Below are 72,089 nucleotides of genomic sequence, written 5' to 3'. Positions count from 1 at the left end.
TACATTTGAGATCTACAGATGCCTTAGTCAAACTATGACTGTATATACCTCCTAATACACCCTGGGAGTGTGTAATAGCAGGACAGGGATTTCCTGCCACACCTAAAGACTGGGAAAACATCAGGCTGTCATCTTCAGCTGCCACTTCAGGTTGCCATGACTTAACTATTGGGCTGTCATTCCCAGTTGTCATCAGGCCCTAATGTCCTGGTTATTGTTCCCAGCTTCTGGTGCAGATTGCCCCTCCTCAATACTGCCTCCACCTCCTTCCCCCAGCAGCTGGCTATGGAGTGATAAGTTGACAGCAGTTCCCATGCAGAAGAACTGGCAGGCAGTGAGGGGCTTCCTGGCCCACCATTTTTCTTTTCTTTTTCTTTCTGCCTCCATTCTGCAAGGCCAGAACATTCCTTGGTGTGCACTAGTCAAAATTGATCTTGGTGTCACTACCAAAGATGAATGTGCCTTTTTTCCTGGTCATCAAGGACTCGTCATTTCTACTTAGGAATTTTTTTTTACCTGGAAGTGGCCCTCTCACTATACAGGCTCTTCACAGGCAACCAAGTCTAGGCAAGCATCACCTCAACCCGCACTTTCAGGCATGAAAACTATTGATGGCATCATGCCAACTACCTAGGGCATCAGACAAGACAAAAGAATTTTGTCATCGCACACCCTGAGTGCACTTGATGCTCTTACAATCAATGCCAACATTGGTGGGCAGTATTGCAAATATGGTCTCTCTCAAACTATTTAAAAAAAAAAAAATCATATGCCTAAGAGCTTCTGTTGGTGGAGGAGTCAGGGCATGCAGATAGCCGTCCTGGATCTCCTGTGAATGGGAGCAATTGAACCTATCCCTCCTCTTCACAGGAGAAAAGGCCTTACTCCATATTATTCCTAGTTAAACAATCTAAAACAAGCCCAGAAAACTACAGTGCACTTCCCGAAAGTATCAAACAGATCCATTTAACAAAAATCAAGATGGACACCTTCAAATCCACACTAGCTGACCTCAATGGAGGGGGCTGCATGACTTCTAAAGATGTGAAGGATGCTTGTCTTCGTATCCCAGTTCGACAGTCTTACAGTTGCTTCCTAAGCTTTGCTCTCGGAGTACATTACCAGTTGCCCTAGGGTTTAGCAACAGGGCTGGTAGTGTTACTAGTAGCTGTCAAAAGGAAGCGGTCTGTGTCTCACCTTTCCTGGGTGACCACCTTATCCAAGCCTCATCCAGAGTCAGTTGTACGCTCTACCGCTGAGCAATAAGGATGCTGCAGAGCCACGGTTTTGTGAGAGTTAGAGTTCTGTGTATTCCCAACCTGAGTGGGATTGGTTATTGTAATCTACTAAATTGCTTATTACAGGAAAGACAGGAGAAGGGGGGGAATCTTATCAAAACAATCAGCCTTTCAAGGGGAGTTCCAATTCATATGCTTCTGTCTCTTCTAGGACCAGTGGTCTCCATGTGGATATTCTTAGGGAGTCTGTGCTCACATGAGGCTACGACAGAGCTTCCTCTTATCCCTGCCTAAACAATCTCTTATCCACCTCTCACAAAGGTATCTCCCTTGAGGATTCTCCAGTCATTCCTTGACAGTCCTTGACCTCCCGTAAATAAGAGAGCAAGCACAGCATAAACTGGGGAGAGCTCAGGGCAATCCAATGTGGTCTCAATGTTCTGCTCCCATATCTGGACTTACCTCAAGTGCTGGTCATGACAGACAATACTTCAGCCATGTCATTCATCAACAGACAAAGGGAACGTGATCTACTGTTGTTCAAAGAGAAGCTCACTTCCTGATGTCTTGGGAAAGGACAATCTGCAGTCAATTTGTTCCCTTCCCATCCAAAGCAAATTGAATGTTGTTGCCGACTGGCTCAACAGGCCAAAGTTAGATCATCCAGAATTTGAACTACACCTAGAGGTATTTCTCTGTTGGTAAAGAAATTTAGTCTTAGATCTGTTGCTAAATTTGTCTCCCCACAAATCACAAGATTTCAGTTTTATTCTCTTATCAGTGGGTTCACCAAGCCAAAGTTCTGCCTTGTTGCAAAGATGGCCAAAAGGGACTATTACGTGCCTTCCCTCCCTTTTTCTCTCCTCACCAGAATGCTACAGAAGATCAGGAGAGAAGCAGTACTAGTAATTCTGGCCAAGAAGAACTTGATTCTCTGATCTTCTTTACAGGGTACAAAGGCCTCCCATCTGCTTTCATCCAGAAGGGATATAATTAGGGCTGTCGATTAATCGCAATTAACTCACACGAATAATTCAGAAAAATTAATCGTGATAAACATTTTTATCACACTTTGTATTCTGTGTTATAATTGAAATTAATATATTTGAAAATGCAGAAAATATCCAAAACTATTTAAATAAATGGTATTCTATTACTGTTTAACAGTGTGATTAATTGTGCAATTAATTTGTTTGAATGCATGACAGCCCTAGATATAATATTACAAGGCCCAGTCATGCACTAAAATCTAGACAATTTTTAGTTCTGTGATCAGTTCCTTAAACTAACGGTAGCATATGTACAAGTTATCATGACTTAATCACTTTTATAATGTGCAAACAGAATAAAATCCAGACCTCAGAGAGAGAGAGATTTGTTGCATTAAAATGGTCAGTTTCACAAAGCTGAAAACAATCATGAGCTAAATCAGCTGGGAGGAAGAATTTAATTAAAAAAAGTGAGTAAGGGGGAATTGTTCAAGAACGTTTTGCTAGATGCCCTAAAAGCCACAATTGAGGAAGAAGGCCATATTGGTGGAAGAACTGCTGTGGTTTGGAGTGGAGGTGAAGGCAGCTATAACAAATGGAGTTGATAGGAATGAATATAAATCAAAAGCTAGGAATTGTAGAAAATTGATAAAGGAAACAAAGGGACACAAGGAGAAAGCTATGGCCAGCAGAGTTAAAGACCATAAGGAGTTTAAGTATATTAGGAACAAAAAGAATCCTAACAATGGTGTTGGTCCACTATTGGATGGAAATGGTAGAATTATCAATAATAATGCAGAAAAGAAAGTGTTCCGTTAATATTTCTGTTCTGTATTGGGGGGGGGAAACAGATGATATAGTCGTATCAGATGGTCAGAACGCACTTTCAGTTCCACTTGTATCTGAGGAAGATGTTAAATAGAAGCTACTAAAGTTACATTTTTAAATCAGCGGGTCCAGATAATTTGCATCCAAGACAATTTTCAGTAATCTTGAAACACTGGGGAAGTCCCAGAAGATGGGAAGAAAACTAATGTTAATGTCAATATTTTAAAAAAGTAAATGGGATGACCCGGGTTGTAGGCCTGTCAGTCTGACATTGATTCCGGTCAGAATAATTGATTGGCTGATGCAGGACTTGATTAACAATTATATTACCCTTCTTCAATTAATCCCAAACAACATAGGACCCCTCGCAGGGTTCCAGAGCTTGGGCCCAAGCCCAGATGTCTACTCAGCCGTTTTTCAGCCTGTGAGCCCGAGTGAACTGATCCAGGCCAACTGAAGGGTTTTTAGTCCAATGTAAACATTCCCTTACTGGTCTGCCTTGAAGCTTTAATGTTCTCTCAAGCAGGGAGTGCTGTTACGCATAAGTTCTTAGCTGAAAGAAAAAACAAAAATAGTGAACATCTTACATGTCTTATTTATCCAGCCATTAGCAGATGTCTTAACTCATTATCCAATATTAATTACAGGGTGGAGATCTACATTTAAAACATTCCAGTCTAGAACTCCACTGTAAATGTCAATTCTTCATTAAAATAGCTTGATGATGTGAAAATGCAGCAGGCCTGAGAGTCTCTTTACCAGTGTGGGGGTAGGGAAGGGAACTAGCTGACACTGGTCTGTACTATGACAGAAAGAACAGCTGGCGAAATAGGAGTGTTTGAAACTTGTTCCCAGTGTCAGTTCTCATGACAATCTCAGTCCAACCTATTTCTCTTTAATCTCTTCAACCCATGCAAGAGAGTTTTTTAAACCAAACTTTTCATTATCATTTCTCTGTATAAATTCACAGGTGAGTCTTTCCAGTGTCAATTTTATTCAAAGGCAAACGTACTCTGACCTTTGCAAAGCATGCAGTTTATTGCCCTGTTCATAGTATAAACTGATCGCTGATACTGAAAGATCAGGTCTGCCACAATCTCTGCCTCTCTTGTGTTCCATCCCTTTCCCCTCTCACATACAATATTGCAGGGGTTCTCAAACTTCATTGCACCATGACCCCTTTCTGACAACAAAAATTACTACATGACCCCAGAAGTGGAGATCAAAGCCTGAGCCTGCCTGAACCCTACCGCCCTGGGTGGGGGAGGGCCAAACCCCATTGCCCCAGATTGGGGGACCAAAGCCAAAGGGCTTCAGCCCCAGGCAGGGGGCCTGCAACCTGAGCACCGCTGCACAGGGCTGAAGTCCTCAGGCTTCGGCTTCAGCCCTAGGAGGTGGGGCTTTGGCTTCTGCCTTGGGCCCCAGCAAATCTGAGCCAGTCCTGGCGACCCCATTAAAACGGGGTCACAACTCACTTTGGGGTCCTGACCAACAGTTTGAGAACTGCTGCAATCTTGGCAATATGTGAGCTGACTTCTGGTAAGAACAAATCCAACCAATTGTCTACTGGAAAGAGAAGGTGACCTCAACGGTTTTCATTTTGCAGGTATTGTTGTAGAGTTCCATTATTTTGGATGCTGTCGAATTTTTTTGAACGTTTAAATAAGTGTAATGCGTATAGCCTGTGGGTGAAAACACAAGGACCACTGGTGAAAATGACAATCTAGAGGCTTTAAATAAGTGATTAAGAGAAAGGTACAGGTAAGCGTATATGATACGCTACATCTAGTGTAGGAAGGGAAGAAATGCCACCTAGTCCTTGCTTAAATGGAAAATGTAGCTATTTACTCGTGGTATAAAGTACTAACAAATGTACTAATGTCAACCTACAGTGCACTTGGATATTTATGCTTACCTAGTTTTCATATCAAGTCTAATGAGAAAGTTGAGTACAATCAGTTGAGAAACCCATTGCATTGGTGTTGCCCATCTTCCTTAAAGAAAGGGTTCTGTGTGCTGACTGAAACTTATGCCAGAATGAGCTGGCAGCGAAGCCGACAAGCTACTACCAAGCCCCCGAAGCATGCAAGTCTGGGCCAGCACATAGGAGGAAGTAAGAGGATGTAAACAAATACCATTCATTTCTCATAGATACTAGCAACAAGTTGTAAAAAGGGAGGAGTCTGACGAGAGTTTAGTTTGAAATTGATATTAGAAAAGGCTTTAAAAAAAAAAAAAAAAAGACTGAAACACTGACTGTGCTTTATATGTGACCCAGACCCTGTGTGTTCTGGAACCTGCTGCAAAATTTACCCCTTGTGGCAGAATTTGCTATAGCAGCTGATGTCTTGAGTGTCTTGTTGTCTGGAGTCTGCAGATGGCGTTGCCAATAGCAGTAAGGGGTGTAAGCTAGTCCTGAAACCTCAAATGTCAACACTGCTAACTATTTCACCACTGACCGCTATAGTAGACACATCCTGTTCTGGATAGGTTCTTATTCTGTTCTGTAATATGGATTAATGTGCTTCTCCCACAGTTCTTCCCAAAGGCCAAAAGCCCCATATGTCCCCATCTCTGCTCCTAAACATCTAACTATCGCGCCCACCTGCTACTCCAATTTCTACAATGTACTTGTGGTGTGTTAACATTGATCTGTGGGGGGAAACTGAAGAGATCATGGTACAGTAAACAAAATTTAATTTAATATCAAAATAACTGGGTACTATAATGACTGCCTATTGTGGTGGTTTCTTCTTTCACTCAATAAAATGTCCATTTTAAAAAATGTACCTGAAAATGCTACAGAATCTCAGTCTGCTGAATTGGAGAGCTACAGCAAACAGGGTCTTGCTTCAGAATTTAGATCTTTCTTGCTGCTGAATATCATCAGGCATTGTTTATAATGCTTCTCTCTTTTTAAGATCATGAGACTCACGAGATCATGAATCAGGCTTAATTTTACCTAGAAATCGCCTCTCTTGCGATTAATTCGTATGAGTTGGCATGTCTGGAAGTTTCCCAGTAGATAAGCAGCACTGCTCAGCGTGAAAAACCGTGTGCTGTTCTACCCCAACAACAAATGGAAATGGGTTTGGGGAGCCACAATCTCTGAAGTTTGTAACACATTTCCTTAAACGATAGTTTTATTTAGAGAGGGGCAGTTTTCCTTCTGGAATGATTTAAAGGAAAAACAATGCTTCTAGAACCTAGCAACCTGTTACAGATCCCGTTACATATCCCTTGTGTGCAAGGAAGAGCTATCGAAACTGTCAGACAGCTTTTCTATCCATGGACACCGTTACCAGGCTTTCCTCACTCTAGTGTCCAAAACCCACACTTTTAGCTGGGACTCTTGGGATCCCCTTTGCTGTATCATGGAGGCAGCTGGCAGTGTGAAAGAGCTTTTCTTGCAGATTTGACTTGCATCCTTGTGAATGAGGATTCATGTGCTTGCTCCATCTTGGAAATCTACCTTGGTGATTTTGAATGATTCTAACAGTAGTGAGAGAGAGCAAATGCCTGGTACATGATGTGTCTCCTGGAACGTAGGCTAATACCAGAAGAGTCTTGCCGGAAGGGAGTGGGACATGGAGAGAAGTGACCCACCCACATGGTGCACCCCACAGTCTGATCAGCCTTGTACTTTGTCACAGCCTTGGCCAAGCTCCCCCTGCTTGACGCTCACCAGGCTGGTGTGTTTGGGTCCCACCACACTAGACCCGTGTGTTTTTAAGTTTCCTGAGACTGGGCTCAGAGTCCTGAGTCTGCACTATCTCTTCCATTGGTGTGTCAGGGAAGTTCCTGGGCACGGGCTGTCTGTTAGTCCTTCATGAAAACGAGACCTCATGGTCCAGCTGCTCTAGATCCCCAGGACCAGTGCTGACTCCCCATAGACATCTGTTACTTAACCACAGCCTTTCCCAGAGCTCTGGCCTTGGGGGTCCTCTGCCTTGCAGTTGACCTCTCTAGGGCTATGTGAGAGTGGAAACAGACACAGGCTTTGCAGAGGGCTCCTCAATCAATCCCTCTTTACTTTAGACAGCACAAGAAATGCACAGATCCTGACAAAACAGTAAAACACCTGCACACGTTTACCTGCTTCAGTTTCCTCACCACTCCTGAGTACTCTTTTGGGCTTAGGTCAGAGTCTCTTAGACTAGAGTGTATCCAGAATCCTTCCTCTCCTGCACATGGCTTCCTTTCCGAATCATGGAGTCCGTCTCTGAACCCTGCAGTCAGTGACCTTCTGGGCGTTCTCTAAAATGATCAGTAAGAGACCCTTCTTTTTAAACTTCCCGTCCCCTTTGTTAGATCACCCCCCCACATTAGTCTTTCACCAGGGGATTTGCTGCCTGATTACCATCCTCTTGGAGTTCGGACTTGAAAAACTGGCTTGCTCTGGGTGGTAGCGGTCTTTGTCCATGAGTGCTCCATATGAATAGGCCATCAAAATTTAATGACCCTCCACTGTTATCTTTGTGCCAGGTGCAAGAATTTCTCTTGTCACCTCCTGTGGGTTTCAGCTCAACATGGAGGCAAAATTCAGCAGAAAAGGCATACAAACCCCACGCTCAAAATGGAGTTTGCAGTCTGACACACATCCATAGAGAGGCCTCAATATCAAACAGTTAGTAAGCTGTACATTCCCCAGATAATCACAGCCTTAAGGAATGGTGAGCCTTGCAGGGTAGCACAAAGGTTTTTGCCTTTTTCTTCTTGTGTATAAACAGTTTAAGATTTGTGTGTGTCAGGGTAGGGTCTGGCATAACCGCTGCATTTGAGGCGTTTCTGACAATATGTTGGCTTACTTCTTACACTGGTACTCTCTCTTGGTGGTGGGTTTCCCTTCTGCTTGGTCTCTGTTGCCTTACTTGGCTCCTACCTGGTGGTTTTGTTGTGAAGCATCTGCCCCCCGATTCTGCATGCAGGGGAAGAGACTTTGAGGGGAGAAGGGATATTTTCTGCTACTGTCATTGTCGTCTTTGAAGGCATTCAGTGGTGGGAGGTCATCTCAATATCCTAACTAAAACAAGTGAGCAGGGAGATGCTCTGCTGCTAACTGCCTCTGCTGAGTTAGGAAAGTAGACTGGGGTGTGACTAAACTAATAGACTCCAAAGCGTCTTGTTTGAGGACATTCTGCTACCTGTCAGTCTACTACTGAAAGAGCAACAGCACCCAGGAGATGCAAACTGAAGCCCTCTAGGTGTGGATGCATTGTACGTATGATGGCAAACTTGAGTTCCACAGCATAAAATTTTTTAAAAACTGTCTATTGGACCTGTTAATTGCTGCTGTGATAATCGAACCTGAAAAACTCTAAGCCAGTGGTCACCAACCCATCGATCGTGATCACCAACTGGTTGATCCTGGAGCCCTCTGCCAGTTGATCGCAATCTCCGTGGCCGGGTGGTGCAGCGGGGCTCTCCAGCAGGCTGCCTGCCTGCCGTGACCCCATGTCACTCCCGGAAGTGGCTGGCTGGCTGCTGGCATGTCTCTGTGGCCTCTGGGGAGGAGGGGGGCAGCTGGTCTCCATGCTCTGCCCACGCAAGTGCTGCTTCCACAGCTTCCATTGGCCTGCCTGAGCCCCGCTGCGCCGCTGACCAGGAGCCGCCTGTGGTAAGCACCTCCCGGCTGGAGCCTACACCTCACACCCTCTCTTATACCCCTACCCCAGCCCGGAGCCCCCTCCTGCACCAAACTCCCTCCTAGAGCACACACCCCATGTCCCCTCCTGCACCCCAATCCCCTGCCCCAGCCCGGAGCCCCCTCCTGCACCAAACTCCCTCCTAGAGCACGCACCCCATGTCCCCTCCTGCACCCCAATCCCCTGCACCAGCCTGGAGCACCCTTCTGCACTAAAATCCCTCCCAGAGCTTGCACCCCCCACTCCTGCACCCCAACCCCTGCCCATGCTCAGCCAAGGTACACCCCACAGTTGAGAATATTACATTGATTTGTGACAATTCCTGAAGGATGTTGGATCTATAAACCACAAATGACAGTAATAAAAAGTAAAACTCATGAAATGTCCAGTGGATTCTGAGATTAGGTGCAGCGTGACTACATGACCCCTGCACCCATACTCCCTCCCAGAGCTTGCACCCCTCACTCCTGCAGCCCTGCCCCAGGCTCAGCCCAGAGCCCCTCCCACACTCCAAACCCCTTGGTCCCAGCCCAGAGCCCGCACCCCAACCTCCTGCCTCAGTCCGGTGAAAGTGAGTGAGGGTGGGGGAGGAAGGGAGGGGGGAATGGAGTGAGTGGGGTGGGGCCTCGGGGAAGGGCCGGCCCTTGGGGAAGGGGTGAGGTAGATCCTGGGTTGATTTTAAATTCAAAATGTGATCTTGTGCATAAAAAGGTTGGAGACCACTGCTCTAAGCCTTCTACAAGGATAGTCTATAAATAACTAACTGTATTGCTGATCTCACCCTGTGATTGTCATTCCCTACATTCTCAGCAGCTCTGTGTCCTTTCTGCTACCTCTGGTAACTTAAGAACATCCTGTGTCTCTCTTTCCAGAACTGCAAGAGTAATCCTCATTCTTGGTACCATATGTACTGTGAATGCCTTCAAGGACCTCTACTGGCAGGCCCTCATTTACTCTCTACTTAGTTGAAATAGCAGGTGGGGAAGTTTGTTTTTTGAAGGTCCCATTAATTCTAAGGGACATTGCTAAGGTTGGTAGGGCAGACGTTACATTCCTTTTAAAATGCTACTATTTAAACTGTTGGTCATCTTTGCACTCCCCCCATCAAATTAAATGCTGTAAACGAATTCTTGAGCAGCACAAAGTGGGGAGAGGAAGGGACATGTTTCAAAGCTGCAGGGAAATGAGAGAGTACGTTGTTACCTCTAAAGCTATAATATGCAGGGTAAGTGTAAATTAGTGGCAGCTCTCAGCTGTAAATGATTAGAGGGGATTGACTGAATAGTTTTCATTTTCTCAACTACTGGCAAACAAGTGCCTTAAAAATCCAATTACCACCTGCTTAAGCTGTTATATAATGCAAAAAGCATCATCGTACTGGACTTTTTCTTACCCTTTAATTTGGTTTATATGTCAATTTCTCATCACCATGCCTGCACTAGTTTATTTTTAGATAATTTTCCATTTCTTTAAAATGATGGAGAAGACTTCAGGCGCCAGTTGGTTTTTATAGTTCTTTCAGACAGTTCCTGTTGGTGGCAACTAGCATCCCATTCAAGGTGGAATTTAATTGTGTATTCAGTTATCTAATTTTCAACTCTTGATTGAAAGACTTCAAGTTACAGAGACTCTACCATTTACTCCAGTACAAACCAGCAAGTGACCCATGCCCCACTCTGTAGAGGAAGATGGAAAACCCCCCAGTGTATCTGCCAGTCTGACCTGGGGGAAAAGTCCTTCCTGTCCCCAAAATATGGCACTGAGTTAGACCCTGAGCATGTGGGTGAGACCCACTGGCCAAAAGCCTGTGAAAGAATTCTTTGTAGTAACTAGAGCCCTCCCCGTCTAGTGTCCCATCTCCAGCCACTGGAGACGTTTGCTAATATCAGTTGTGGAAGGGCCATATGCCATTGTAGGTAACATCATACCATACCCTGCATAAACTTATCAAGCTCAGTCTTGAAACAAGTTAGGTTTTTTGCCCCCACTTTTGGATAGTTAGAAACCTTTGTCTAATTTCAAGCCTAAACTTATTGAAGGCCAGTTTATATCCATTTGTTCTTGTGCCAACATTGGCCTTTAACTTAAATAACTCTTCTCCCTCACTGGTGTTTATCCCTCTGACTTATTTAGAGAGAGTAACCATATCTCTGCTCAGCTTCTTTGTTAGGTTAAACTAGCCAAGTTTCTTAAGTCTCCTCTTGTAAGGTATGTTTTCCATTCCTCTGGTCATCCTAGTAGCCCTTCTCCAACACTTGTTCCAGTCTGAATTAATCTTTCTTAAACATGGGTGTCTGAATTGCACATAGGATTCTGGATGAGGTCTCACCAGTGCCTTGTATAATGATGATAACATTTCCCTATCTCTACTGGCAATACTTTGCCTGATGCATCCTAGGATTGCATTAGCCTTTTGCGTGGCTGCATCACATTGGCGGCTCATAGTCCATTCTGTGACTGAACAATACACCCAGGTCTTTCTCCTCCTTTGTCGCTTCCAACCAATAGGTCCCCACCTTGTAGTGAATTTTGTTGTTATTGGTACCTAAGTGCACGACTTTGCACTTTTCATCCCATTTCTATTACTCCAGTTTTCAAGGTCATCCAGATCTTCTTGTATGATATTCTAGTCCTCCTCCGTATTGGCAAAACCTCCCAACCTTGTCATTTACAAATTTTATTAGCACACTCCCACTTTGTGTGCCAAGGTCATTAATTAAAATGTTAAATAAGTTTGGTCCCAAGAAAGACTGAACCCTGAGGAACTTCACTAGTAACCTCCCTCCAGTCTCACAGTTCACCTTTCAGCATGATCGACTCTAGCATCCCCTTTAACCAGTTCCTTACCCACCCTTTGATTCTTGTATTAATCCCTATCTTCTCCACTTTAACTAATAATTCTGTATATGGAACTGTATCAAATGCCTTACTGAAGTGCAGGCAGATTAGATCTGCATTTCCTTTGTCGTGGTTTTATCTTCTTAAAAAAAAAATCAAGTTGGTCTGGCACAATATAGCTTTTTGTAAAATAATGTATTCTGTCCCAGTTACCATTTACTTCGATGTTCTTAACTACTGTACTTTCTCTTTCAAATTTTGTTCTAAGACCCTGCAAACAATTGAGGTCAAGGTAACGGGCCTGTTTTTCCCTGATCACTTTTTTTCCTTTCTTAAATATAGATGCTGAATTTGCAATTTTCTAGTCATAGGGTATGGCCTCTGAGTTTATGGATTCATTAAAAATCCTTGCTATTAGGCTGGCAATTTCATGTGCCCGTTCCTTTAATATTCTTGGATGGAGATTATCCAGGCCCCCTTGTTTGGTCCCATTAAGCAGTTTGCGTGTCACCTCAGATGTGGTCATCTCTGCCTCCATATCCTCGTTCCCATTAGCCACCCTGTCACTGTGCCCAGGCTTCTCGTTACTCTTATTCAAAACTGAGGCAGAGTGTTCATTTAGTTGTTAGGCCATGGTTGGATCATCTTTAATCTCCACCCCATTCTCAGTGTTTAGCAGTCCCAATTCTTCTTTCCTTGTTTTCTTTTTATTTATGACTAAGGTTCTTTTACAATTGGTTTTAATTTCCTTTGCAAAGTCCATCTCTGCGTGGCTTTTCCCAGTTCTCACTTTTTCTCTACACTTTCTGACCTCCAGAGGTAGCTTTCCTTGCTGATCCATCCCTCCTTCTGTTCTTGTTCAGGGTAATTTAGGAGAGTACTCAATGAACTCAGTGAGACTGGCTGCTGTGTACCTTTTTTATTTGGATTGGGGTCTGACTTGCTTTTAATGCTTCAAGGTGAACTTTGACATTGTGAGATTGAACTATTTTTACATGGGCTTGAAGAGCAGTTAAAGTGAAAACTACCAATGGTTCTGAGTGAGGCAGTGTGGTGTGTGATCTCTCACTATTAGATAAATATACATCCTTCATTTGAAAAATAAAATATATTATTTGCAATTTCCAGCAGCACTGGAAGTATGTGTTTGAGGATTAGCCATTGTCAAAAGGAAAAGATTATAGCAGTATATAAATTATTAGGTGTCTGCTCTATATAGCTTCTCCAGCTATCTTACTTCTGGTTCCACAGAACAGAGTTCCAATATTTCACTGTTACAAGGTGATGGAAGCTAATATATAAACACATTGTTCACCTTTCAAATGTTACCTTTGGCATTTTGGTGTAGACTGTTCCCTGCTGAATTTCTTTCTGGTGTCTTGTCCCGTGGAGAAGATCTGTGCTGCTTCTAGAGTTCTGAAGATGTCTTATTGCTGTGTGCTGAGGTCAGAGGGTAGGAAATGCTTCTGAGAAGGGAAATATTGTGGGGTGGGGTGAGTGGAAGAAAGGTGGAAAAGCTTCCTAAATTTGGCAATGAGATATGTTCAGTAGGATTTTGTGACTCAAAGGGGGCAGGGCCACAGGTGACAACTCTGCGGACGTTGAGGGTGGAAGGAAGGAAAGTGGACAGTGATATCCCATGGGCCCCAAGTAGCTGAGGGGTTTAGGATGCAACTGGCTACTACAAGGATATTTCAAGCCCCAAGTGGTAAAAGTGTTGCTTTTATTTGTTTTGCGGCCCCCTCCCCCCGACGATCTAGTGTTTGAAAATCTGAGTCCATGGCTGACTGAGAACTTGGTGCTCTCTTAGAAGCTAAAAGAGAAGCAGCTGATGGAGGGAGAAATGTAGCATGAACATTGAAGCAGAACAAAAACAAATAAAATCACTGCTCTGTAGAGGGCACTTAGTTTGGGACCTGCTCTATGGGAACACTTCTGGGGGAGAAGATTGGTTTAAGAGCCTATGGGTATGTCTGCACTACAGCTAGGAGTGTGACAGGCAGTGCTAGCTCTGCTTGAGTTAGTGTGCTAAAAATAGCAATACAGGTGTTGGGGCTGGAGCTTAGGCTCTGAAGCGCCCCCCACCCCCCTCAGAGCTGGTGCGGCTCCACGGCTATTTTTAGCACTGTAGTGTGAACCCTAGTCTGTGGACTCTGAGACTCACTGCTGTGGGCTGCTGCTTGCTGTATACAGATACTGTTTAAGAACTCTGAAATGCGGCACCAATTGGGGTCCGGGAGAAGTGGTCCAAAGCCCCCCTCTCACTTCTGAAAGTTAATTGTTTAGCTGAATGGGGGCAGAGCAGGGCACATCTGCCCTGAGTAGAGGCTACCACAGCAGTTACGGGAGGGGATCTATCCCACTCTGGCCAGCAAGCAGCCAAAGAGCAGAGAGCGGGGCTATTTCTGTTCAGAATGAGCTACTGTTAGCTCCCAAGTCAGCATTCTTCCCCATGTGGGACAAGGGAAATCAGGGGGATTCCTTAAAAGCTGCCAGATTCCTACAGTTGTGCAGCAAGCTTTTAAGTTCTGGGTCTAAGGTCATTACAAACATTGGTTAATTAGACCGAGAACTTTAAATATAATCTACATATTTATTAAATATCTATTACCTGGTTGTGGGCATCTTGTTCCTTGTGGTGATCTCATCAAATGATGTCTTCTCTAGCAGTCCTCTTCCTGCAAAGTACTCTAATTACCTGGATGTAATGATCTAAAATACTTTATGGGCTTTTAGAGCACTTTTCATCTCTAAGGCCTTTACAAACAGTTAATTATAGATGAAGGGTATTCTATACGCATAAAGTGTTGGAAATCGTTACACCCAGGTAGATTTATCTGGCACCGGCTTTGCTTTTAAAACATCCCCTCCTATATGTACTCAAAACGTTTACAATTTTAATATCAGATGTGTATATTTTTAACTTAATCCAAAATTTGCATCACAAGCTAATAGTTTATTTAGACTTAAAGGTCTTGCTCAAAAATTATCTGCTCCAACTATCCCCTGATACATTGACTTATAAAGGATAACTGGCAAAGTTGTGCTCTCTGAGATCACCTATTAAAACAAAAAACAATGTTGAACTCTGTGGAAGTAAACTGTTTTCTCTGTGACTAACTTTTGTTTGGCACTATTGAACTCCATGTGTTTACGTGATTCAATGGGATCAGAATGCAAAGTTTATGTGCTAGAACAGCCTAAAAACAGCTAATTTTGAATTGAAGTAGTAATTGCTATAATGTGGATGCATGCCTTAATCATGAAATGCAAAGCTGAATTGTCTGTTTTTCATAAACCAGCCTGTTCACTTCCAGCCATAAACTAAACCAGAAGGGCCTGTTTACAAATTAAATAGGATGAAAACATTATCTTGCAATTTCCCATGTCAATGTTTCTCCTTTGAGTTTAAATATATATGTTTTGCTGCCCTGGGGGGAAGTTTCTGTTTAAACTCTGCAATTACAGGTTTGAAATTGTGGGCAGAAAGGGGGAAGAGAGAGTGCCAATTATACACCTTGTTTTAATCTTTATAGATATGTCCTTGGGCTTTGTAGTAGCTAACCCATCTTCTGGTTTTTGTAATAGGTAGCTGCAAGATCATGTACTTGTTTTCGTAAAAACAGAACGGTCAAAATGCTCTTTCAAGTCTATGTACTGCTTTTGTGGTTCAGCAGTAAACTTTTTTAAACATACTGCTAGTAGCAAAAGCTCTAAGCAGCGTGAATATCAGGTAAACGAAACATTTTTGTTGTTTTTTCTGTTTTATACCTGTTGAGTGTGGATTTTAAACACACACACAAACCCCAAAAGACTGTTTGAATTCCTGGGCATATGTATTCCAGATCTTCATGTCCTCCTTATGCTGTAAACAAAGTGTGTGTTCAGGCAAGTCATTCTAGTCAAAACTTGTATTGACATCAATGACATTTCCATGCCTGGAATGAGGGAGGCGGCTACCCACTGTGTAGGTGAGTGGGATTTTTCAAAAGCATTCTCTACTTGTCTATGTGTTCCCAATAGGAGTTTTACTTACTGAGTTTGATGGGAACAGAGTTAGTCCAATATAATATTTTTTTTCCCTTTCAAAACAAGGCTTTTTTCCAAGTATAAAGCTAACCGGGATTTGGCAGCTGTTACTCCTGTAAGGACCATATTGTTATGCCAGAGCTTTAGATAACTTTTGTTTTTGTATTTAACCAAATCCAAATGTAGAAAGTCAAAGCAATTTATCTTTTCGGTCAAAGCCAGTTAAGGCCTCTGGTGTTCACTCATACTGATTTATTTAGTTCTTTTTACAGGGTAAATGTTGGATCTTTGTATAATACTGCATTGTTTAAAAATATTTGGACATCAGCGGAGACATTTTAGCTACTTGGATAAAGTACACAAGCTGCATTAAAGGATCAGACATCCTGGGGTGAGGAGCCTTGATTTTTTTTTTTTTAAATCCTAACAGCTGGTTCCTAACAATCTCCTTTATTTCTATAAGGTGTGTGTGTGTGTGTGTTGGGGGGAGGGGGGAAGGTTCTTGAAGTGGGGGGGGGGGAATGTGGGAAGTGAAGGTGGGAGACACCATTGGCACTTACTTTAAAAATTCTTTGTGGGAAGCTGTACAAAGTGCACTATGAATGTTGTTTTTCTTAAAGCTCCCTTAAGGTTAGCTTTTTGTACAATGGTGCTAGCTGGCCAGATATTTTTCCCTTCTGACTTGATTCCTTTGCAGGTCTCTTCCATTGGAATGCTTTAGTTTATAATATTACATGGGAGAAGGGACAATAAACAAAAGAAATGACTACATCTACCATCCTTTTAACCATTATCTCACCGTATTAGCACGCTGCTCCAAATAGGTGTATCAGTACAGCTAACATTAGGGCACTATACCTGCAGTGGAAATCTTATAGAGCTAGAATGAAAGTAGACATCCATTCCTCTCACCCCTGCCCCAGTCGTCCTCCGCTTTCTGGAGCTGTCACACCGATGCCTCTTACTCTGAATGGACAGCTGCCATCAAACCGCCCTTTCAATGGTCTCTCTCCTGCTGATTATGTAATTTGAACAGCCACAAGTGAATAATGTCACTGTAAAGCTGTTGAACATCAGCTCAGGTAGTGAGCATCCTATACTCTGCTATGTTTTGGAACAGAGTGAACAGCATGAGTTCTTAGCTCTCACTCTTGCTTCCAGAACTTTCTTTGGCCTTCTTTCCCTTCAGTTTATTTAGGCCTCTCTTCCCTTGAAGGGCACTGAATAGGCTAAGATCAAATTAATTAGTATGTCCCTGTGGCAGGGCTGTTCCAATAACATTTTAGAAACTAACAGGAAATGAGGGGGTTGCAATATTTCCTTCCAATGTTGACTAGCCAGTCCAATGCAGTTGCCTCCATGCCACCATGTCCCTGTTTCTCTTCTTGTGGGACACAGGGTTGCTACATGTCTGGTTTTCGACTGGAACACCCGGTCGAAAAGGGACCCTGGCAGCTCTGGTCAGCACTACTGAGCGGGCCATTAAAAGTCCAGTTGGGGGCGCAGCGGGGCTAAGGCAGGCTCCCTGCCTGCTGTGGCTCCGCACAGCTCCCGGAAGCAGTGGCATGTCCCCCACTCCGGCTCCTAGCGTGTGGAGCCCTCTGGCTGCCCCTGCGCATGCCCCCGCCCCAAGCATCGGCTTCATAACTCCCATTGGCCGGGAACCGCAGCCAATGGGAGCTGCGGGGACTGCGCCTACAGATGAGGCAGCGCAGAGATCCGCCTGGCTGCGCCTCCGCGTAGGAGCCAGAGGGGGAACATGTTGCAGCTTCTGGGAGCTGCTTCAGGTAAGCGCCGCCTGGAGCTTGCACCCCTGACTCTCTCCCATGCCCTAACGCCCTGCCCCCCCTCCCTCCAAACCCCTCAGCTCCAGCCCAGAGCACCCTAGTGCACGCCAAACCCTTCATCCCCAGCCCCACCCCAGAGCCCAGACCCCCTCCTGCATCCCAACTCATTGCCTCAGCCTGGTGAAAGTGAGCAAGGGGATGGGGTGGAGTGTGGGGGGCGGGGCAAGGATGTTCAGTTTTATGTGAGTAGAAAGTTAACAACCCTAGTGGGACATAGAATCATAGGACTGGAATGGACCTCGAGAGGTCATCTAGTCCAGTCCCCTGCACTCATGGCAGGACTAATTATCTAGCCCAGGGGTAGGCAACGTATGGCACGTGTGCCAAAGGCAGCATGTGAGCTGATTTTCAGTGGCACTCATACTGCCTGGGTCCTGGCCACTGGTCTGGGGGGCTCTGCATTTTATTTTAATTTTTAAATGAAACTTCTTAAACATTTTAAAAACCTTATTTACTTTACATACAACAATAGTCTAGTTATATATTATAGACTTAGACCTTCTAAAAACGTTAAAATGTGTGACTGGCACGCGAAACCTTAAATTAGAGTGAATAAATGAAGACTCGGCACACCACTTCTGAAAGGTTGCCGACCCCTGATCTAGACCATCCCTGACAGGTGTTTGTCCAACCTGCTCTTAAAAATCTCCAATGATGGAGATTCCACAACCTCCCTAGGCAAGTTATTCCAGTGCTTAACCACTCTGACAGGAAGCTTTTCCTAATGTCCAACCTAAACCTCCCTTGCTGCAATTTAAGCCCATTGCTTCTTGTCCCTATCCTCAGAGGTTAAGGAGAACAATTTTTCTCCCACCTCCTTGTAACAACCTTTTACATACTTGAAAACTGTTATCATGTCCCCTCAGTCTTCTCTTTTCCAGACTAAACAAACCCAGTTTTTTCCATCTTCCTTCATAGGTCATGTTTTCTAGACCTTTAATCATTTTTGTCGCTCTTTTCTGGACTCTCTCCAATTTGTCCACATCCTTCCTGAAATGTGGTGCCCAGAACTGCACACAATACTCCAGTTGAGGTCTAATCAGCGTGGAGTAGAGCCGAAGAATTACTTCTCATGTCTTGCTTACAACACTCCTGCTAATACATCCCAAAATGATATTTGCTTTTTTTGCAACAGTGTTACATTGTTGACTCTAATTTAGACTTTGATCCACTATGATCCCCACATCCCTTTTCGCAGTACTCCTTCCTAGGCAGTCATTTCCCATTTCGTATGTGTGCAACTGATCTTTCCTAAGTGGAGTACTTAGCATTTGTCCTTATTGAATTTCATCCTATTTACTTCAGACCATTTCTCCAGTTTGTCCAGATCATTTTGAATTTTAATCCCATCCTCCAAAGCACTTGCAACCCCTCCCAGCTTGGTATCGTCCGCAAACTTTATAAGTGTATTCTGTATGCCATTATCTAAATCACTGATGAAGATATTGAACAGAACCTGACTCAGAACTGATCCCTGTGGGACCCCACTCGTTATGCCCTTCCAGCCTGACTGCGAACCACTGATGACTACTCTCTGGGAATGGTTTTCCAACCAGTTTTGCACGCACCTTACAGTAGCTCCATTTAGGTTACATTTCCCTAGTTTATTTATGAGACAGTCATGTGGGACAATATCAAAAGCTTTACTAAAATCAAGATATACCACGTCTACTGCTTTCCCCCCATCCACAAGGTTTGTTACCCTGTCAAAAAAAGCTATCAGGTTGGTTTGACACAATTTGTTCTTGACAAATCCATGCGGACTGTTATTTATCACCTTATTATCTTCTAGATGTTTGCAAATTGATTGCTTAATTATTTGCTCCATTATCTCTCCGAGTACAGAAGTTAAGCTGATTGGTCTGTAACTTCCTGGATTGTCTTTATTTCCCTTTTTATAGATGGGCACTAGATTTGCCCTTTTCCAGTCTTCTGGAATCTCTCCCGTCTCCCATGACTTTTCAAAGATAATTGCTAATGGCTCAGATATCTCCCCAGTCTGCTCCTTGAGTATTCTAGGATGCATTTCACCAGGCCCTGGTGACTTGAAGACATCTAATTTGTCCAAGTAATTTTTAACTTGTTCTTTCCCTATTTTAACCTCTTCTGATCCTACCTCATTTTCACTGGTATTCACATTAGACATCCAATCGCCACCAACCTTCTTGGTGAAAACCGAAACAAGGAAGTCATTGAAGCACCTCTGCCATTTCCACATTTTCTGTTATTTTCTCTTTCTTTTCCCCCCTTCCCCCTCATTGAGTAACGGGCCTACCCTGTCCTGGGTCTTCCTCTGCTTCTAATGTATTTGTCGAATGTTTTCTTGTTACCCTTTGTCTTCAGCTAGTTTGATCTTGTTTTGTGCCTTGGGCTTTCTAATTTTGTCCCTGCATATTTGTGGTGTTTGTTTATATTCATCCTTTGTAATTTGACCTAGTTTCCACTTTTTGTAGGACTCTTTTTTTTAATTTTTTTTATTTTTATTTTTAGATCATTGAAGATCTCCTGGTTAAGCCATACCTGCCATACTTCCTATTTTTCCTACGCAGTGGGATAGTTTGCTCTTGTGCCCTTAATAATGTCTCTTTGAAAAACTGCCAACTGTCTTCTATTGTTTTTCCCCTTAGAATTGCTTCCCATGGACTCTTACCTACCAACTCCGAGTTTGCTAAAGTCCGCTGCCTTGAAATCCATTGTCTTTATTTTGCTGTTCTCCCTCCTACCATTCCTTAGAATCATGAACTCTACCATTTCATGATCACTTTTACTCAACCTACCTTCCACTTTCAAATTCTCAACCAGTTCCTCCCTATTTGTCAAAATCAAATCTAGAACAGCCTCTCCCCTGGTAGCTGTTTCCACCTTCTGAAATAAAAAATTGTCTCCAATACATTCCAAGAACTTATTGGATGATCTGTGCCCTGCTGTGTTATTTTCCCAACATATGTCTGGGTAGTTTAAGTGCCCCATCACCACCAAGTCTGGTGCTTTGGATGATTTTGTTAGTTTTAAAAAAGCCTCATCCTCTTCTTCCTGGGTAGGTGGTCTGTAGTAGACCCCTACCATGACATCACTCTTGTTTTTTACCCCTTTTATCCTAACCCAGAGACTTTCAACAAGTCTGTCTCCATCATAAGACAAGCTTCAGAACTCCTTAACCCTCTCTTGGAATCTCCTCCCCCTTGCAACCAGCAGTGCATCCAGAGGCTAAGGGGTAAAGCAATATGCAAATTAGCAACATTTTAATGAAAGAAAACTACATGAACTCACATGCTTGTGTGCACCACTAATGTTAGTGGTACTGGCTGTCTCGCAAAGTAGTTGCTTGTATTTTGTGTCTTTAGTCAGCTCTCAATAAATAAACAGCAGAGCTGATCAGTTCAAACATTTTGAGACTGCAGTGCGCCAAGAATGGAAAAGGGACATTTCCCCAGTAGCCACAGTTGTTGGCAGAGTAACAAACCCTTAGCAATACATAGATATTGTGACAGGATATTGGGTTACTTTCAGCAACACTTTAACTAATGGTCTCTTCGTTGCCAATATCTCCTCCATTGTTAATCCGTAGACCTGATCTTGATTCTTGGGTAGATATTGTAAACAACGCTTAACTATAACCTTTCACCATAGGTATATTTGCTGAAGTTTGTAGAGAGCTGAGCAATAATGTTGGAGGCAACTTCACTGTAAGTTCTCCACCAGCGTAATGGTACCTTTTTGCCAGTTGGTTGACAATACAACATGGAAAACTCTGTCCATTTTTGTTCTGCTTTTGCAAGGCATTTGTTGAATTGATCCTCATGTGAAGGCATCTCTAATAGCCACTGATGCTCCTATGAGTTCTCTGTTTTAATATATTGATCATAGTGCAGGTCTAATTTATTTAGGGCACTTTTGGGCAAGAAACTAGAAAATACATGGTACATATCTTTTCAAGGCAGTCTTCCTGATTTCAGGGAGACAGAACTTTAAAGGTATTTTATTGGCAGATGCCAGTAAATCTACTTCCAAGATATTTTCAAATCAATCCCTTCTCCTTGACTAAAGTTCTTGGCCTTTACACCCACTTAGCAAAACAGCTGCTCTGTGTTAAGCGAGCACTGGCTATATTACCCTGCAAAGAAACCCTTGGTCTGTTGGCAATTAATTTAGCAGCTTTAGATTTCTGCACTGTTTTCATATTTGATGACTAATTCTGTTCCAAAAGAGAAAAAGCAGTGCTATAAATTTAAACTTGTTCATACTGAGAGAATGTGGCAGAAGCATCGTCATCAATGGCTGTCTTTAAATTCTTTCCATATTTTAATTTTTTTATTGGCAGAATGTTTTGTCTTGAGTAAATTCCCCTTTATCACAAGCTTTTTAATAATTTTCCTTGCATCCCAGTTGATGCCATTAGTAAAAGATTTATACAGATCTTTGCTGCTGCTTATCGTTTTGCGTACACCATTTAACATATCCACTGTGTAAGAACTGTACTCTTTAAAATACTTTGGTGCAGATATTTTCTCCCTTGCAATGCAAATCTTAAAAAATAAAATAAAATGAAAAAACAGAAAATGACTTTTTTTTTTTTTTTAAATGGCACATTGTGTTGCTTTTGGACATCTTTGAAAGAGGAGGCTTTTCCCCCTATAGTCTTTCATTATTTTCCATCCTTCAAGCTGTCTAGAGTCTAGCTAACCAGGAGAACCTTTACTATCATTCCAATCGGCTGCTGGGTAGGGTTTATTCAGAGCTGCCTTGTAGCTGATACACTTTCCGGGTGGCCACATCTTTGACTATTTGGCCTTAAGTGGGCACAAAATAGGAACAGTATTTTGTGGCACGAGACCCCCAAAGGCAGGATGCCTCATGTTGGAACTTGCAGTCTAAGAAGTTTTTGGCAGCCACAGGAGAAGTGAAGTGAAGTCCAGGAGACTTGGATAAATATTGATCTGTCAGCAGATAGAAATGTGAGAAAAGCAAAACTCTTGGTTGGGTGAAATTGAAGAGAAGCAGCCTGGCTGTGAGTCAGCCACGGTCTTAGCTGAAATCATGCACCAGGGTGATAAATGGAGCCAAGAACTGTATCTAGCCAAGCATCTATATTGCCCTCATCACTGTGATACCGACTCAGAAATTAATCTTTGGCACGAGCTCTTGGTTTTCAGGCTGCTGTTGGAAGTGTTCCTTTAAGCTTTGATTCATCAAAGTAAGGGTGCAATTTTTTTTTCTTCTGGATCTTGTGCAGTATTGATGAGCCTTTTTAATTGGCCTATTGGGACTTTCTTGTCCAGCCCCCTTGTGAACTGAGCAAACATTAAGTTCCTGTTGCTACTTCCTTCTGAGAATACTGCTTATGGCCTTATGTATGTTACAATATTATCTCTCTAGTTCTGGTGGCATACGCTGCTCCCCCGTGGGCTGACTGTTGATATTGTAGAACTGGCTAGCATGCTTTTTCCTGCTCCTTTCTCTAAGGATTTTCTCTTTGTAATATGTCCATGTTCCTCTCTCTCAAAGGTGGAAATTCAAACACATTTTCTAAAGTTCTTTGGCATGCTGGTGAGTTATGCTGTTGCAAACCCACCAGTCTGACTCAATGTGACCTGTTTTGATTTCAGTTGTGCTTTTAAACATATCCTTTTCAAAATCAGAGTGCTAACTTGATCTTCATTTAGTGTTCAGGGTAGGCTTATATGTTTTCCAAAATACCTTTTATAGCTGTAGGAGGTTGACTTGTTTCATGGTGATAAGATAACTGCTGGTATGACACAGACTGTATAAAATTCACTTAACCTTTGTTTTGTTGGAATGCTCCTGTCATGTGGAAACTTTGACTGCAAATAACTCCTTGGAACACGTGCTTTCAAGGGGAAAAAAAGTGTTTTAATTGGCATAGGGTCTGCTCTGAAGGCGGCAGATAAGATGTATGACTTCTTTCAGTATTATGAAAAATGATTGCATTTTTGTGTGACGGCAGTTGTGTGTACACAACCCCAAATGTGGACAGGAGGAGGAGGCATAGTGTACTGTGAAATGTCTGTTTTCCAAAAAGGTCTCCACAGAAAATTGTACTTGCAGTCTCACTGACTGTATATGTTTAACATTGTCTTGTGGTGTCCTGCATATTTTCTTTTTTTATTACTGTGCACCACGTTTATATCTCCTGCGGACAAAACAGCCAATAGTCACGATGTTGACCTAGTCCACTAAATATGGTGTTTAGGAGATTTCCACTGTTAAATTTAAAATGTGTGAAAGAGGACCCTACATCTTCAATACTGTTAATCATTACACTGTCTATTTAATGGTTTGACAGCCTCTGTGGCTCCTCTCATTTCACGTGTTGGGGAGACAGACTGGCAGCAGCGGTAAGCTGAAACCTGGTTGTATTCAGAATGGGATTCATACTTGTAAAAGGAGAATTTTTTTTTAAAGCAAAGGCATGTGCTTTTTCTAAATTAAAATCGGACACATTTTTGTCAAAATAGAATCACCCAGTCTGTGTTCTATGTAGTCATAACTTTGTCTAAAGTCAGATGATCATAAAGCTGATTCCAGCTTTCAGTGTTGTTTGGTGGAATAGCTAAATCTGTTCCTGCCATTATTTGTAACATCCTGTTTAGCAGTGGTAACGGTGACCCTCATATAGTGTCCGTCAAAAGTTAATTTGACTAACAGGTTTGTTCCTTTAAGGTGAACATTTGCACATCTGCAAAATGTGGCACCATGGTGGTAGTTTCACACGTGCTTCTCTCATTTGCTACCCATAAGCATAAAATGTATTACTCACAGGATGAGCATGCATAAAATGTATTATTAGCTATTCCTTTCTATCACTCAGCTATCAAGTACTGGACAATCAAAAAATAGAACTGGGCTGTTGTGAGACTGTCTGCATATTGTTTACAGGATATTTCAGATCTGGGGAATATTACCGAGAGTCCGTCACTGTGGCAGTCTGTGCAGCAGCACAGAGGCTGCAGAAACAAAAGCTGTATGTAGGGTTTTCATGTGAAGTGCCAGAAAGGGACAGCCTAAGCAGTCAGTACAAAAGAAGGAACTCCTGTACCTGTCTTAGGCTGTCCCTGGGCAGTCTTTAAGGGAAAAAACTTATTTTTGTAAGAGTTATGAAGTCTGAAGAAGATCCTGAAGATGGAGAAAATATAGTTGGGGATCCAAGCTAAGCAAAGGATGGAACAAAATGAATGCAGGGCAGAAAAAATAGTATATTGCTTAGAGCAGCCTGTTTTGACCTCTGGTTGGGTGCTTGCCTTGTAAACTGCAGCGGTTTGTAACTGAATGCCAGGTAAATTATTTGCTGCTGACAACAAGGAGTCGCAAGTTCTATGATGAGTTGTTGGTTTTCCTGTGCTGCTAGTAACACAGTAGGTATCTTGTATTTCTTATTAATGGAAGAGAGATTTTTTTTTAGTAACCCTTTCTGCACCAGTTTAAATTTTGTAAATATTCAAGCTGTTCCTTACTTTTTATTTAGCATCAGTTATGTCTGTAGCCACTATAATAGTATTTGTTTCTTGTTGGCAGTTTCTACTATAAAAAGGTTAAAATAAAAAACAGTGCTGTGAACCACTTCTTAATTGACAATTACTTGGTTTAGTGGACCATAGTAAATTGACATAATTGAAAATAATCGGTGCAGAAATCACTAACCTTTATATTGTACATTGTTTTCTTAGGACTTGATACTAAACTTTTTTTTGTACTAATCATTCTAAATTTGTGATGATCTTAATTATGGGTATAACGACCTAACATAGTAATGGTTTCATTTGGAGTATTTTTCTCACTTTAAAAGGAGTTTTATTGAGGTGTTTGAATTTGTTCACACTTACAGATGTAAGAGCTTGAAGGTTAAGCCTGAAGATCTTTGACAATTTAAAGCATCTGTCTGCATGCAAAACATTTTATTCAATTCCCTTTGAACCTAACACACTGAATATATTAGAGCAGTGGTTTTCAGCCTTTTTTCATTTGTGGACTCCTAAAAAATGTCAAATGAAGGTTTGACCCCTTTGGAAATCTTAGACATAGTTTGCAGTCCCCTGGGGGTCCGCGGACCACAAGTTGAAAACCACTGTATTAGAGTATTTAGAGGCAGCAAGAGGATGCTCCATATGTAGTCTTTAAAGTATATAAACTTATACATGCAAAGATATTTAGAGTGACAAGAAAAATTGCCAGTTTTCAGAGCAAAACAACTTATCCTCTCCAGGACTAGTGCACTTGCGGGTTTAGTATGGAAGCAGTGACTGGCTTTAGCTGAATACCAAAAAGGCAAAGGTGTTGTAATACAGTAAAATGTAGCTAATTTGGTTGGACTGGGAGAGAAATTCCAAAATAGATTTTAATTGACAAGTCAATGAACAACAAAAGCAAGGGTGTGAATGCATTACAAAACACACTTCACTTTGACAGTTGTTTACTTCTACTTATTTGGTCCTTAATGTACTAATAGTACCTGTTGTTGGTAGGATGTTGAGTAAAAGAGAGATCCATTACAATACAGAATAGAGGTTCCAATCATATTTGCAGCTCCACTGTATAAGGCATTCTGCAGAATAAGTGTCACTTCTTCAAATAGCAAAATGAGACCTTGCTACAGCACACAAGTATCGCTATTGCTAAAGAGGTTACTAGAGACAGCTGTCGTCTTGTATGGATTATCTATACGCGACTTTATTAAACACACTTGGAAAGACCAATGTTCCCTAATGAGGCAAAGTTTTTAGAATTCTAACAGTGTTTTTTTTCTGCCCAAGACTTAACTTGATTTTTTTAAAAACATTTTTTACGTGAATTTGTATTCTTATTTTATGTACCTTTTTTTTCTTGTTTTCCTTCCTTCATGTACATATAAAGACTGACCAGGCTCTCCTGCTTAAAGATCCAGAAATCATAGATTGATGTTTTTGACAATTTAAGACTGGAACAAAATATATTTCTTACAGTGCATAAATTTAAATGTTGCATTAACAATATCAGTTTGCAGTGTTTTTATCGGAGAAAACATAAAAATTCAGCCTCTTTTCTTTGGAAATTTGGTTAGGTTTGCTGAATGCTGGTTTGGTAGAAGATCTGGTTCTCACTAAATCAAGAACTTTAAAACTTGTATTCAGTGACCTGCAGCAGCTGGAAATAGCTCTGTTGTTGTTTTTTAGTGAATTACATAGAGAAGCTAGTCTCTACGGAACCAAACTTGCAGCTAACATTCCATTATAATCCTGATTTTTTTGTCTCTCACCACCTCCTTCTGCCAGCAACTTCACTGATCAGTCTGAAATGTTGCATGCAGGATTTTAGCTCCAAGTGGAATTTTTCTGGAATGAAAAGGGCAATTCAGATAAAGTGATTTGGAGGCATATAGGTCAGTAATGGAAGTGGGTTTCACTTATTGGGATAGACTTCTAATATGTTTTGGCTTGTCAGATCTCTTAGACCAAGTGTGCTGAATCTCTAAATTTGTTGGATTGGGTTGGGTGTTTTGTTTTTTTTGGTTTTGATGAGTGTTGTCTGACTAGTATTGGTGGGTGAATTACTTAGTTATTAAAAATGATTTATGCCTTCTTTACAAAATCTGCATAGCCAAGTATTCTGCAGGCAATTTGAAACAACTCCGTGAACTTCCTCATTTTCAAACTGCTTGAGGAAAGCTAAAATATCTCCACTGTTAATAGGAGAGAGCTGCACAGGGAACCTGATCTTCTCTTGTTTGTTTCCAGCATCAGCTTTTCATTTTGAAATTAGAAAGTTAAGTAGCTGGTTCTTCTATAGTTCAGCCATTACTTTTTTGTGTTGTTTTAATCGGCCAAATTCAACAAGGAATGGAACTCAGATGGGAATCTTGGTGCTGAAGTAAATGTGTGTTGGAGGTGTAAGTTGCCCATAAATTGAGTTTGTGGGTATAAGGGACAAAATAGTGTAATTTGCATCAGTTGGGCATTCAGTTGTGTATATTGCAAGTATAAGTTACTTCTCCAAGGTGCAGGAGAGGAGTGTACCAGGAAAAACAACTTGGAAGTGTGTAAGATAAAAACAGCTACTTATGCCAGCACCACTTCCTTGCAATCCTGTGGTGAGTTTTAGCCATGGAATAAGCGGATATAACAGCCACTTACTTTAACGGAATTTGCACCAGGTAAAACTAAAGATGAATTTTGGTGTCAAATTGGCTACACTTTTATTTTACATAATGCTGAATGCCAAATTGGCGGCAGTTGGAGTATTTTGCCAATCACATTGCTCTCTTCTATTCACTTGATATCCTACGCATAAGGATCATAAATTAAATTTAGTTTAGATATACCCCATTGCATTTTTTCCCACACTACTCCTTTCTTGTATGTGGGGGAAAAGTCTCCCAATCAAAATCTGTAGACACCACTCTATCCTCAATGTTCCTCATTAAACCTCTTGGCTGCTATACAGAAAACTGTATTTGAAAATGTCTAGCTAGAGGTGGCAAGTTGTAATTTTACTACTGCGAATATTCGGTGCTGAAACATCTTATTTTGGTTACTCCTTCCTGCTGCCCACGTACGTTTCATCCACTTGTTATGTCTTGTCTCTTAATTTGTAAGCTCTTTTGGACAGGGGACTGGTATTTACCACACATTAGTTGAGTGGGGCCCCACCCTGGCTTAAGCTTCTAGGACTCGGCTGCAGCATAAATGTTGGATAATAATAAAGAAAGATGCACTCAGAGGTGTGTGTTCATAGTTAGCCCAGAACACAGACTCATCAACCTGTAATTAACTGCTCTGCTGTGTGGTATGGCTCTTGTGTTAAGTTTTTGTTATCATGGAAGTCGCTCCTTCATAAAGATGGCAATAGGTATGTAAACTTTCATATGGCCCCTCCACCCCATTGCAAAATCCTTGTTATGTGACTACCCCCATATATGTATTTTTCAAATGTAAAACTAGTCTCCTGATTTGGGACGTGGCATGGAATCTTAGCTAACTTTTCTGGGGCTACTAACCTATTAAGAGCTGGTCCAAATGCTACTACATTTGCATCCTCACTGTGCTGGGTCGTATTAGGTTATGATTTCATATCCTAGATGTGTATGCAAAATCAAAGATGTGGTCTCTGTATTTTGTGTGTGGAGTCAAACCCTAAAGTGAATTTAGGATGTTGATAGCTTCTGGCTGCAAACTTTGTACTTATCAGATATCCTTCAGTAAAATGTCTTCATCTTGCACTTAAGTAGAATGCAGCATGCAGGCTGGAAAGCTGGCAGAGGCAGAGTCACGATTCTTTAACCTTATGCCCTATGGTTGTTTTCATACTTTCATATTGGATTTTATGCTTTTAATGCAAACTTTTTTGTTTTGTTTCTGGACTTCATAGCACATGGGTCTTTAGAGAAGTCTACAGAATTCTAAGGGGACTTTTCCCCTTAAGTATGTGATATTATATTCTATATAGTTCTTATGTTCTCATCACTGTAGGATGTGGGCATCTTCCTGTAGTGAATTAAGCAGTGTTGTCTACACATCTGTCGCATGGTTTTTCTCTTACGCTTTCTCCAGTGGGAGAACTGTGTGCAGGAGCGTGGTGTCTTTGGTAGGGTTTTTAAGTTACATGCTGCTCTGTGTCTGTAATAGATATTGACAAATTAAACTGTAATTTAATGAAGATTTCTTGCCTGGGAATAGGAGCAAATTATGAGATTAATTTTTTTTATGATGGTAAACTTAATGAGTTCACATTATGCAGTTAACTCACTTGTGGTGGTGGTTTTTTTACTTCTGTCTTTATGCAGCTGAATACAGATTGGAACAAATATGATGATCGGTTGATGAAAGCAGCTGAAAGGGGAGATGTGGAAAAAATTTCATCTATCCTTGCCAAAAAGGGAGTCAATCCTACTAAACTGGATGTGGAAGGGAGATCCGCGTAAGTAATTCCCAAGAATGTAGTGGAGGATGATGGCACAAGTAGTGAAATCTGTTTAGACTGTAAATCTTTCTTCATTATATCACATTTTTACTGATGATGTGTATTACTCTTCCCCATCTGAAACAAACAGACAGCAGATTACAGAATTAGAGTTCCAGAATTACATATCTATTAGAGGTAGAAGATTTTAAGCAAAAGAAGAGTGTACACAAATTCCATACTTTACTAAAATAAGCTCCCCACTGTACCATCCTAGATAGAAATTCGCACTTCATCTAGTCACATACTATTGCTCTGAGGGCTGTCAACCTCCTGTTAGTCAGGTTCATTTAGCAGTACTGGGGAAATAGGAATGCATACTCATTGACATCCGCCCCTCGAAGAGATGTGTGAAGTCCTATTGTGTGAACTGGAAAGGCAAAAAGGTGCAAATCAGTAGAGCCTAGGGTAGCAAAATTGAGATGGTGATAAGCTGAAGGAAGTTATATTGGGCACTGTGAGTGGTTGAGGGGCTTGTAGGGAATTGATTAGGTAAGAGTGGAGTACTCTACAGTATAGCGAGAGGGAGGCTTGAAAAGAGATCTGAAAGCAGGAGAATGGGGAAAGATCAGGAAAACCTACTCAAACAGAAATCTGGGTTGAGTCCATGAATTCAGGAGTCCACAGCATGATAGAGGCTTGCCCATGAAGCCAAAAGTAAGAGATTTAGCCAGTCCAGCAGTGGCTGGCTGTCATTTTTATTTCTTTCCCATTGCACAAACTGAATCTATATATGTAACTGGCTTTTCTTGTTTGTATGTAATCGTATATGGAGTAATTTATCTTCAATTTCTTTAAAACGAACACCTTCCCCCTAAATCTAAACAAATCCCTACCGTGTGTCATCTAAAATGTTTCCTAAACCCCTTTTGGGTTTGCTAATTTAATTCTTTTCATAATGGATGTTATAGGAAAATACAGTTAGTATTTTTAGAATCATCAAAACTAAACTAAAAAGAAGATTTGAAAAGCATTCTCCAGATATTACTGCCAACCATTTTTTCTCAAATTACCGGTGTTGAGACTGTATTTCTAGGTAGTTCAACAGCATTAATACTGTATGATTTGTGGTAGGTAATAATAGGTAAAAGAAATATGCATGTTTGGGTGGAACATTCCTATAGCCATCAAACTTAATAATATCACAGTGTAATCTTTGGCTATCTGCCTGATTCTGCTAACCATTTCAGGTTCTTGAATCCTCTTGTATCATCCTGTCTGAAACAGGAGGGATTCTGGTTACAAACTGAACTACAACCATGGTTGTAAAAGGTGGACCAAACCCAATAGCTCCTCTGGATTGAAGCATCCTTAATAGCCTTTTGAGGGAATTTCCAAGCCTATGGCGTACTCTATCTTTCTGCAGCCCCCTCAGCATTAAAAATAGTGGGATCCAGCAGCACTACTTTTGGGGCCCCAGTGCTACCTTGTATCTTTACTGTACTTATCAAATCCCAGAATGCATTAGCAAATACACAAATAAAACTGGAGCTGGGGTTGATCAGAGTGAGAGATGCAGCCAATTGAAAAGCAAGGAACTAGACAGTAAATATAGAGGGAACTGTTAGATTTTGAGGGGAGGAAAGGTAAAGGAGAGAGGAGGATGAGGAATTGCTCTTTACCAGAAGTTATCCTCCATCTTTAAAATTTGGATTGATAGGAGAAGTTTGAGCTGGTTCTTATAACAGTCAGCTTGACCATCCTTCCTCAAGGTATGTTCACAAAAGTTAACAGAAATCCACGCGGCTACAATTTCAAACGGCAGTGATAGAAGTATCATTGCTTTGACTATGCTAATGCTTGATCCTAGTAAATCTGAATCATGATTTGGAAAGGGAAAGCTTATCGATTATTTTACTCATTCTCTGACTCAGGCACAAAAGTAGTGTAGTGTACTGGTTTTATTGAAAGAAATGATGCTTCCTCCTCTCCCTGCCCTCTTCCGCCTCTCTCCCCCCCCCCCCTTTTAATTTGGTCAGGACATGCTACAACACTAGACTTTCCAAGCTCGAACTACATGAGTGAAATCTGGTTTTAACCTACGTAACACTTCACTGTACAACTGTTTATTATTATTATTATTATTATTATTATTATTATTATGAACTCTGCCTCTGTTACCCTTTTTTTTTCTTTTTCTTCTTCTTCCATGCAAAACTAGTCTGTTTAAGCCAAGAAATGCATAGTATCTTTTTTTTTTTCTTTTAGATTTCATGTTGTAGCGTCGAAAGGAAACCTGGATTGTTTGAATACCATTCTTGTACATGGGGTTGATATCGTAGCCAGTGATGCTGCAGGTATGTTTCATTAAAGTTTAAGGGTGGCATGTTCAAAAACACTTGGCATAGGTCTGATTTCTATCCCAAAACAAAATCTACATTAAATGCTTATAACTTGTCCGGTAGTATGGAACAGGCTAAAATAGATGCAGACTTGAGCACGTGTTGAATATCTGCTTGAAATTCTTTGCTTCCTCATGGCTAGAAACATGGCATAGAGAACATGCTTCAGACTGTCTGATTCTGTGTTGGATATAGTTTAGGTTCTCCGAATTGAACAAATTTCCAGGGAATAGAAAAGTTCAACTCAAGAGTTTAAATGATTTTTAAGTACTCTGGCTCCTCTGAATATGGACTTGTGTCTACATTTGCTATTCTAGCTAAGTAAGTCTTAATACATAAAATTTAAAATATGTATGGGAACAGCATGGTTTATGGAGTTTGGAAAAAGTGCTGGGAGAATTTCAAAAGGTTTTGATTCTGAGTAGTATGTAAAACCATGCAGATGCTTCTCTGAATTGCCTTTCGTCCAGTCTAGAAACCGGTCTAGAAATCTCATGGGATTTTCATAACCTTGAAGTTCTATCAAGGTTCTGAATTTAGTAGTGAGAAATGTGGGCATATGAAAACTAAGAAGGTGGTGAAAAGAAGAAATAAACAAAAATTTGGTTATTTTAGCTGTCAAATTTCTTGTTCCTTATAAATTACAATATTGCATTATGAATAGTGAAGTATCTGGATACAAGGGAAACATATTAAATGTCTTCATGGTATATTTTATTGCATGTTCATACTGGTAGCCCTACTGTAGTTCCCAATTTAATGCTTTTATGTATATTTAATCCGTAGGGAGAAATGCGTTGCATCTTGCTGCAAAATATGGACATGCTCTTTGTTTGCAAAAGTTATTACAGGTATTGAAGACAGTAAATCAATCTTTGTGCCACATTTTACATTTAGACATAAAAGGGAAGTACGTGTTCTTCAAGAGATGCTGTTAATTTTATAGTTAGTTTAAAAAAAAAATTTAAAGTAGTTTGTGGTATTGCACCTGCCCCTAAATTCCCCTTTTGATTATGTGAATCTCTAGCACATCTGGCACGTAAATACCTTGCAATGCTAGCTACAGAAGTACCATGTGAATGCCTGTTCTCACTTTCAGGTGACATTGTAAATAAGAAGTGGGCAGCATTATCTCCTGTAAATGTAAACAAACTTGTTTCTCTTAGCGATTGGCTGAATAAGAAGTAGGACTGAGTGGACTTGTATGCTCTAAAGTTTTACATTGTTTTGTTTTTTGAGTTCAGTTATGTAACAAAAAAAATCTAGTTTTGTAAGTTGCACTTTCACGATAAAGAGATTGCACTACAGTACTTGTATGAGGTGAATTTAATATTTTGTTTATAATTTTTACAGTGCAAATATTTGTAATAAAAATAATACAAAGTGAGCACTGTACACTTTGTATTCTGTTGTAATTGAAATCATTATATTTAAAAATGTAGAAAAACATCCAAAAATATTTAATAAATTTTAATTGGTATTCTACCCGAGTGCCCTGTAAGCCGCACAGCTGCGTAGCTGCCTATTAAGGGCTGCGGCGGGGAGAGATGCCTCTCCCCCGGCACGGACCGGCCCCAGTGGGGAGAGGCGCCGGCCCCAGTGCCAACCTGCCTCGGACTTGGTGCGGCCGGGGGAGAGGAGCTCCTCCTTTGGCCTGGCTCAGCCCCACCAGAGCTGCTGCGGCTGGGGAGAGGTGCCTGTCCCCAAGCTGCTGCGTTGAGAGAGGGCTGGGAGGAGTTCGTTCTCTCTCTCTCTCTCGCAGCCCCGGGGCAGCCTGCACTCCAAACCCCTCATCCCTGGTCCAACCTCAGAGCCTGCACCCCTCCCATACCCCAACCCTGAGCCCCCTCCCGCATCCCAAACCCCTCATTCCCAGCCCCACCCACGAGCCTTCACCCCTGCTGGGGCACTCACCCCCTGCACCCAATGCTCTGCCCCAGTCCTGAGCCCCCTTCCACAGTCTGAACCCCTCACCCCCCCCCCCCCCCCCCAGCCCTCCCCCCCCACCCACCCCGCCCCCCCCCCCCCCCCTCAACCTTCGCCGGGGCACTCACCCCCTGCACCCAACCCTGAGCCCCCTCCCGCACTCTGAACCCTCGGCCCCACCACATGACTTTTGTTATGTGCACCAATATGAAGGTGATGTGTCACACATCACCTCCACGTTGGTGCACATAACAAAATTCATTCCGCACATGGACATAAAAAATGAGAGGGAACACTCTATTCTACTATTTAACAGTGCAATTAAAACTGCAAATAATCGTGATTAATTTTTGAGTTAATCGCGTGAGTTAACTGCGATTAATCAACAGCCCTTGTTTAAATGTTTTTAGTTCAGTGATTTCTAGTTTTTCCTTGTAAGCCTGAGTGACTTGTGCATTATAAATATTGGAACTAAATCTTAATTGATACATATCTAGTCATTAAGAATTATTCTTTTAACAGTACAATTGTCCAACTGAAAATCTGGATCTTCATGGTAGAACTGCTCTTCATGATGCCGGTAAGCAGTGTTTTTGCCATTCCAGAAACTGCTGCATGAAGCTATTTATTTCAGTTCGTTTTAAAAGGTTCTCCTTTAAATTGTATTTCTCACTGAAAAGGATACTGTATCATAATGTATCTACTGTAGAAGAAATTGGCATAGTTTATTTTTTCCCCTTCAATTGACCTTATTAAACCTGTGGTAGAAAATATTTATCTGAAAAATTTTTCTTATGTCACTCAGCTAATATCTATAGTGTTGAGAAGCACTCATACACGAGTTCTGTTTTCAGGTGCCTAAAATTTTGAGAGAAACTCTTCGGTTGAAATATCTCCTGCTTCTAAGCTAAAAGTGTATCTGTGACTGTGGGGGCAGAGGAAGTGGGGCTTGATAAAATTTTATTCATTTTTAGATCAGTGTGAGGAACTGGATTATTGCTAAAGACCTATTTTTAGATGAGGTTTTGCACTCTTACCCAAATGACTGCTTCTTAAAACTTTGTCCATAGACTTTGTCCTCATAGAGGAAAATGTGCCTTTGACAGGTCATCAATCAGTTTAGAAACAAGAACAAAAGACATTAGAAAACTGCATACAACAAATGAGTTTTTCACTGAAATTTTACAATATGGCAAAAGACGATGCTCTGAACACTGGTGTAAGATGTTAGTAGACTAAGGCTTTGTCTACAATGGCAAGTGAACAACAAAACTTTTGTCGTTTAGAGGTGTTAACTTCTCTTTTGGGTGGGTGTGGTTTTTTTTTTTTTTTTTTTTGCCAAGGAAAAGCACTGGTGTTGACAGGACCGCTCTCCTGCCAACAACGCTACCCCCGCTCGTTGGGGGTGAAAGATTTTTTGTCGGTGGGAGAGCTCTCTCCTGCTGACAGACAGCGGCTACACTGTGTGCCTTTTAGCAGCATGGCTGTAGCAGCATAGCTATGTCGCTAAAAGCTGTGTAGTGTAGACATAACTTTAGATAGTTTAGTCTCGATCAGTCTAAATCTTTCCAAAACTCTGTGCCCCTCCTTAACATTTTGGATATGATTTTGTGTTCATTGCAAATTGCACATGCTTTCAAGAGCATAGAACCAGAGTTCACTGAATCCTAAAGCATAAGACACTCTTCTTTTTGTGTGTGTGTGTGTGTGTGTGTGTGTGTTGAATTTGACTTTCCTCAGAAACAGTGTATTGGAGGCTGTATTCTGGTATTCTGGAGGGATCTTGCACAGATATGCCACAAATGACACTGCTTTCTAATTAAGTTGCCACCTCCAGCATAAGGCTAAGGCCAGTTGTTTAGAATTTTAGTACAGGAACGTTTGTTCCTGCTGGTGAACTTTTCTTGCACTGTAAACTTTTAGATGTATGCTGAAGAATATAGCTGTCACTTTCCTTAGAGTCAATTCAAAAGCACAGCACTATGATCAAAATAGTCAATTACTGAATTCATGTTCTGTAGCAGGGGTCGGCAACCTTTCAGAAGTGGTGTGCCGAGTCTTCATTTATTCACTCTAATTTAAGGTTTCGCCAGTAATACATTTTAACGTTTTTAGAAGGTCTCTCTCTACACGTCTATAATATATACCTAAACTATTGTATGTAAAGTAAATAAGGTTTTTAAAATGTTTAAGAAGCTTCATTTAAAATTAAATTAAAATGCAGAGCCCCCCGGACCGGTGGCCAGGACCCAGGCAGTGTGAGTGCCACTGAAAATCAGCTCGTGTGCTGCCTTCAGCACGCGTGCCATAGGTTGCCTACCTCTGTTCTATAGTTATCTGTGTTGTCCAGCATAGAATAAAATACGAGCATCTCGATTGGGTTTGATTCTAAGTATCTTGCTCCATAGGCTGTGAGCAGCATTCAAGGAGTGCTTAGCTCATGGTAAGGAGTGTATATGGGGGAGTATATGATCAGCAACTCCAGTGGCAAATTAGAAGGCAGCAACAAGTTTGATTCCTTTCTGGTCCTGCTGAGCTGGAGGAATGGTGGCTGCACAGTGGAGCTTGGCAGATGAAGGCTTAAAAGTGGAATCCTAGGCGTACTTGGGACTCCATGGAAGGCTCTCCTCAGACACTTAAACCGCTTTTTCTTTTCTTTGTTCCCAAAAGCTATGTCAGACTGTTCCTCTAGTATTCAGCTACTGTGTGATCATGGTGCCTCAGTGAATGCCAAAGATGGAGTAAGTCACTAGTTATTGCTATCCTTCCTTCTCTTCGGAATCTAATGGAATGCTGTGTGTTTGTTTTTTCCCTCTTTGAGAGTGTGCCCTTTCCCAATTTTTCCTGTTTTCCAGGATGGGAGGACACCCCTAGTGCTGGCCACTCAGATGTGTCGTCCAACAGTATGTCAGCTTCTGATCGACAGGGGAGCTGATGTGAATGCCAGAGACAAACAAAACAGGTAATACATTCCATTGGGATATGTTGGCAGTGTATTTGTATTCTTAAACAGGGATCTCTCAGCTTTCAGGCTTTCAAGTTGTAAAATAAACTTGTTAAGCTGTACAGCTGAAAAATATACTAAATTAAGACTTACTTCAAATGTTGATTAGCCAATTCAAATAATATAAATGAGACCGCATTCACAAAATGCCTGTTTCCACAAACAAAGTCCATAATTTCCATAACAATCTTCTATTTTTCAGTGTACGTATTCCTGGCTCATGCAGTTGAAAGACTGTTGACTTGTGTAGAGAATGTAAACTGGTGCTTATAGTGAACTGGAGAGAAGTAGAGTTGGCAGCTGAAAGACCCAAGTGAAAGGGATTACCTCTTCTCTGAACTCAGGCACTTGTGAAAAAATTCATCTTCACAACATATCCCTTCACGGTGCCCTGTGTTGCCTGTCTGCTGCTCCTCCCCAAGTCACATTTTTAAAAGCACCCAAATCCCATTAAGGCTCATAAGTAGGGTGACCAGATGACTGATTTTATAGGGACAATCCCAATATTTGGGGCTTTTTCTTATATAGGTACCTATTACCCCCCCCCCCCACCTCCCACCCCATCTCGATTTTTCACACTTGCTATCTGGTCATCCTACTCATAAGTGACTTAGTAATTTTTACTCTTGTAATTTTTACCTTGTGCGTTTACACATGTGTTCTGAGTTTCATGCACAGCCACTTCTTCCCCAGGTATTTCTGCTTGGATTATAAATACACTATGCTGAGGGGTGGGCATGGGGCGTGTCTTGGGTAGAATATGGGAGCTTGCAACAATACTTTTGAAAGGTGCATATGCACTTGTTTGGGTGGGATTACATGTTTCCAGGCACCTTCAGAATTTGGTCTGAGGTTTTTTGTGTGACTCTTTTTTGATACCTTTTTTTCTATAGTATTAGTAACTTGTATGCTGAACTTCTTAGTAAAACTTGAAATGAAGGATGGGATAATAAACCTATGTTTTGAAAATCATGAGCCTCTTGAGGAGAATAAGACTTGGGTTTACTTTCATTTTCTCTGTGAATAAAGCATTTTAGCTCAGTGGTTTTAGTAAAATAATACTTCATGTATTGGTTAAATAGAAAAATCCAGTTACATGAAGATGCATTGAGGAAAGGTTCTTTCTCTAAGCACAGGCTTCTATAATTGAGTTTACAAAAAAGTAGTGATTACTACTTTAAGCTGTCCATTGCAAATATTGTCTCCTTACGTGTCTGGTGTGTGTGTGTGGTCTTTCTCCCTGCCCCCAGGACTGCTCTAATGTTAGGCTGTGAATATGGCTGCAAGGATGCGGTCGAAGTTTTGCTCAAAAATGGTGCAGATGTTAGTTTGGTTGATGCCCTTGGTCATGACTGTTCTTACTATGCCAGAATTGGTGACAATATTGACATTTTGGCCCTAATAAAGACTGCCATTGAGGATTCCAGCAAAGGTATGAAAAGCATTCCTGTATTTGGGAGAGATTTCTCTTCTTTCCTCCTGGGTTTTTTGTTTTCATGCTGCTTATTCCTCTTACGGGGAGTGTTGGCTCTTGAGTGGGCAGATAGTATTAATATAAGCATTATAATGTTTTAAAAAAAATATCTGAAGTACATTTTGTGGACAATGTCTTTTTGGAAATAAGTTTATTCAATATAAGGATGTGATATTGTCACAGTATACGGCATGCTAACCCTGGAGGACAGACTGTCACGTCTATTCAGAATGGGAACATTTAAATTTATCTAATCCTGGGATACTCCGTTGTAATGTTACAAAAGCTAACACTGTATATGATGTAAATATGTTATACATTTGGAAAATAATCAAAAATCGAAATGATACATTTTAAATAAGACTAGTTGTTTAGACCGCTCTTGAAATTGGTATAGCATTATCAATGATAATGAGAAACATTCAATCTTATCAATAGTAAAACTATTTGGATTTGTGATTATTCTTTCAGTTAACAAATCAGAAATACAAATTGGTAATTAAATATTTCCTCTAATATCACTGTTAAATCAATGTCTAACTTGTGTGTGTGTGTGTGTGTGTGTGTGTGTGTGTGTGTGTGTGTATTAAAAACCTTACTTTTGTTGCTTTTTAGCAAAGGAGCTTATGAAGAAAGGACAGCCGGAATATAAGGTAAGACTTTTTTTTCCCCCCCTATGCTAAATGTCTCACTAAATATCTGTCACTGAGGAAGCTCATATGTTCATAAGCATTACTGACACTGCATGTTGTATGCTTGTAAAGGTTTCACTGTGGCAAGATGTTGACCCCATGTCCTCTTTGCCCATGTCTGATGACTGCCTAGAAAGAACACCTTGTTATGATACAGTACTTCTCAGAATGAATAGGGACATCCCTGTTGTTCTGGCCAAATTCTTTGTCAATAAAACCTTTTCTGTTGTCCTGAGCTGCATATGAGCTATTGGTGAGCACAATGGTGGCTGTTTGTACACCATTGCTGCACTGCCACAAAGCTTATGACTTTGCTTGTGTGAAAGACACCGGGGGAATCAAAGTTCTATTCTAAATCCATCCTCAGTAATATTTTCTCTTAAGTGTTTGTTCCATCTAAATGATCCTTTGTGGCTAATGCTGAAATGCTTATACAGAATGTGACTCCCAGGTGTTTCTGGGGTTTCTAACTTTTATTAACGTGCAGTAAACGGTAACACTGCTTTAAATTCCATCCAGTGGGCAAATGACTAAAAGTAATTCATTAGTTAAATTACTGTTTTCTAAAACTTTTTTAAAAAGTTGCTATTGTATATTTCCCCCCACTTGCTGTCTATCAGTCCAGTAGTATAGCACAGCTAGTATGGGAAACATTTCCATGCCTGCTCATAGTTAACCTCACGTTTTAAAAATATTTGCTCAATAGTACTTCATGTTGCCCAGGAGCCTGATTTTTATTTACTCAAATTGCAGGGTCCATGTAATGGAAAATCATTATACTGTGCATCTTTGTGAGCATAAGTGCTGATTTTCTTAATTTGTATGTGGTTATTTTGAAACTTAGCTCTCTAACAGTCTGAATGTATTTGAAGCATGATTCTCAGACCTCTTAAATCGGTTTAGAGAGCTAATGGAAGACTCCCTAGCACAGGGGAATGCTGCAGCGGCGTAAAACCACAATAGCAGCTCATACAACATTTTTGTCTAGGCCACTAATGTATGTAAGTGTGCCTGGGGTGAAGGACACGTGGCATGGCATGGTGATCTCTGACTGCTAGCATAGTTTAGAGTAGGCTCAAAGCAGCTGTAATTAAACATAGGCACTGGTACGGAAGTGACACCCCTCTTCAGCTGCATTCAGTGCTTGTTGGTTGTAGATGACAATCTGGGCCTTGATATTTAAATGATATGCATATTAGTTTGGGGATTTGAAATAAGACTACCACAATTTATCTCTGTAGATTAGATTGCCTGACAAATTTATCTGATTTTTATCCTCTGTGAAATATAGCATAGCAGAGTAAGCGTGAACTAGTAATAACACTGCCCCCCCGTGGGATATATAACGAAGTATAATGCTGATCTCAGTTGGAAAACACTGGGCTTCCATGTTGTATCCAGAAAGTGAAAGAGCATGAGTTTAGTTTGCTTAAATTTACTATTTTATGCTTTAATGCTGCAATAACAGGTTACTAATGTGTCACAGAAACGGAATCAGCTGTATGCACAAGAAGTGAACTTCAAGCAGTATCAGAGGGAACAGCTAAGCATGCAGGTAAATCAGAATAAAAGAGCAGGAAGGGGTTTGTGCTTTGTATATTTTATGTGATAATCAACAAGTCTGATTAAAGATTAGGGTTTTGTTATAAATCACATTGTCTGTTCCTATAAGAGGAATGCAATATTTCAGCTCTCAATATTACTGACATGCAATGTTGCAAGTGTGTGATTTGTTACCCGTCTTTTAAAAAGGGATAAAATCTCTGCAGTGTTTTATCAGACTAAAAAGTTATAAAAAAAAAAAAAAAAGTCTTCCACTTAAAATGCATGCTAATCAGTTCAATCAGACAGCCTAAGGTTGAGCTATTAAACAAAATTTCTCTTTATGTAGACACTGATTCTCTTAGGTGTTGAGTATCGCCTGTAGAGTGAGAGATGAAGGTGTCTACTACTTTTCAGGATTGAGGCAACAGTGAGGGAATTATTGGTTCATAATTGAGTCTTGTACACGGTAGAGAAAATGTAAATTATAAAAGCAAGAAATAGGCCTTACAAAATTTACCTAGTGTTTCCTCATGATTTATGAGGCATACTCTTACTAATTCCACCTGATAACTGTGAGCAGGCCATTTTAAAGCTATTTCTCCCTTTTGTGCCCTATGTCGTATGTAGTGTCTATTTTACAATATGTTCTGCGGGGGCTTTTATTAGTTAAAATAGGTAGATTCTGTAAAGAGCACTCAAATGTTGATAAATGGTAGTGTAATAAGCTAACTTTTATTTCAACCTTTTAAGCATTTCACTGAATTAAGGAAAATATAAAATAAAATACATTAGTAGGTGTCTTACTAGAAAATGAATTTGCTTGCTATAATTGCTAGAATAATCAATGCCATTTCCTTCCTCAGCTTATTAGTATGCCAGAATAGTATTTGAAAAAGGTAAAATAACATAGTGGGGATAACTTTTTAACCTAGGGAAACTAGCCAATTTAAAACTGAGGCTGCCATTATGAAATATTTTAGTATACAACAGAATGACTTGAGATCATAGGTCCCAAAACTGACAATCATGCATACCCTATATTGTAACAACTCTACCGTGAAAGTACCTTACTATGTGCATTGTGAGAAGTTACTGTAATGGTAGCTTAACGCTGAACTTTTAGCTTTTGTCAGTTTAAATAGGTCCTTATTTATTTATTTATTTATTTATTTATTTATTAAATATTTATAAAATGGTCTTTTATTAGTGGATAAAAAATTAAAATGGCCAATAACGTATTTTAGTTTAGAAAGCATGTATATATCTCATTCTGATAAAGGGTACTATGCTAATTGGTAGAATTGCACTTGATTTAAAAAAGACAGAATGCATTTGTTCTGGCTTAATAGGCGTGATTAAGGTTACATCCGATGCACTTCAGGCAAACAGCATGTTAAAAGGCTATCGTGATGCCTCATGCCGATGAAGTGTCTTTTAGATTACATCTTTAAACACAGTGGCTGGGTTTCAGATTTTTTTTTTTAGCACAAGTTGTTTTTTATATGTTGACAGCCAGGAGATAAAAGTAGCTCTTGAAATGCTGTCAGCATTGGAGTATGGACAGAGAAAGATTATATTAAAAACTCTGTGTGTACCACATCCATCCAGGGACAAGCTTCTAGTGGTGGAGAATCTGAAGGCACTTTAAATCATTCTACCTGTAAACTTATCTAAAGTGAGGCTACAGATATGTTACGAATTTTGTTGAACAGTCATTGGTGTTCTGAATGACCATTATAATTATTAGTTAAGACGCCTAAATTTTCTTTGTTTCAGGAACTGGAAGCAGAAAATGAAGATTTGAAAAACCGATTGAGAGAGATTCAACAGGATCACAGAATACTTTTAAACAGAGTCAGTGTATTGGAGCTACAACTGAATGAGGTAAAAATAGATTTTGTATCCTGTTTAAAAACTAACAATCATCTAACTTGAATAACAAAGCCATTCTTTTGAAGTTGGCATAGTACATCAGAATGGCTTTGTCTAAAGTCTTGAAATGGAAATTTCAACAATTCACAGTGAACTGCACATTAAAAAAGGAGCCAGGGATTTATTGGTGGGTTGCTAGTTTTCCTGGTGGATTATTTGATTTAAGAAACCAATAGCCTCTCTGCTCTTATATAGAGCCATCTGTGGGAAACGGAATTACTTCATTTCACTTTAAAAAACAAGTCCTGCTTTGAACTTTAATTTGATGTTCTTTGATGAATAACCAATGCTTGTTTTGAAAGGAATGCACGTGGGAAGGCTGTCACTCTCACTTCCTGAAGGATTCTTCATTGATCATTTTACTTTCTCAGTTTAATGGGTGGCTTAGATTCCTGTCTGGTTGGGTGGGGGGAAAATACACATAACTGAAGTCTGTAATTTTTTTTTATTGCTTCCCTGTGAGCTGTTCTTGTTGACTCACTGTCACTTGGGTTTTTGCTGCAATACGGTATATCCATAGGCAGATGACCTTTTGATACTGTGGTCATTTCTAGAATGTGGTGAAAAGTTGCTGTTAGAAGTCGTTCTATTGATACTCAAATATGAGCGACAGCCCTACATCACAATCAAGACTGTAGAGCACGTGATGGTTCGTGTTACAGTTTTAAGAACAAATACTAATCTCAGATGCATGGCTAAAAGCAGATATTCTGCCTTTAATAGTATCTTCTATTCTGTATTGAAAAACAGCTGGAAAAAACCCCAAATGTGATTATCCATTAACTAGTAAATAGATTGCTTCTAGGGCATTGCTTTGCTATTTTAGTACTGAGAGCTGGTGGGGGTGACTCAGCAGACATGAAACTGTAGTAATTAACAGGAGTGTTCAGCAGGAGCAAATCTTCAATCAGCAGAAATCGAAACAAAGATTCCCAACCTGGGACTCACCCAGCTCTCACCAAGTGAGTCTGAAGCCCTGCCTTTCCAGAGGCATTGTGTATCCCCCTCTGCCTTTACAGCACTCTGAGAGCTTGTCCAATGGAAGAGGAAAATAAAGCTGGAGTTAACCCCTTGTTTACTGGGAGCCAGGTTTTGCCCCTGTACTTTCTTCACAAGTACTTTTTAAACGTAAACAGCAGTAATCAGTTAAACAGCAGTAATCAAAAAATCAAGCGTGTACATTCTCCCATCACGTGTATGCATAACTCAGTTCCAGTGTGTTATAGGCATCCATTGGTATGTTTATACCTGATGGTCATGATTACAACAAAGTGAACCTTTAACTACTTTGAGCAGCAGCACCAAGAGAAACTTGTCTAGCATTCATTTTCAGCCAAAATCAACCAAAAATGTGTTAAATAACTCAAGAAAGGATACATACCTCAATAATTTGGAAGCACAAGCTGTCATATTAGATGCATTTTAAGACTTCAAAATTATTTAATTCCTGCTTTTTTATTTGGAATATGGCAGACTGCAGGTGCTTCCTGCCAAAAATTAGAGGAATGTGGAAAATGGAGGGGAAAGACATGTTGGTAGCAGATATCATTCTGGATTATTCATAAATTATCTGGAGAAAGGGGTAAACAGTGAGGTGGCAAAGTTTGCAGATGATACTAAACTGCTCAAGATAGTTAAGACCAAAGCAGACTGTGAAGAACTTCAAAAAGATCTCACAAACCTAAGTGAATGGGCAACAAAATGGCAAATGAAATCTAATGTGGATAAATGTAAAGTAATGCACATTGGAAAAAATAACCCCAACTATACATACAATATGATGGGGGCTAATTTAGCTACAACAATTCAGGAAAAAGATCTTGGCGTCATCGTGGATAGTTCTCTGAAGATGTCCGCGCAGTGTGCAGAGGCGGTCAAAAAAGCAAACAGGATGTTAGGAATCATTAAAAAGGGGATAGAGAATAAGACTGAGAATATATTATTGCCCTTATATAAACCGATGGTACGCCCACATCTTGAATACTGCATACAGATGTGATCTCCTCATCTCAAAAAAGATATACTGGCACTAGAAAAGGTTCAGAGAAGGGCAACAAAAATGATTAGGGGTTTGGAAAGGGTCCCATATGAGGAGAGATTAAAGAGGCTAGGACTCTTCAGCTTGGAAAAGTGGAGACTAAGGGGGGATATGATAGAGGTATATAAAATCATGAGTGATGTGGAGAAAGTAGATAAGGAAAAGTTATTTACTTATTCCCATAATACAAGAACTAGGGGTCACCAAATGAAATTAATAGACAGCAGGTTTAAAACAAATAAAAGGAAGTTCTTCTTCACATAGCACACAGTCAACTTGTGGAACTCCTTACCTGAGGAGGTTGTGAAGGCTAGGACTATAACAGGGTTTAAAAGAGAACTGGATAAATTCATGGAGGTTAAGTCCATTAATGGCTATTAGCCAGGATGGGTAAGGAATGGTGTCCCTAGCCTCTGTTTGTCAGAGGGTGGAGATGGATGGCAGGAGAGAGATCACTTGAACCTGTTAGGTTCACTCCCTGGCATTGGCCACTGTCGGCAGACAGGATACTGGGCTAGATGGACCTTTGGTCTGACCCAGTACAGCTGTTCTTATGTTCTTATGGACTGAAATATAGTGATTGTTTTATCAAATACACATGAACCCCTGTTAACATACAACTAAAATGATTTTGGGGGGTGTGGGATTTTTGGTTGCCTTCTAGGAGCAAATGGTTGCAGATGATCTTGAGAGTGAGGTAGGAAAACTAATTTTTCACCTCTCTACCTTAAATTTTAGTATTAACTTGTAGCATGAGTAAAATACTTCCCTTAGTTCATCATATTACTTTTATTGTGACATTTATATAGCAGTTTTAATGATTGCTACTTTAAAACTAAAATGCTACATGTTCACCTTTTTAATAGAAAAGTTGCACAGCTGTATTTTTGTCCGTATGAGTTCTTTACCTGTTTTCCACTTGTGTACAGTGAAGGCAATAGCTTTTGATTAATGAGAGCCAAAATGATATACATTTAGTGTTGCCTTGCACTAGTTATGTAGGTTCCTGGCATCACCACCATAGATCTTGTCACAAGAATGTTGTGTAAAGCATGGCATTGCATCTTTGAATTATATTGCTCATTTTATAGATCTTTCAATACTAAAATAGTGACTCTCAGTAACACAGCAGACTTCTGGTGCATGCAGCCATGTTGTTGATGATTTGTGTCTGCCATCATTTACATGTTCACTTGATTAATAAATGTACAGACGTTCGTGTCAGAGAGAAATCTCTGGCATTGGAAAGCAAGGAATTCTGCATGCTAACCTCTAGTGGGAGATCCCCTGAGACTTTAACTCAGGATTTTAATAAGTGTTCTAAATGCTTATGGGTCTGGATATAGTGGTGGATAGCTGATCTCAAACACAACCATCTCTTGTTCTTCAGAAAGATGAGCTGAGAAGACTCTTAACAGCCAAGGAAAAACAGCAGGAAGAAAGCTTAAGAAGTATTGAAGCTCTGAAATCTAAACTTAGACACTCTGAGGTATGTTGTAGTTCAACTCAAACAATCAATATATATATATTTTTTTCATAAATATTGGGGCAATAATACCAGTTATAGCCTTGAAAACAAAAATATAATTGTCCTGAAAGTCATCTTATCCCACTTAAACTGTAACTGAAAATTAGGTACCTGTATTAGCATCTCATTTCTATATGTAAAATTAGAACAAAATGAATATTTTATTTTTGTCAATTGCTGCAATCTGTTTTTTTCATTTCAGCGTGACTATCTGGGCTCTGGAAGCGATTCTGGTAACAATGTTTAATTTTATTTTTAGAATTTCTCTCTTTAAATGCATTATGTATTCTCAAAAAATTCAAGTGAAACTGTTGCCCTTTTTTTCTGTTTTTCTTTCTAGTCTCATGTTAATTTTAATTGTAACTGGATTTAACCTATAGGTCTCACTTCTATACACTCAGACTTATTCTTTGAGGATAGATGTTCCTGTCCTGAATAGGTATCAAGATCTCATTTAACTCCCCACACCCCAAACACAGCAAAGGGTGATCTAACATTTATCCTCTGACAGGGACAGGCATGCATATTCTGTAATAGGGGGTGAATATCGCTAAACCCATTTAAATTAAAAAATGAATAGTTGATAAAAGACAACTTGAATAGTTATGTTGTAACTATACAAAGATTGCGAACAACATCTAAGATCACTTGTCTTAGGTTCTTGATTTAGTCAAGTTTTCTGTTCGGAATCTATATTGGTGTTTGTTGCTGTAGAATCTGAGCTCTTATCAATGATTATTTTTAAAAAGATTGTTGGGCCAATTTAAAGAGATTTTTAAAAGTCCAGTGTTAGTTTTGTAAATTAATATTATGTATGAATGGCTGGTAGAATATTTCTTAAATGTGAGTTTCTGTACGAATGATTGACAGGCTTTGGTGCAAGCTTATCTATCTATATCTACAAGAACTTTGTAGTATTCTTAAGCTTTTGAGCTCACACACCACCCCTCTTTTGATTTGGGTATACTTTTAATTTTCAAGTTTGATTACCAACTAATCTGGATGAGCACAGCATTAACATCTATGTAGTTTAAAAAAAAAAAAAATCATTATTTGGTCTGTCATAAACCTGTATGCAAGTCAGTGGGGGCTACTTATTGAAGTAAGGTGTCCTATGGCTATTTGAAAGAAGAGGTTTTTATCTTATCCCTTGTTCTATGGTAATATAGGGAAAGAAGATATGCTGCTTAAACAGGGTCAAGTATTTGCTACAGAATCACAGGTAACATTTACTTTTTGAGACTATATTAACATTGTGTGTGGATATTTGTGATATATCTCTTTCTGTATGTATTCCTGGGCACGTAAACAGTGCTTGAAGTAGGTACAGTTGTAAGACAGAAATGTATTCTATAATAAACAGTAAATTATTTCATGTTCTCTGCATATACACCAGACCCTTGCTAGAACGCAGGATTTGGGATCCATGCACGGTACCGCGTTAACACGGGGACCGCGTTAAAATGAATTGCAATTAAAGTAATTAAATTTGGGATCCATGGCTGTGACTGCGTTATATGTGAATTCACACTATATAGACGCGCGTTCTAGCGATGGTCCGGTGTATACCTCTTCCTATTGTATTTTCCACTCCATCTGATTAAATGGGTTTAGCCCACGAAAGCTTATGCCCAAATACATTTTTTTAGCCTCTAAGGTGCCACAAGTACTCGTTCTTTTTACTGATACAGACTAACATGGCTACCCCTATGAAACCTGTCTCTAAATTAATCTTACTAAACTGTTTTTGTAACTGCTGGTGCCCTCTAGAGGAAATGTGTAGCATAGCTGTTTAAATTGTTGCTCAGTTCAAACGGAGCCTGTTTAATATTGCTGATATGGGACTGAATGGATAAAGAATTGAAGGAGGGTGGTAATATGTGGTTATGGAAAATAGATCCTGTCTAACTGGATTTTTTTTTTTTTGAGATTAAAAATATGGTTGATTAAGGTAATAGTGTTGATTGTAGTATAATTAGACTTCTGTAAGGTGTTTGACTTGGTACCCCATGAAATTTTGATTTAAAAAACTAGAATGATATAAAATTAACATGGCACATATTGAAATGATAAAAACCTGGCTAACTGGTAGGTCTCAATGTAATTGTAAATGAGGAAGCATTGAGTGGGTGTGTTTCTAGTGCGGTCCTGCAGGGATTAGTTCTTGGCCCTACACTATTTAACATCTTTATCAGTGACCTGGAAATAAAAATCGTTACTGAAAGTTTTCAGAGGAGACAAAAATTGGGGGACTGGTAAATAATGAAGATGACAAATCAGGATCAATCTGGATCGTTTGATCATTTGGGCTCAAGCGAACAGTCATAGAATCATAGAACTGGAGGGGATCTTGAGAGGTAATCTAGTCCAGTCCCTGCACTCATGGCAGGACTAAGTTTATTATCTAGACCGGTGGTTCTTAACCGCAACCTGCACCCCCTTTGGTTCTCAAAATATGTTCTCGCACTCCTTATCAAAAATCAAAATATGTTCTTGCACCCCTTAAACCTAGATATATTTTTTGTTTGTATATTACGGTAATCATTAAATGTATAATGTTAATAAATACATAGGTTTGATGAAACAATGTAGTTGTACTTACGTGCCTGTGCTTAATTTGTGTTTTCGATGATTTATCTTCTAAAAAAAAATCTGGCATGTCTCGCACCCCCAGAAAGGGCATCTCGCACCCCCACGGGGTGCGTGCACCCCCGGTTAAGAACCACTGATCTAGACCATTACTGACAGGTGGTTTGTCTAACGTGCTCTTAAAAATCTCCAATGATGGAGATTCCATAACCTCCCTAGGCAATTTATTCCAGTGCTTAACCACCATGGCAGTTAAGAAGTAGGGCTGTTGATTAATCACAGTTAACTTACGTAATTAACTCAAAAAAATTAATCGCGATTAAAAAATTAATCACAATTAATTGCAGTTAAACAATAGAATACCAATTGAAATGTATTAAATATTTTTGGACGTTTTTCTTCATTTTCAAATATATAAATTTTAATTACAACACAGAATACATAGTTTACACTGCTCACTTTATATTATTTTGTATTACAAATATTTGCACTGTAAAAATGATAAAACGAAAAAAAACAGTATTTTTCAATTCACCTCATACAAGTACTGTAGTGCACTTTCATGATAGAGATTGCAACTTACAAATGTAGGGCTTTTTGTTACATAACTGCACTCAATAACACAACAATGTAAAACGTTAGAGCCTGCAAGTCCACTCAGTCCTACGTCTTGTTCAGCCAATCGCTAAGAGAAACAAACTTGTTTGCATTTACGGGAGACAAGGCTGCCCACTTCTTCTTTACAATGTCACCTGAAAGTGAGTACACGTTCACGTGGCACTGTTATACCTGGCGTCACAAGATATTTACGTGCCAAATGCGCTAAATATTCGTATGCCTCTTCGTGCTTTGGCCATTGTTCCAGAGGACAGAGCGGAAGAATTACTTCTCATGTCTTGCTTACAACACTCCTGCTAATACATCCCAAAATGATGTTCACTTTTTTTTTTGCAACAGTGTTACACTGTTGACTCATATTTAGCTTGTGGTCCACTATGACCCCCAGATCCCTTTCTGCAGTACTCCTTCATAGGCAGTCATTTCCCATTTTGTATGTGTGCAACTGATTGTTCCTTCTTAAATGGAGTACAATATGTGTTTTAATATGGCTAAATATTAATACAGACATCTAGGAACAAAGCATGTAGGCCATACTTATGAGATTTGGGACTCTATCCTGGGAGGCAGTGACTGTGGAAAAAGATTTTGGGGTCGTGGTGGACAGTCAGCTGGACATGAACCCCTAGCACAATGCGGTGATCAAAATGGCTAATGTGATCCTTGGATGCATAAACAGGAGAATTTTAAGTCAGAGTAGGGACATTATTTTACCTGTGTGTGGCACTAATGCTACAGCTTCTGGAATACTGTGTCCAGTTCTGGTGTCCACAATTCAAGAAGGAAGTTGAAAATTTGGAGATGATCCAGGGGAGAGCCCTGAGATTGATTAAAGAATTAGAAAACCTGCCTTATAGTGTTACACTCAAGTTGCTCAAACTTGATTAGATAAATATTTGCTAATCGGCTCTTCAACCTGGCAGAGAAAGGTACAACACAATCCAATAGCCGGAAGTTGAAACTAGAAAAATTCAGACTGCAAATTTTTAACGGAGAGAGTAACTAACTATTACCAACCAAGAGCCATGGTGGATTCTCCATCACTGACCATTTTAAAGTCCAGATTGGATGGGGAAGATCTATGGCCTGTGTTATATGGGAAATCAGACTAGATGATCACGATGGTCCATTCTGACCTTGGAATCTATGCATATGATTTGAAAAGCAATTTTTTTCTAGTTTTTAACACTGGAGCAGGCCATTTCATAGCATTAAAGTACAGTCAGTTGCCCTTCTCCACAGATTTTCTCCTTTATGCTAAACTTGAGGTGAATTTAATTTGTCTATTGAATTCCAGTGAAAACAAATTACACCTTTAGGGCCCAGTTCAATTTATAGTGCAGCCCAATGGGGATCTTTTCACTGACTCTTGTGAGAGTGGTCTCAGTTCCTAAATGATGGAAAATGTGCATACATTCAGTACACTTACATTTATTTTATACTCTAACAGCTTCAGATCATTATGCTTCTAGATGTTTGAGTGATGGCTACAAGGAAAGTTGCATAGTTTCTCTGTAATACTGATATATTTTGGCTTACATAAGCAAAACTATTTTGGACTCCTGGTCTAAATTACCTGCATTAATTTTTCCTGCTCACAAATTATAAACTGCTTGTAAATCTGAAATATACAATGAAGGTAAAGCTTATATGTTTTAGATGAGCATAGTTAAAGAAGTAATGTATGAAAAAAATATGAAGAGTAAATTGAACAAATTTCTGTTTTTAAGCATGTATCTATTTCTGTGCCAACTAATCTGCAGACCAAGTCTATGCTGAGACCACTGGAACTGTCACTATCTAGCCAATCTTCCAGTTCCGAGAATGAAATTCTAAAGAGAGAGCTAGACAACATGAGAATCTCTCATGGCACAGCAAAAGAAGAAATAAGCAAACTTCAGAAAGAGCTGTCTCAGAAGGTAGCTGAATGCAAAGCTTTGGCATCAGAGTGTGAAAGAACCAAGGAGGAATCTGACGGACAGATAAAGCAATTGGAAGATGCTTTAAAGGATGTGCAGAAGAGAATGTTTGACTCAGAAGGCAAAGTAAAGCAAATGCAAACCCACTTTCTTGTGCTGAAAGATCACCTGACTAACGAAGCAGCTATAGGAAGCAATAAGTTAACAGAAGATCTAAAGGATCAGTTGAAAGACATGAAAGCAAAATATGAAGGAGCTTCTGCAGAAGTAGGCAAGCTACGGAACCAAATCAAGCAAAATGAATTGTTAGTTGCGGAATTTAAGAGAGATGAGGGGAGGCTGGTGGAGGAAAACAAAAGGTTGCAGAAGGAACTCGGTATGTTAGAGATGGAGCGAGAGAAGAGTGGGAGAAATGTCTTGGAGGTACAAGGGCAGCTAAAAGAAATGGCAGCAAAGTTAGTCCTCTCTGTACCTGTTGAGAAATTTGAAAATATGAAGAGTTTATTATCAACTGAAGTGAATGAGAAAGCAAAGAAATTAGTAGAGATGGAAAGAGAGTATGACAAACTGCAGGCAGAGCTTCGGCTCTTAAAGAGGGAATTTGAGAGTCAGAAAGCTAAATTTTCTCAGTACGTGAGGCCAGAGGAACACGAACAAATGAGGGGCAGATTTGAGAAAAAAACCGAAGAACTGGAAAAAACGATTTCTGAATTGTCGAAGAATCAGACCTTGCAGAAGGAAGTGGAAAGGGTTCACATGGACAACAAGCTGCTTAAGCAGCAAATACACACTTTAAAAACTGAGATTAAAAGCCAATACGTGCCTTTAAAACTGAATGAAGAAATGAAAAAAACAAGTGATCTGACTATTGGGGGTCTGACCAAAAAACTTGCTGAAGTAACACAAAAGTACAATGAAAACAAAGCAGAAGCTGAGAAGTTGATGATAGAAAAGACCAGTTTAAGTGAGACTGTAAGTCACTTCCAGGCTGTGTACCTGTCTCCAGAAAAGCACGAAAAAGAAGTGGCAGCCTTAAAATCCAACGTTGTGGAACTTAAAAGGCAGCTTGGTGAGCTTCATCAAAAATATGATGCTGAACAAGCAAAAGTCTCCAAACTAGTGTCTGAAAACACAACTCTGAGGGACACTCTGAATGATCAGTATGTACCTGCCATAACACATGAGGAGATTAAAACAGTCTTGAACAGCACACTAGAAAAGACTAATAGAGAGTTGTCAGATCTGAAGGAAAAAACTGAAGACATAAAGCGAGAATTTATGAGAGTAAATGAAGAGAATGGAACTTTGAAAAAGAAGCTGAGACTTCTACAGAACCACATACAAACAGAGTTTGTAAGTGTAACCGATCATGAGAGTAAGGTGTCTACCTTAAATAAAAGCCTGCAAGAGTTACAGGACAACAGCACTGAGACATTGGCTAAATATAAGAGAGGCCAAGAGGAAATCGTACAGTTACATGCAGAAATTGAAGCCCAGAAGAAGGAACTTGACACAATTCAAGAATGCATTAAGTCCAAATATGCCCCAGTTGCCTGCTTTGAAGAGAGAGAGAAAAACTTTGAAGCCATGGTGAAAGAACTAAAAAAACAGTTGCTAGAACAGACACAGAGATGCAGAGAATGGGAGGAGGAGACACAGAAATACAAACAGGAAAATGAGAAGTTAAAGAATGGGGTTTTGTCTATCGAAAATGACTTGCAACAAAATTACATTCTTGCTGAGAAATCACATGAAATGGAAAAAATGTTCACCAGCAAAATGGAAGAACTGAATAAGCAATTGAGAGAATTACTGCAAAAATACACCGAGATAAAACATGAAAGAGACAAGCTACAAGAAGAGAGTGCTAAACAGATTTCCGAGGCCCTTGCTGTGCAAACTCGCATGCAGGGTCACTATGTTCCAGTGGAACAGTTTGAAGCCTTGAAGACAACGCTTGGCCACACGATAGAGGACCTAAAAGAAGACCTCAATAGTAAGAAGGCATGTTATGACCGAGAACTAGAAAAAGTAAGAGAACTGCAGCAGGAATTGGCTGATCTACATAATTCCTCAATATCTTTGGCTGAACACACACAGATGAAAGAAGAATTTGAAAAAGAAATTGTAGCAGTCAAAACTAGCTTGAAAAAGGAGGTGGAAGAAAACCAAGCAAAAAGTAAGGAAATCTCTAAACTCCAGTCTGAGATTCAAAGTACTAAACAAGCTTTAACTGAACTGGAGAGCAAAGAAGTAGTTGATATGTCGGAGTATAAATCCATGAAAAGTGCCTTAGAGACCCAGGTTGCTAGCATATCTGGAAACTTGGCCAGCTTGAATAGAAAATATGAGGAAATGTGTGAAGAGGCTTTGCAAGCCAAAAAAGAAGAGCTTTCTGCAAAAGATGAAAAAGAATTGTTGCAGTCAAGAAGCTTCAGCATTGAACAAGAAATTAAGGACCAGAAAGAGAGATGTGATAAATCTTTGACAACAATTACTGACTTGCAAAAAAGAATACAGGAATCTGCAAAGCAAGTGGAAGCAAAAGATAACAAGGTAGGCGGAAAGTGTCAAATATCTAACAGTATTAACTGCCTCTATTTAGATCCAAAGGGCCAAATTTTCAAATGTAGTTACTTAAACAGACTCTCACTTACATGCCTAGATGTAGGCATCTGAATTTGGGCCAAATTCGCAAAGCTGAGGACGTATGTGCAGTGCTATCTAATCCCCCCAAAACTTTGCCGTTTTTTGTAAATAAAGTGTGGCGATTCATAACGCAGAACTATTCAAATTTCTGTTTTACTAGGATTTTCAGGTTTTAAATGCATCTTCTTCAAATTCAAAATATTCATACTACATCCACTAGCAGACTTTTTTCAGATTCTTTAAAAAAAAAAAAAAAAAAAAAAAGTAATACTCGGCTTCCTTTGTGTGTTGCCTTGTCATTTTGACACTGCTACTTGCCAGTTTAACACCAAATGATATTGGGAAGTCAATGTAAGAAAGAAGATTTAAAGCATCATGAATATGTGATGAGAAAGACTTGCAATTTTCTTAATGCTATTTATTAAAGATTCCAAATTGTGCCAGCACCATTTTTAATGAAGGTATTTTAGTTTTAAAACAGGAAGCATTATTGTTATAATGCTGTGCTCCTTAATCCTAGTATAACTTTATCCTACAGTATGTTTCAGAATTAATGTTATATGCCCTTTATACCATCCAAAGAACTAGGTTTTCACGTCTAGTAGTAGTGGCTAATACTGTAGTTAAATGTGTACTGTGTGCACTCTTCCTCTGAAGAATTGGGTACCTTTACGGCCGAATTTCCTAAGGGTAGTCTCACTAGTGGGCATTCATTGCACCTGCAAAAAAAAAGATAAGGCTGATGCCCTGCTTTGAAATCTGGGCCTTATCTTCAGTGTGCGAATTAGCTAAGTGGCTGGTTGACCTATGGGCCATGTCTTACAGATTTCTGAACCCTACGAAGCCAAGAGCAAAATAACCGTATCTGATATATTTTCAAAGCATCTTTCTTTTTCTCTTACAAACTTTTCTAGTAAACCTAGATTGATGGGCTACATTGAGAAGTCAATATTAGGATCCCCTCATATGTTAACCTTTAGTTGACCTTGCAAACTAATGTTAATAGAGAATATGTTCAGAAAATGAAACATTATAATCTTTGTATTTCTCTTGAAGATAACAGAGCTGCTTAATGATGTAGAACGACTCAAGCAGGCTCTTAATGGCCTGTCTCAGCTTACATACACCTGTGGGGTTCCCTCAAAGAGACAGAACCAACAAGTTGAAATGCTCCAGCACCAGGTGAAAACCCTGCAGCAGCAGCTGGCTGTAAGTACTTTGCTCCAGAGCTCAGTCATAAGGCGTGTGACTATTTTTGTCAGAAGTTGTGGAATAAGCTTCAATCTATGGGGTTTACGAGCAGGGAAATGCGATGGGCAGGAAGCTAGGATCACCTGAGGAAAGGAATGGCATTGTTTAATGTGATTTGGAAAAAGGGGGTAAACAGTGAGGTGGCAAAATTTGCAGATGATACAAAACTTCTCAAGATACTCAAGTCCCAGGCAGACTGCGAAGAGCTACCAAAGGTTCTCTCAAAATGGGGTGACTGGGCAACAAAATGGCAGATGAAATTCAATGTTGATAAATGCAAAGTAATGCACATTGGAAAACATAATCCCAACTATGCATATAAAATGATGGGGGTCTAAATTAGCTGTTACCACTCAAGAAAGAGATCTTGGAGTCATTGTGGATAGTTCTCTGAAAACATCCACTCAATGTGCAGCTGCAGTCAAAAAAAGAACAATGTTGGGAATCATTAAGAAAGGGATAGATAATAAAGACAGAAAATATCATATTGCCTCTATGTAAATCCATGTGGTCACCCCATCTCAAAAAAGATATATTGGAATTGGAAAAGATTCAGAAAAGGGCAACAAAAATGATAAGAGGTATGGAACGGCTGCTATGTGAGGAGAGATTAATAAGACTGGGACTTTTCAGCTTGGAAAAAATACAACTAAGGGGGGATACGATAGAGGTCTATAAAATTATGACTGTTGTGGAGAAAGTAAATAAGGAAGTGTTGTTTACTCCTTCTCATAACACACAAACTAGGGGTCACCAAATTAAATTAATAGTCAGGTTTAAAACAGAAGGAAGTATTTTTTCACACAACGCACAGTCATGCCAAAGGATCTTGTAGAGGCCAAGACTATAACAGGGTTCAAAAAAGAACTAGATAAATTCATGGAGGTTAGGTCCATCAATGGCTATTAGCCAGGATGGGCAGGGATGGTGTCCCTAGCCTCTGTTTGCCGGAAGCTGGGAATGGGCGACAGGGGATGGATCACTCGATGATTACCTGTTCTGTTCATTCCCTTTGGGGCACCTGGCATTGGCCCCTGTCGGAAGACAGGATACTGGGCTAGCTGGACCTTTGGTCTGACCCAGTACGGCCTTTCTTATGTGCTTTCTTTATGATAGAATATTTTGGAGGTTTCCACTTGCCCCAGCTTACTTGTGTCCATGAGGAGGTAGCAGTGTCTTTTGGAAAAGCCTGTCTAAATGAAGTGTTCTCTTACTGCAGTATTAATCCAAAATCATTGACTAAGTCCTGTGTGCAGGTGCTGCAGTAATATTGCCTACTACACATGCCAACAGTGTATCCTATGCAGTATAACACAAAGGAAGGTAGTCTCCGTCCCAAGGGATTAACAATCTCAGGGTTGTGAGAAGCTAGGAGGTTTGAGCTAACCTGCTAGAAACAGCAGTGGGGCCACAATGGCAAAGGTGGTGGGTTGGGCTAGTGGCCTGAGTATGCAAGCGGGAGGGTTGGGCTGGATTGTACTCAAGTGGTTAGCACAAGCCTCTGTCTGTGCTGGTATTTTTAGCACACTAATTCTGGTGGAGTTACTGCATGTCTACCTGTGCTGGGAGGTGTCCTCCCAGCTGCCGTGTCCAAGCCTGCAAACACTTATTCCAATGTGCTACTTACTGTTGTGAGTAGTCCTGTAAATAGCCTCATTGGAGTTCATGGTAGTAAGTGCTAGGGCTTTACTATAAATATACATAAATGTATCTTTGTTCATGTGTGTAGTAGCACTGTTGACTTCAGTGGAACTACTCCTGAGAGCAAAGTTACACATATGTGTAAATCTACAGAGAATTGGGTCACATTCCTGGTAGTGTGTGTAGCATTGCCACTTAGTGTGATAAAGTGAGTTTAAATTGGGACTTGGGTTAGGGGCTTCTGAACAGAAGTCAAATTCTATTCTTGTCCAAGTCGATTGGGAGTGGTAACACCTGGGCTGATGTGGAGAATGAGAGTAGCTTGTAGATAGCCCTATTTGCAGGCAAAACACTTCAAGCTGATGCTAAAGCTGAAAGGCTCTATTTTTCGGTTAGGATTTTGTAAACGCTAACCTTGAAATTCTAAGCTCATGTGACACTTAAACAAGCAAAGTCAAACAAACAAAATGGTAATTATACGAAGAATTGATGTTGAAAATATTGACATTCTTCTCTCCTCCTTCCCCTGCCCTTCTACATACAGGATGCTGATAGACAGCACCAAGAAGTAATTTCAATTTATCGGACGCATCTTCTTAGTGCTGTGCAGGTATGTTAGCTGGTCTATAAAAATGAAGTTACTCTTTTTAGAAAATTCTCTTTCAAAGTAAATGTGTGTGATTGAGTAATATCTGTCAGTGCTTCCTGTATGCACATTAAAATATTTGAAAAGGCTTTTTGCGGTGCCTGGTGTTTCTCCAGAAGGAAACTGAGAAGCAAAAGAGCACCACAGCATGTTAAATTTAGTGTTTGCCTTCATCTGCTTGTCATTTTTTTATGGACATCTAGACAACATACAGTGGTGACCCACTTTAAGGGGGATAATACAGTGCTGTCAATACATGTCCCTATCCCAAATAGTGCAGTGGAGGAGTTGCATGAGTGCTGGGAACTTTCAACTCTCCTGTTCCTTTTGAATAGGGAATATGAATTTATGCAAAGACCAGTAAAATTTCCCTATAATTACCGGCTGCAGCAAGTTACGATAACATGGTTCAGCTAGCTGAGTACGGTAGAGAAGGGCAGGAAGCTGCAAGGCAGTCTAGAAGATATGAACAGCAACATCTCTAAATCAAACCAGTGATTTCAAACTGGAAATTTGCCACTGTGCTGCAAAGTTGGAAATTAACTCTGCTTACCCAAAGTCATTAATAAGGTTAATTAAATTCAGTTTTACCAATGAGATGGTGATTGACCATGCATTCATTTTGGGAGGGTATTTGTTTTAATTTTAGTCATGAATAATGCAGTCTGGTTTTTTAAAAATCCTGTTTTTTTCCCCCCACTTCCAGGGCCACATGGATGAAGATGTTCAAGCTGCCTTACTCCAGATCATTCGAATGAGACAGGGGCTTGTTTGTTAATATGCTTAATGCTGGTTCTGTAGCATGGCTGCTGCATCCCATAGGAGTGCTGTGATTACAGTTGTATTAACCTTCATGACCTTTATCTCATTATGGCGTGGTAACTGTAAAAAAGAATGCACTCCCCCCCTCCCCCCCCAAATAATTATTCCAAGTATGAAAAACATTAGGAGGCTGAAGTCATTTACCCCTTGTAAAATAGAACAACAGGACAACTCCTTTAGATCATATTAGACATTTCAAATATGTGGATTATAAATTGTATAGAATTTATTTTACAATTGGTGTACAAGCTGGCAGTCAAAATGATGACATAGTAGTTACATTCTTTTAATGTCGGATTGACCATTTTAGAACAAATAAATAAACCCATATCCAACACCTCCAAATTGATCCTATTGTTAATTCCCAAAGGGTGAATGACAGTGAGCTTAAACTAAAGTGACTGTAGCTGAAATACTGTAACTGTTGGATTTTTTTCTTTTAATGGTTAAAAAGTGTGCTTTTTGTGATCATATTAAGTTGATCAGCAGATTGACAGTAGATCAACTACAGAACAAGATGGATAGTGTCAAGGTATACGTTGTAGCTTGGCTGGCCAGGTTACATTCTTTTATTTAAGTAATTTAAGATTTAGTGCCTTAGCATTTTACTAGAGGTACAAATCAGTTTTTTCCATCAGACACTAACTTTTATGCTTTTTTACAAGATATATTTTTTCATTAATGCTTTGTAACACTGATTTCAATAGGCCGAGAAACAGCAGGACTGGAGTAGATCGTGAATGTAGAACAGCATTTCAGTCTCAAATGCAACAGTCCAATTTTTATTCTTATGTACTTTTACAAACTTCATTATGCATAAAATGGACCTGGATTGTTTGAGTAACACACTTCATAAAGTTGTACATTATCTAGTTTAAGTGTCAGATGGTCAACCATTTTCCAGCAAAAGCTTAAGAGGTTTTTCTGGTTTTTTAACACTGTAAATTATGTACTATAATCAATTTTTGATTATTTATGGGGAAAGATGCAAATAGTAAGATTCATAGAAAGCGAAATCTAATTTGAAATTCACATGTTAAACAAAACAGAGCTTCATATTTTTTTTAAGTGGAAGTGCAATAATGCCAAAGAATGAAATATCTACAGTTTTATGGAAGGAAATACAAAAATTGGGAATATTTCAAGGAAAATGGCAGTGAAACAAGAGTCTAACCACAAAGTTACTGTTTTTTTAGTGTCTCAGAATAAACAGAGTAGCGTCTGACCCTGTAAATGCTACTTATGGGGTATAATGCTCCTTGCTGCCAGGAGCAGTCCCACTAGCTCTGTACTACGCTCAGTACCAAGCATTACACCTGTCAGTCAGCATTTGCCCATAATTAGCAAATAAGGGGCTGTCATCCTGGCACTGATGCAGGGCAAGACTGAACAGAACAGAATTCAGCCTCTCTATTCCTGTGAATAGACTTTCAGGGTTGTACAGTAAATGCGGTAAGTGCTTGCTCTAACTACAGTTATGTTAACTGGGTTTAAAATACAAACCCCCAAACTGTACCTGGCAGCTTTTAAGCTTCCTGTTTTCCAACAGAGTTTAGTCTCTCTGCCCTTGAGTGTGGGCCTCGTGCTGCATCACTGAAATGGCAGTCCCCAAACATAGAGAAGAGGATGTTGACGCAGGCACTTCTAAAACAAACTGTTGTGAAAATGCATGTTTAATATATTTAGCCGTAGTGTGACAACTGATCACTCTTGTTTTCCTTCAGTTTCCTAGAGGAGTCCCATGAGATGTGTGAGTTCACCAAGTATACTTTAGTTTTTAGAAATTCTTTTCTAGTCACATTACTTGAAGCTCTGGTTGGAGAGAAATTTGATTGTTTTGATATACTAATACTGGCCTATTTTAGTATTGTATTTTTTCCGTACTGGGGGAAGTTTTATGTATTTTTTTTCTCTCGTATTACATATCAATAAAGTGTTTTATCTTACTGTAACAGTCTATTGGTAAATGGTAAAGCAGTATAGTACCTCGTGGCTTATTGGCAAAATAGTCTATGGGAAAGAGAATATTAGTCTTCATTTTGACTAGAAAAGATTGTGTATGTGTGTGTATTGCCAAGGCACATACTGGGATTACCAGCTTTTCCACCTCCAAAACTGAGCGGTTCAGTTTGTCTCCAGTCAATCCTGGACTACTGATGCTACAGGCAACAAAAGTGTCAGCTGTGAGATTGCTGCCTCGCTTCTTGTGCGAAACTGCACAGCCTTCACATGTTCACTTCTGAGCGCTGCCAAAATGGCTGGATTGGAGCTGGTGACCTGGAGGTGTAACAATATCTAGCCCCAAATATTAGCTTCGTATTAGTTTCCATAATTGGTTCAGGCCAAATCCATGAAGGAAACGAGTACAGGAGGGAGTGCAGAAAGTTCTTCGGGAGAAGTGCAAAGTGAGTCTTGTGACTAAATGCAATAAATGATCGTTTTCTCTTAGAACTTTGGAGATTTTACAAAAGTGACTCAGAACAGGGAATATAAGCAAGTATTGTGAAAATATTTCTTCAATTCTTCTAATACATCTCCAACCCAAACCCAAACATTTGAGTCTTTCCTAAAGAGACACTGCCAAAAAATGTTGTGGTTTTATGTGGCTAAGCAGCCTCCAAGCAGCAGGTGTTATATCTGTTAACCTTACTATGAGTATCGGCTAAGCTACAACACTTGCTACTCAGACCTGATTTGGAAGCTGTTTTCACTGATTTACCAGTCATCGGCTTTATGCATTCTCTGATGGATTTTTTAAATCATTTAATCTCTGACCGTGCTACCTACTTCACATTGCAGCCAGTTATTTGAAAGCTTTTGAATGGCGATAGATGTTTCCAGTGGGAGTCTTTTACTTCTGTCTTTCTTTTTAAATAAGATAACATTATTTAAACACTAGCTTGAAAATCTCCTCTCAAGATTAAGATGACATTGAAAGATATTATTTCTCACACCCTTCAAACTTACAATGCAGTGGAAACTTGGAAATGCTGCCCGTGTATACTCTAATATCAGTCATATGGAAGAATAAAAATCAAGAGTACCATGTAATCCTGAAATTGTATGGAGATCGACAAGCAGCAATTTGTTCAGCAAAATAGAAGAGAGAAATGTTCAATGAACTTTCAGACATAATAGTTGGAGCTGTAGAATTTTTGCAATATCTGATGTTTCTACCGCATGTACAAGCCTGCTACTTATATTTGTGAAGTGGAACCGTCATTTGTGATTAATCGTATTAATATCAATGAGTATGGGACTGCTCACTTTATATTAGTGACCAGTTTTCAAGATCGACTTAATTGCTATTGTAATTGGTTCTACTGATGGAGTAACAAGGAAACACATGTATGGACACTACTGTGGAACGTTGCATAGTTTGACAGCTGCAGCAGCTGTCGAGGTTGAAGTGAAAGGAGTCTGGAAAAAGGGATACATAGAATCATATAACTGGAAGGGACCTCGAGAGGTCATCTAGTCCAGTCCCCTGCACTCATGGCAGGACTAAATATTATCTAGACCATCCCTGACAGGTGTTTGTCCAACGTGCTCTTAAAAATCCCCAGTGATGGAGATTCCACCACCTCCCTAGGCAATTTAATCACCCTGACAGTTAGGAAGTTTTTCTTGATGTCCAACCATAACCTCCCTTGCTGCAATTTAAGCCCATTGCTTCTTGTCCTATCCTCAGAGGTTAAGGAGAACAATTTTTCTCCCTCCTCCTTGTAACAACTTTGTACTTGAAAACTGTTACCATGTCCTCTCTGTCTTCTCTTCTCCAGACTAAACAAACCCAAATTTTTCAATCTTTCTTCATAGGTCATGTTTTCTAGACCTTTAATCATTTTTGTTGCTCTTCTCTGGACTTTCTCCCATTTGTCCACATCTTTCCTATGAACATGTGAATAGAAAAACTTGGATACAGTCAGCTTTAGAAGATGTATTGTGACAGGTTGAGAGGAAATTGTAGCTACTGTTCCCTCCCATGTGACAGGAATATCTAACCCCTACCATATGACTGGGGCTAGGAAATAAAAATCTGCATTTTTTTAGTACTGTCACATCTTTATTAGTGATAAACATTGATTATGAGTGAGTTGGTGCTCTCTGAAACAAGTAAACAACTCAACAAGTTCGGATGCTTATCTGAACCTTTTGAGTCTGCACAATTGGGTTTGGAATATCACAACAGAATTCTTGCTGGACTTCTGGTACTCTCCGATGCTTGTTGGACCACAAATACTATAAGAATAGCCTTCTCTAAATATTTTGGTAGTGGGTTTTCTGGTCCGAGAAAGAGGCATTGTCAGAGCACGGGATCTAGGAAATCTGGAATTCTGGTTTCAGCTGCAATAGTGTATCAGAGTGTTCTGTCGTTCCAGAGGGCAAGCTCTTCCACTTCCATTCTAAAGAAATTTATTCTCCCTTTAACCTGCATATCTGATCACCCTAGACTACAGCATCTTGGTCGAGATATATCGTGTCCACTGCTTTCCCCATATCCACAGACCCAGTTATCTCATCATAGAAGGCAATCAGGTTGATCAGGCATGACTTGCCCTTGGTGAATCTCTGTTGACTGTTCCTGACCATATTCCTCTTCCAAGTGCTTCAGAATGGTTTCCTTAAGGACCTGGTCCATGATTTTTCCAGGGACGGAGGTGAGGCTGACTGGTCTGTAGTTCCCCAGATTCTCCTTCTTCCATTTTTTAAAGATGGACACTATATTTGCCTTTTTCCAATCATCCGGGACTTCCCCCAATTGCCACGAGTTTTCAAAGATAATGGCCAATGGCTCTGCCATCACATCCGCCAACTCCCTCAGCACCCTCGGATGCATTAGATTGACTTGTGCATGTCCGGCTCTTCTAAATAGTCCTTAACCTGTTCTTTCACCACTGAGGGCTGCTCACCTCCTCCCTGTACTGTGCTACCCAGTGCAGCAGTCTGGGAGCTGACCTTGTCTGTGAAGACCGAGGCAAAAAATGCATTGAGTACTTCAGCTTTTTCCACATCATCTGTCACTAGGTTGCCTCCCCCATTCAGTAAGGGGCCCACACTTTACCTGATGATCTTGTTGCTAACATACCTGTAGAAACCCAGAGGAGTGAGGGATGCGTCATAGGGGTGCTATGCATTGTGATCTGTTCCATGAACTAGTGAAAGCAAGACCACTGAGTAATGCAGCTTATAATTGATTGTTGGCACAGTGTTGTTATCCATACTGGCTCTCTTGTTTTTAAGTGGGTAGGCAAAAGGTTTTTGGGGGATAGCTGGCTTGGGAATATCTCTGAATTCAGAAAAACTTAGAGGTTATTGCTTTCTGAATAATTTAATGCTTGTATTGCTCTGCCAACTCAGAAAATTAACTTTTAATAGGAAAAAAAGTAGAATATAATTTAGTCACAGCTATTCGATCTGATGGATTTTACATTAAGTGTAAAAGATGCGGATCATTTAAGGACCATTACACCGCAGGGCTTTTTTATTATGGGAATCCTAGGCCTCCAAGCCAGCACTCTGCTCTGAAGAGTGTTTATTTTTAGGTTTATGGAGGACGTTCATGACGGGAAAGGCACACATTTTAAAAGAAAATAGGACATGAAAATGTAATTCTCTCCCCCACCCCCCACACACACATTATAAAGAGTGAGTTTTATGTCACAATAACTGGTTTTACACCTCATTAAGTAGCGTTTTTTCTTTAAATGCTTGCAAAGGACAATGGAGACCATTTTAAAACCTGTTACCTGCACAAAAAGGAGCGAAGGCGCATTATAATGCAATGGGGATGTTTCACTGCAGGGAAGCATCTTTTAAAACTAACTCCCAGTGCATGGAGGGTCGAACGTGATGGGAGGGAAGAAAACTCTTTTTAGGTGTAAGGAAGTTCCCACTTAGGGCCTGATCCTGCAATACAGTCACTGAGCATGGGCCTGAGATTGGAGATAAGGATACCGCACTGCATCATCTCGAACAGGATCACAAACAATATTCTGAGCATATATTCAGTTGAGCCTGCAATGACCTGTTCCTGAGACGGTGGGTGAGGTAATATCTCTTATTGCCTTGAATTCTCTTGGTGAAGTGGCCTGACCTCTTCGATCATAGGACTTCACCTTACAATTTGTGCAAACTACTTGTGCTAAACAATCTGTTCCACCTTGTATTTAGCTCTGACCCTCTCAGTTCCTTTCCCAGACCTGAAGAAAAGCTCGGTGTGTAGCTCGAAAGCTTCTCTCACCAACAGAAGTTGGTCCAATAAAAGATATCACCTCACCCACCTTGTTTCTGTAATATCCTGAGACCACCACAGCTACAACACTGCAAACAACTGCTTGTAGTAGTCAGACTTGGGCAAAGAAGCCTCTTGGTTGTCAGGCAGCTGTTAGTGACCTTATGCCTAATACTTGACAGCAAGAAACCAAGGAAGTCATGCAGTGGAAGCAGTAAAAAGGACCATTTCTGGCTGAATGTATGGCCAGTGGAGGGATCTGCAGGTTGGACTATGAAACCAATGGAATCTGCAGAAAATACCCAGATGTGGGGACAGCTGTGATGGAAGCAAGGGAAGGTGAGAAAGGAAAATACCTCAAATCTCTCTCGCCAATGGGGAAGAGGAGCAGAAAGAAGCAGAGAAATGTGCTAGGTTTGGGAGAACTGGAGTAAAAGCTCCCCATGAGCGTGAGAGTGGTAGGAGCAGCAGGAATAGAGCGAAAATAGCAAAAGTGTCTTCCTGTGGTTGCATAGAGGCTCAGGGAATTGTAAGAAATAGACCCCTTCAAACCCGTTCGAATTCTAAAGAAAACATGGGGTGGCTGGTATCTTATGCGTTAAATAGCATGGGAACGACTCAGCATTACCAGATTGAAAGCTGTACCTTGTCTGTGAGGTAAGGCACTGGAAATGACCAGCTGGGTTGTGAAGCCTGATATCAAAGCTTCCAATGGATGTCTTGAGTCCCCAAGAGAACATTATTCTCTAGACTTGAAGACTGTGCAGTGAGACTAGTGCTGCTTGGGAGCAGGCCGCTGTGAATTATATCGGCTCTTAGCACAAGGACAAGTTGACAGTGGCTTGAAACAGGGATTGTTTCCCCCCCCCCCCCAGTTTACCCACAAACTCATGTAATGAGCATGAGCGTGCATGGACAACACGGCATATTCTCAGCTAGCGTGTAATAGTGTAACTCTATTGAAGTCAATGGAGTTATACTGATTTTCAGCAGTAGAGAATCTGGTCAACTGAGTTAATAATTTTATAAATGTGCTGCTGGATGGTAGCATGTCTTATGGGGAAATGGAAAAGCTGCTGCAGATTTGGTAAAGCCATGAAATCTTCCCAACCACACATACTGTGGGAAAAATAAAAAGTCTGGATATCTGAAAGAATAGTCCGTTTTTCAACCATCAAAAATGAAGTTGCAAAGATTTCTTGTCCATCGTTCTAATGCTCTCAATTTTTCATACATGAAATTGCCTCCAGAATATTGCACTTCCTGTTGACAACCAGTGGATGCTGAGATAATGCAGAGACTTTAAGACCCCTCTCTTATTGGTATTTAATAGTATGTAATACACACCGCCAAAACACGCCATTGCAAAACAAGTCCACCTGCCCAGTGCAATGCACTGCGCTGATGCAAGTTGTAACATTCTGGAGACCAGGAGGCTTCAGAAATGGTTCCTGATCTGTGGCGTTTTAGTTGACAGTGCCCAGAACTCTCCCCTCCCTGACGGAGATGGGAATTCTGCCCTGCGTCGTCCTGATGAACTGAGTAACCACACACCAGATGGGCTGGTCTGCGGCGACCCATGCAACTGCCTGTTCCCGAAGAACATGGAGAAGAATGTGAGGAAGAGGAGGCAGAGCTATAATCCCCAGAGAGATGAGGAGGGGGCACCTAGGCAGAGGGAAGATGGTGCTATTATACATGCCCCAGAAACGTAGATTAAAATCTCCAAGGCTGCAATTTGTATCCAGGGGCGATTCAGGAATGTTGTCATAGCAAACAAGATAATAGAAGTGATTGCTGCTCTGTGGCTGCTAATTTATAATGGGATAGCAATAGGTGACATCCTGGCCCTAGTGCAGTGCATGGGAGTTTTGCCAGGGACATCAGTAGGGCTGGGATTTCACCCAACAACCTGGATTATTTGGTGCAGAAGGGAAGCTATCTCCCAATTTTTGCTGCTGTCAAAAGTGAAGAGCATTAGTGGGCTGCTGTCTCAGTAACCGTGTATCATGCCTTTGGCATTGAGATATGGGGTGATTCTGATCTCGGTAACCCAGGAGCAGCTTCACTGAGACCAGGGTCAAGTGGTGTGAAAGAGAAGCCAGGGATTTGAGTCTGATCTGTTTAAAAGAAAGTGAACGGCTCAAAAGGAGATAAAAGATGCATTCTTAGACCTGCCCCCTTCCCTGTTCTGTGCAGCATATTCTGGCACAGTTTACCTGAGAAAAGTGTGAGGAAATTGAAACGAAGGTTTCATTTTGTGCAATATCTGCTTCCTCGCACAGACTAATTCCTGAGGCGCATTTGTGATGTGTGCGCTCACCTAAAAGTGCAAGAAGAAGAACTTCCTTCCCTGAAGAACAGCTCCGTGTAGCTCAAAAGCTTGGCCCTTCCACTCCACCACAAGTGGGTCTAATGGAAGATCTCTCCCTCTCCCCTTCCTGGTCTCTCCTCTCAGTGACTTTTGTTTGGTTTAGACTCTAGGTTGCATTTTATAACTGCTTAAAAAAATATGAATCCTGGCAGTGGCGATTTAGATTTTGCTCTAATTTGATTCCAAGCGTGAAAAGGAATATGAGGGCCTCAGCTTTTGAAATGCCTCTAAAGTAATGTAACCGAAGCTCTGTAGCTATAACTGAATTCTTAGTATGCGGGAGTTTGGAACATGGATTTTTATGTAGGCATTCAATGATATGGCAAGAGCTATACTGTACACTGGACAAGGCCGTATTTCCCATAGCCTCGCTTGATAAATACAGCTGCTGTTCTACCTGAAACCACCAGGCGTAAATGTGCTTTCCACCAAGCAACCACCCTCGATACATTGAATAATATTAGAATATGGAAACAAGAATGTGTTGACACCAATGTGCTTGGTTATTTTAGACAGTTCAGGAACAAAGAAGTGTATTTATTACCTACTGTCAGGCCAAAGATGGATTTGCAGTTTAATACAATAGGGGGCTGAATTTCTATCGAACTAATGAAAGAAAGCTAATTGCCAACGCAAGTGTATATGAGCTAGTATCCAGCAATTGCTCAAATGAGAACTGCACTCCAGTTTCTTATGACGTGCTGGATTACAGCTTTCTCAGGCACATTAAACACTTGGTTATGAAATTCTACCCTAGTTTTCTGGCTGTGGTTGGTTAATTATCACCAGCACTTCCCCAGTGCACTCATCCTGCACTAGTCGTTTAAGTGGTTCTCTCTCTGTTCTTTTTATTTGATCAACTTCTGAGATATTTTGGATACAGTACTAGGAACTTGGCTGTGGATCCAGATTCATACTACACGTAGCTTTCTCATTCACTAAACACACAACCAGGGTGGATTTGTAACCAGCTCCATTTTAGCATTTGTGTGTTTCCCCTGAATTGTGGAATGGGTTGACTCTAGTGGACTGGGGTGTTAAGGGAGTTGATAATGAGAATTTGGGTCTCTCATGTCACCATTTCAAATCCAGACCTGCAGAGCTGTGAGGTACAGTAGTTACTATCTGGTCTGTTGTTTGTATTCCAGTAGCACCTATAGCCCTGGGCTCCTGACAGGGAATGGACCACTCAATAAATTGCCCAGTTCTGTTCATTCCCTCTGAAGCACCTGGCATTGGCCACTGTCAGAAGACAGAATACTGGGCTAGTGGATCATTGGTCTGACCCAGTATGGCTGTTCTTATGTTCTTTCTTTATCTTATCTACTGAGCCAGGAATACAGTCACTAGCCAGCCTATAAAGATACACACGCCATTTATAAACACAGTAGTCTTTGCATATTCCATGGGGCTGCATCATGTCCCACCTCCATAGAATGATGTTGGAATATTCCATGTTTCTAACGCTTCACAGCTGTTACATTGTGCATTGCTCCTTACATCTGTTGTACCTGTGCTGGGTCAATAGAGGACATTAGTCTCTAGGACTTGAAAGACAGCACCTTACCTTAGTGTTAATTTCACTTCAAACATTTTAAAATGAGAAATCTGTTTGTTCCCTCGAGCTGCTCTGCAGCTCCCAGTCCTGCTGGGCAGAGGAAAGGATGATGTGATAACCTAAAATGACCATTCTGTTAACAGATCAATGAGCTCCAGATTCTACATCCTCTCCTTGTGGCCATGCTCAGAGGATTCTGAATGGAAGCCGTCTATAAATCAGACCGCCACAGGGTATTTTAATACCACGAGAAACTGCCCCCCGCTGCTTGTGATTAACCCTGCCATGCGCAGATCCTAAGCCCTGCTAGAGAAGGGCTCATGTCTGGAATGCTGCCTCGGGGAAAACACAAGCAAGGGCTAGCTAAGGACTCGCTCTTTCCCCCACAAGCTTCTCCTGCTCCAATAGGGCTGGTTCCTGAGCGTTCTGCCTCTGAGCCCACAAGTGCAAACACCAAGATCACCTGCTTAACGGCGTCCTTGGATTGGGGTCACCGTGGGGAGAGTCCAGGAAAGCCAAGACTTTGTTCACTGACTTGGGGTTCGTAGCCCACTGTCTCTTGGCGGTGCGTGTCCACGCACGCTCTGTCTTAAATACAAACGATCTAAGACACATAGAGACAAATTCCTGGCAGCAGGTTCCTTGCTGGGACTGGGACCCCTGACCCTACTTTAACCTCTCTACCGTGACACCACGTAACTCTCCGACCGGCTGTGTTCTCCGCGTGGTGTCGGGTAGAATTGCTAGCTCTTTAGGGCAGGGCCTGGCTTCCTTATGTGTTTGTCAGCACCCAGTGCATCGCGGGTGCAGCCTGAAACTAACCCTAACCGGCACTCTCTGGTTTGCCCCATTTGCAGTGTTCGTATAATTATTAATCATGGAATTAATCAAAGGATCCCTCCCCAGCGACGAGCGTTCCAGCCTCAGAGAGAACATTCTATCCACGTAGCTTCATCCCTGTCCTTTGCGGCATTTCATTTCCCTGGGAAGAATGGCCGAAGTCTTGCTCCATCATAGAAAATGAAAGTACAGGACTTTGCTTCCATGGAGCGAAGGGCTTATCAATATGATGGATACGTGCGACGTGGGAGCCAAGACGGAAGCTCTGCTGACTGTAATGCAGCCTTGTCAGGCCCATTAGTCAGTGGCAGAGTCAGGATTTATTTGATATTATTTTATTTTGCTCAGAGCCTGTGCTCCATGAGGGCTGGCTTTGCTTAGGTGCTTCCCTCCATGGGCAGCACTACGTCCAGCCTATGGGTGAGAAGAGAGGTTCTCTTCTACCTGAGACTTGTTGGCACATGTTCTAGCTCCTGCCAGGAAATTCCCGCCAGCCCCTGAACGCCCGCAGGTACAGGTGCGATAGCTCAGGGGCTTGAGCATTGGCCTGCTAAACCCAGGGTTGAGAGTTCAATCCTTGAGGGGGCCATTTAGGGATCTGGGGCAAAAATCTGTCTGGGGATTGGTCCTGCTTTGGGCAGGGGGTTGGACTAGATGACCTCCTGAGGTCCCTTCCAACCCTGAGATTCTATGAGTAGCACAGGCCGGGGAGAACTGCCTACTAGTGGATGAATGAAGAGCCAGTATCCCCCTCCACTTGCCAGGCTATGGAAGCACATGCTGGAAGCGGCCTGGCTGAGTGGGTCTTGTCTGACATCCCCTTCCAAGCAGAGATGCCAGGAGCCTCTGATTGGGCCCTGCTTTTGTACAGCAATCACGTTGAAAGGCTTTGGCAGATTGGTCCTTGCTGGGATGCAGAATAGGGGAGCTGGCCTGAGCCAGCAGGACTTGCCATGGAGCTCGCCGCCTGGCTACAATACCAGTGAAAATATGTTTGGGAGGAAGGGAGCAAGGGTAGGGAGCTACACAGGGGATGGGAATGTATAAAAATGGGCCGGGACTGCTAAGGCCCCTGGAGCACCTGGTGCGGCGTGCTATGAAATCCTTGCTAGACTGGACGTTCTGCACCCGCCTAGTTTAGTGGCATGTTCCCAATTGGTCTCCACACCTGTGCAGAGGAATTAACGTGTCTAGAACTGCACAGCATTCTGTCCCGATGCTCTGGGCCCTGCACCCGTATAGCTATGGCTGCAGGATCGTGACTTACCCATGCTCCAACGTACCAGTTTTCTGTTCAAACTGTCGTGTTTCTATGTCCTGTGCTGCTGTCATACCCTGCCACTGAGCCCACAATCGCAAGAGGTACCAAAAAACGATCAGGCCATCAAAGGAAACTTGAAAGCACAGGTAGCAGCGCCTAGGTATTAATTATAGGGTGCCCCGAGAAGTTCAAAACTGCGGAGGCTTGCTGCGCACTCCATGTCTTGCTTTAAACGCTTTGGGAATTAGCATGACAATTTGCAGGGCTGTAAGCATCTCTTACGGGTACTATCACACGAACAGCAAGATGGAAGGTGAACTGAATATTCAGACTGACGTTCACAAGGAATGACTCAGAGGTGAACGTTAGCAAGAGCATGTGATTCTGCAGGAAGAGCCTGTCAGCTGGGCTGTGCATTTACTACAGCTGGTCAAAATCCAGCCCGTGGCCTGGGGGGAATTTCCCCCCCCCCCAAAATTTTCTATTTTTTTTTTTTTTTAAATTCAATGTTGCCACTGGAAAAGATGCGGGGCAGGGAGGGAAAGAGGCGAGAATGAGGGGGAAATTGTGTGTGTGTGTGGGGGGGGATCTTTGTCAAAAAATTCCACAAAAAAGTTCAGTGGGGGGTGGCACCAATACCAGTATCACCAGTATTTCGTTTTTTATAAAACATATAAATAAATATTTGACTGTGTTGGTTTAAGCACTTTTCAGCCTCAAGAGTAGGCCCCTTTGTGCTGCTACTTGCACAGACTTTACAGAACCAGAGGCGCTCGGATCTAGCTGAGCACTTGAGACACATGCGACTACCTAGTGTGCTTAAAATTCAGCATGTGCTGAAGTGCTCTGCTGAATCAGGGCCTAAATTAGCAAGAGTCAGATCGTAGTAGCAGTGCTGTAAAAAACCTGGCGTGCCAGTCGTCTTTTCTCTCTGGTTTTATTCAGGTTCTTAATTATTGTTAATTGTCCTTTTGTTGTTCCATTGATAGTGTTTGGGACTCATATGGGCTGATTAGGGTGACCAGATGTCCCAATTTTATAGGGCCAGTCCTGCTATTTGGGGCGTTGTCTAATATAGATGCCTATTACCCCCCACTCCCCGTCCCGATTTTTCACACTTGCTGTCTGGTCACCTGATCCAGTTAAGCCAAGTGAGGTTAAGGGACTTCTCAAGTCAGTAAGCGTTACAGATCAGACCTGTAGTGTATCAAACATATTAAGGTTCGGATCCTGCAATTAATAACGTGGGTGGACCGCTGTGCCCTCAGAGTCAGTGGGTGCACAGTCTGCCTGCATGCTATCAACTGCAGGCTCTGAGCTTGACGTTATTCGTTATTTTACAATGCATTTGCCAAACAAAACAGTGTGGTAAGAATGCATTATTGCTCACGTTGAGTGACTATGAAGCAAGACTGGCTTTGGCTGTGTTTCTCTGTTAACCACATTCGTCCTCTGAGTATGGCAAGATTGGGGATATGCTATTACTCATTGATTGCATGTTCTTGCTCAGCCCTCTGTTAAACGCATTGCTTCAGTGTGTGATTGACATATCTTAATAAGTAATGACATTCAGACTTGGCCACTGTGGCCTAAATGATTTCTATTATGCCCCCCCACTAGATTTTCTCCTCTCCTATTAGCTCATTTCTGTGCAAATATCCCTGTTCTTTATATAGACAAATTGCATATTATGGTTTATTTCAAGGAAATGATACATGCACAGTACCCAGTGAGCCAAATTCCTTCCTGTTGTAATGCCACTGAAGTCCGTGGTTATAGCCACATGCTTTCTTATGGTCTTGGCATAAGTTACGTAATATGTGTAACCATTCGGAGAACTCA

At 40.8% G+C, this 72,089-nt stretch overlaps 1 protein-coding gene across 2 annotated transcripts; it reads left to right on the top strand.

Moving 5' to 3' along the window:
- The first annotated feature begins 24,362 nt into the window (after positions 1 to 24,362).
- UACA (uveal autoantigen with coiled-coil domains and ankyrin repeats) lies at positions 24,363 to 59,931 on the top strand. 2 transcript variants are annotated; one of them, XM_024199567.2, is made up of 19 exons: positions 24,363 to 24,787; positions 29,188 to 29,321; positions 31,572 to 31,660; positions 32,492 to 32,556; positions 34,154 to 34,211; positions 36,302 to 36,372; positions 36,487 to 36,593; positions 37,886 to 38,067; positions 38,725 to 38,762; positions 40,288 to 40,356; positions 42,123 to 42,230; positions 44,981 to 45,013; positions 45,707 to 45,805; positions 46,047 to 46,077; positions 47,014 to 47,066; positions 50,815 to 53,526; positions 54,676 to 54,828; positions 57,056 to 57,121; positions 57,864 to 59,931. In XM_024199567.2, the coding sequence occupies exons 1-19, from the start codon at positions 24,749 to 24,751 to the stop codon at positions 57,933 to 57,935; spliced, it is 4,179 nt and encodes a 1,392-aa protein (XP_024055335.2). In that variant the 5' UTR covers positions 24,363 to 24,748; the 3' UTR covers positions 57,936 to 59,931. The 2 variants fall into 2 exon arrangements, with proteins under 2 accessions (XP_024055335.2, XP_024055334.2); XM_024199566.2 differs by having other exon boundaries at positions 40,270 to 40,356.
- The last annotated feature ends 12,158 nt before the right edge of the window (positions 59,932 to 72,089 follow it).

This window comes from Terrapene carolina, unplaced genomic scaffold, assembly GCF_002925995.2.
Source record: "Terrapene carolina triunguis isolate 2854851 unplaced genomic scaffold, T_m_triunguis-2.0 Scaffold67, whole genome shotgun sequence".
Lineage (NCBI taxonomy): Eukaryota > Metazoa > Chordata > Testudines > Emydidae > Terrapene > Terrapene triunguis.
Note: the sequence above shows the minus strand (reverse complement) of the source record. Positions and strands in the feature narration are given on the sequence as shown.

Coding starts and splice junctions, on each gene's coding strand:
- UACA (XM_024199566.2), top strand. CDS start 24,749: ATGATGAGTTGTTGGTTTTCCTGTGCTGCTAGTAACACA. Junction 36,594..37,885: donor GCCAGAGACAAACAAAACAG/GTAATACATTCC, acceptor CCCTGCCCCCAG/GACTGCTCTAATGTTAGGCT. Junction 38,068..38,724: donor CATTGAGGATTCCAGCAAAG/GTATGAAAAGCA, acceptor GTTGCTTTTTAG/CAAAGGAGCTTATGAAGAAA.